At 43.3% G+C, this 72,089-nt stretch overlaps 1 pseudogene; it reads left to right on the forward strand.

The window, feature by feature from the left end:
* The first annotated feature begins 26,647 nt into the window (after positions 1-26,647).
* LOC123082933 (probable indole-3-pyruvate monooxygenase YUCCA10) lies at positions 26,648-28,298 on the forward strand (annotated as a pseudogene).
* The last annotated feature ends 43,791 nt before the right edge of the window (positions 28,299-72,089 follow it).

A 72,089-nucleotide genomic window follows, 5' to 3' on the forward strand; every position in this document is an offset into this window, starting at 1 on the left:
CCATATTGCACTTGTATCTTCATCTCTTCGCCGAACTAGTGCACCTATACAACTTACCATTGTATTGGGTGTGTTAGGGACACAAGAGACTCTTTTTTGTTTGGTTGCAGGGTTGTTTGAGAGAGACCATCTTCATCCTACGCTTCCTACGGATTGAAAAACCTTAGGTCATCCACTTGAGGGAAATTTGCTACTGTCCTACAAACCTGTGCACTTGCAGGCCCAACAACGTCTACAAGAAGAAGGTTGTGTAGTAGACATCAAGCTCTTTTCTGGCGTCGTTGCCGGGGAGGTTAGCGCTTGAAGGTATATCTTTAGATCTTGCAATCGAATCTCTTTGTTTCTTGTTTTAGCACTAGTTTAGTTTATAAAAGAAAACTAAAAAAATGGAATTGAGTTTGTCTCATACGCTTCATCTTTTTAATATCTTTGTGAGAATGATGGAAAGGAAAATTGTGCTGAAGTGCTAGAAGAAGAAATCTCTAAATTGTTTGGCACTAAATCTTTGAATGATGAGCATGATTGCAATGTTGTTAGTACGAATTCTTTGAATATCCATGATGCTAATGATGATTGCACTAGTTATGATGGAAATGCCTCCTATAAGCATGTCAATTTTTGTGGAGTGCATTGGGCTTGCAAGTACACACCAAATAGGGAAGATAGATATTGCAAGAGGCATAAGTACTTAGAGACCAAATTGTTGCAAGAAGAGCTAGATGAATGTGCTGAAAGATTCAATATTTATAGTAGCCCTTGTGAACTTTGCAATAAACATGGTCATTTAAAGCTCCAATGCTATTTGTTTCATGATGAAGTTGTTTCCAAATATTGTGATAATTTGATTACATTTGAGCATCATAAAGAGCTTAGCCTTATTTTGGGTTATGAAGAAATGAAACGTATAACTGAGGGTATTCCAAAATTTAATCTTGATATATTTCTTGATTTTGATCTAGAGGATATTTATATGTTTTGTGTGGAGAATTGTATTGAAAATCCTTATATTCCCAATTACATAAAGAAAAGAAAGCAAATAGAAGATTATGAGAATACTAATGAAAGGGAAGAGACTTCCCAATATCCTCCTATTATTTCTCATGATGAATCAGGTAACGAGGGGGAGCTTTCTATTTAACCAATCTCATCACTAAGGAGCTCAAAGAGGAAGGTTAAACCCACACATAATGAGAAGAAGAAAAAGAAAAGAAGAAGCAACAAAGGTAGAAAGGTATCCCTCCCAAATGATGTTGCTCCTACTACTCATTGTGATGATGATAATTGTTTTCTATTGGTGCTATCCATATTTTTAATGATGAGAGTGATTATGCTTATGATATGAAAGGGCCCAAGCTTGGGGAAGCTATGTTTGATGAGTATGAAATATTTGAGAATATATTTGCTGGAATTAATATTTGTCCCAAGCTTGGGGATGCTATGTTTAATGAAGATGATAGTTTTAGCATCCCAAGTTCTGATATGCAAAGTTGTTATGATGATAGCATGCCTCCTACCTATGATGATTATATTGATGAAAGTGGGTTCGGAAGAGAGTCAAATTTAGGAAGTAGTGATCCCACAATTTTGGAGGATGTTGAATTTTATTGTGATGAATATGAAAGTGGATTTGGAAGAGTGTCAACTTTATTTAGTGATTCCACTATCTTGGGAGAGGTTTCAATCAATTATGATGAGAACAAAGTTGCTACTTATGATGATTATTGTGATGAAACTTATGCTATAAAAATTAGTGATGATTATATTTACAAACCTTGTCATGACTATGATTACCCTTTTTCTGAACATTACTCTTTTAATGTGGAAACAATTTTTAGTGTTCAAGTCTCTTATGATACTCCCACTATTCCGAATGAGAAGAATTTTGCTTATGTGGAGAGTAGTAAATTTTCTATGCTTGTAGATCATGAAAAGAATGCTTTAGGTGCTGGTTATATTGTTGAATTCATTCATGATGCTACTGAAAATCATTATGAGGGAGGAATATATGCTTGTAGGAATTGCAATAATGTCAAGTTTCCTCTCTATGTGCTTAAATTTTTGAAGCTATGCTTGTTTTGCCTTCCTATGCTAGCTGATTATTGTTCCCATAAGTTGTTTGCTCACAAAATCCCTATGTATAGAAAGTGGGTTAGACTTAAATGTGCTAGCCATATTCTTCATGATGCTCCCGTTATGTTTCAATTCTTATCTTTTACGTGAGCATCATTGTCATCATCATGCCTAGCTAAAAAGGCATTAAAGAAAAACGCTTGTTGGGAGACAACCCAATATTTATCCTTAATGTTTTTGTGTGTCCACATGATTATGATACTATAGTAATCATGTTTTATAGCTTTTGTTTCAATAAAGTGCCAAGTAGAACCTTTGGGAAGACTTGGGTGAAGTTTATATGATCTTGCTGTAGAAAACAGAAACTTTTGCACTCACGAGAATGGCTACCATTTTTTACTGGAGAGTGATTTTAGGTTGATTCTTTTTGAAGATGATTAATAGACAAATTCCTCAGATCCAGAAATTTATTTCAGATTTTTTGGGTTCCAGAAGTATACGTTTGATACAGATTACTACAGACTGTTCTGTTTTTGACAGATTCTGTTTTCATTGTGTTGTTTGCTTATTTTGATGAATCTATGGGTAGTATTAAGTGGTATGAACCATAGAGAAATTAGAATACATTAGATTTCACACCAATATGAATTTAGAATGAGTTCATTACAGTACCTAAGTGTTGGTTTTATTTTCTTATACTAACAGAGCTTACGAGTTTTGTGTTGAGTTTTGTGTGGTTGAAGTTTTCATGTTTTGGGTAAGGATTCGATGGACTATGGAATAAGGAGTGGCAAGAGACTAAGTTTGGGGATGCCCAAGGCACCGCAAGGTAATATTCAAGGACAACCAAGCAACTAAGCTTGGGGATGCCCCGGATGGCATCCCCTCTTTCGTCTTTGTTCATTGCTTTTGATAAAAAGAGAAACCATGATATGGGAGGAATTAAGGAGACACAAAAGCTCAAGCTTGGGGATGCCCAAGGCACACCAAGATAATATTTCAAGAAGTATCAAGCATCTAAGCTTGGGGATGCCCCATAGGCATCCCACCTTTCTTCTTCGGCAATCATCGGTTAGTATCGGTTGAACCTAAGTTTTTGCTTCTTCACATGAGTTGTGCTATCCTTGCAATGTCATTTTATTTTATATTGTTTGCTGCTTGAATACAATACCAAGATCTGAAATTCTTAAATGAGAGAGAGTCTTCACATAGTTGCATAATTATTTAGCTACTCATTGATCTTCACTTATATCTTTTTGGAGTAGTTTTTGATTTACTCGTGTGCTTCACTTATATCCTATGAGTAAATTGTTGAATGGGTTGATTGTCATAAATCTGAAATTATATATGCCTTATTTGCTTATTCCATGGGGAGTAATGACTTCACATCTAAGAAGTAGAGGTTGTAAATTTATTGACGGTTAGCAAGCATTGTATTAGTCATTTGAACAATTCATGAAAGAATATTGAAGGAAGGGAGATTTCACATATAAATATATTATCATAGACATCTTTTATAATAGTGAGCACTCATTAAGTATGACATGCTAAAGAGTTGATGTTGGACAAGGAAGACAACGTAATGGGTTATGTTTTCTCGCATCTCAGTTAAAGTATATTGTCATGGATCATTCAAACATGTTGAGCTTTCCTTTCTCCCCTTGCTAGCCCAAATATCTGTACTAAGCGGGAATACTGCTTGTGCATCCATTATCCTTAAACCCAGTCTTTGCCATGAGTGTCCACCATACCTACCTATATGCAGTATTTACCTTCTGTTCCTAGTAAATTTGCAGGTGCCAAACTCTAAACCTTCAAATTATAATCTGTTTTGTATGCCTGAATTGCTCATGTAGCAACTAGGGGATGTCAGTGTCTTCCATGCTAGGTGGGTTATTCTCAAGAGGAGTGGAATCCTCTCCTAATTCATGAGAAAGTGGCGGTAACCGGGATGCCCAGTCCCATGATCAAAAAATATCAAAGCAAATCAAAATAATTAAACAAAACTCCCCCGGGATTGTTGTTAGTTGGAGGCACTCGTTGTTTCGAGCAAGCCATGGATTGATGCTTGTTGGTGGTTGGGGGAGTAAAAACTTTTACCATTCTGTTTGGGAACCGCCTATAATGTATGTAGTATGGAAGATATTGGGAACTCTTGGTTGTTATGTTGACAATGAGATCATACCTCTCAAAATTATTTATCTCTATTTCAAAATTGAGCTCTGGCACCTCTGCAAATCCCTGCTTCCCTCTGCGAAGGGCCTATCTTTTACTTTATGCAAGAGTCAAGGTGATCTTCACCTTTCCCTTTTTCATTTTATCCTTTGGCAAGCACTTCGTGGTGGGGTGATCCTGATATATATATCCAATTGGATGTACGTTAGCATGAACTATTATTGTTGACATCACCCAAAGGTGAATACGTTTGGAGGCAACATTATAAGCCCCAGTCTTTCTCTGTGTCTGGTTAAAACTTCATAACCACAAGCATTGCGTGAGTGTTAGCAATTGTAGAACACTATATGATAGTTGAGTATGTGGAGTTTGCTATTCCTGAAAATAAGATGAATTGGAATTGTTTTGATGACTAAGAATGAAGTTTGCTAGTTTTCAAGAAGGTTTACGGTCTATGCTTTGATATGTGAATTGCTTATTACTAGTTCATGAAAAAGTTTATGAGATGAACTACTGTTATGACATATTATCATGCTAGAAAAGGTGATTGAAATTATCATTGATCAAACTTGTGCACCTCTAGCATTCACACTTCATAAATTCTTTCTTTTATCATTTACCTACTCGAGGACGAGTAGGAATTAAGCGTGGGAATGCTGATATGTCTCCAACGTATCTATAATTTATGAAGCATTCGTGCTATATTACTATGTGTTTTGAATGATTATGGGCTTTATTTTCCACTTTTATATTATTTTTGGGACTAACCTATTAACCGGAGGCCCAGCCCAGATTTGTTGTTTTATGCCTATTTCAGTGTTTCGAGGAAAAGGAATATCAGACGGAGTCAAAATAGAATAAAATCAACTGGAGAAGTTATTTTTGGAAGGAAAGCCACCCGATGGACTTGCAGTGCACGTCAGGAGATACCGGAGGTGCTCACGAGGGTGGCCCCCCCTGGGCACGGCCCCCTGCCTCGTGGGGCCCCCGTAGCTCCTCCGACGTACCCCCTGCACCCATATATACTCTTGTACCCTAAAACTTCCAGAACAGAAGATAGATCGGGAGCCTCCAGAGCCACGAAAAACCAATCGGGACCCTGTTCCGGCACCCTACCGAAGGGGAGATCCATCGCCGGTGGCCGTCTTCATCATCCCGGCGCTATCCATGACGAGGAGGGAGTAGTTCACCCTCGGGGCTGAGGGTATGTACCAGTAGCTATGTGTTTGATCTCCGTCTCTCTCTCGTGTTATCTCTTGTGTTCCCTCTGTGGCACGATCTTGATGTATCCCGAGCTTTGCTATTGTAGTTGGATCTTATGATGTTTCTCCCCCTCTACTCTCTTGTGATGAATTGAGTTTCCCCTTTGAAGTTATCTTATCGGATTGAGTCTTTTATGAGAACACTTGATGTATGTCTTGCGATCCACTTGATGTACGTTTTGGTGATCAACTTGCGGGTTTTGTGACATTGGGAACCTATGCATAGGGGTTGGCACACATTCTTGACTCTCCGGTAGTAGCTCTGGGGCTCTCTTTGAAGTACTTTTATGTTGGTTGGATGAATCCGAGATTGTGTGATGCATATCGTATAATCATGCCCACGGATACTTGAGGTGACAATGGAGTATCTAGGTGACATTAGGGTTTTGGTTGATTTGTGTCTTATGGTGTTATTCTAGTACGAACTCTTTTATAGATCGATCCGAAAGAATAACTTTGAGGTGGTTTCGTACCCTACCATAATCTCTATGTTTGTTCTCCGTTATTAGTGTCTTTGGAGTGACTCTTTGTTGCATGTTGAGGGCTTGTTATATGATCTATCTATGTTATTATTGTGGGGAGAACTTGCACTAGTGAAAGTATGAACCCTAGGCCTGGTTTCCTATCATTGCAATACCGTTTATGCTCACTTTTACCGCTCTCTACCTTGCTGTTTTTATTATTTCAGATTACAAATACCTATATCTACTTTCCATATTGCACTTGTATCTTCATCTCTTCGCCGAACTAGTGCACCTATACAATTTACCATTGTATTGGGTGTGTTGGGGACACAAGAGACACTTTGTTATTTGGTTGCAGGGTTGTTTGAAAGAGACCATCTTCATCCTACGCCTCCTACGGATTGATAAACCTTAGGTCATCCACTTGAGGGAAATTTGCAATTGTCCTACAAACCTGTGCACTTGCAGGCCCAACAACGTCTACAAGAAGAAGGTTGTGTAGTAGACATCAAACCTCACCAGCCGAACACTGGGGGACAGAAAAAATTCCCGCCAGAGGTTAAAACAGTAAACATGATCCATGCGACACACACATCCACGAGAAGGCATGAACGCGCACCCATAGAAGTGCATGATGTAGAGCCCGTCGTACCCACGTCTCACTACTGGATGTCTCGTCCGATCTCTTTCGATCACATGGACGGCCGAACTACAATTTGGCGAGGAGGATCACAGGCCTTGGTGCTTGACCCAATAATCGACGGATACCGTCTCACCCGTGTCCTCATGGACGGCGACAGTGGTCTCAATTTAATATACGAGGACACTGTCTGCAGAATGGGGATAGACCCATCCAGAATTAAACAAAGCAACACAACCTTTGAAGGGGTGATACCAAGTGTTGCAGCTTGCGCCAGGGGCTCCGTCGTGCTGGAAGTAACATTCGGCTCCCCAAGCAACTCCAAAAGCGAAGATCTGCTCTTCACTGTCGCACCCTTCCAAAGCATCTATCACACATTGCTATGAAGAACGGCCTTCGCCCGCTTCAACGCGTTGCCACAATATGGCCACCGTACAATCAAGATGACCGGTCCCCGTGGCGTCATCACCGTTAGCGGAATCATAGAGCGCCCTTCTCGCGCAGAGGAATACGCGACGGCCCTGGCGGCCGGACTATAAGAGGCCTCCAATATTAGAAAACATGATTGGTCATTACGACCATAGACACGGTTAGACGAGTCCGGTAGCCCGGATAAAATTCAAACAGGGCACCGTATATGTAATCCCATAATGGAAACCAGGGGTTGTTTATATTTAATACAGCCCCACGCTTGGCTCGACCTTATTGGCAGGCCAACAGCTTACACTTTTATTATTAATCGCATACTCACATTGCACCCTCCTACGAGTTTTTCTTTTTTTACAGACAATGTTCGCGCGATACCCTTCCAGGATGATACGGCACAACAGAGACAAGGGCGCAGACATGCAGCAGGGCCCCGTGCAACATGTTTCTTTTTAGATTACGTCCCTGTGTAAACCTTTTCTACCTCCTCTTGTTGTTTAAACAATCCCATGGGTTCTATACCCATAGAGGATACTGCCGTTTTTGGCATTTGGCCACGGCAGACTAAATTGCATGTACCTAGAAATAAAGGGATTACAATAGGCTCTTGTCAGTCTATCTTCCTTTACAAAAGACCGAATACCCTTGGGAGTGTTCGGCGTCACGAGTTTGGCCGTATATGCATCAGCTCCGAATCATGCCTTTGGTCAAATGTTGGGTTTGCCCGGCTCCTTGGTTTGCCGCCTTACGTTCTGCTATCATCTGGCTAAGGCAGGCCAAAGGAGAACTACTGTGATTATGCCCTAGTTATTCCGGATGAGCACCTTAGTAGAGAAAGCCGAAAACTGACTGTCATGATACAACGAGAGACTGTTCAACTACTCGAAGACTCACCGGAATCCCTAAAGATTCCTCCGCCTTAACGAAGGGTCGTTTCCCGGGCATGTACACACGCGCCGTATTCGGATGCACGTGAAGGTACCAGGGGCTACATAGTAGCCCCACCATTATACTCCCATGGCTAAGTGAAAGTGTTACAGCTATATAGTCCGGTTGCCTAGTTCGACGTGCGATCACCTCCTTAATGGACCAAGACGTTGGATCAAGTGTGATTAAGCATATTTTTTGCGAACACCCCCGCATTATATATGTGGGGGCTGAAGCCAACGACTGCTATCTTTCGGACTACTTATACATATAGGAACGGCCGCACAGGGGGGACAATCATACTTCCGGGCAAAAGTATAAACATAGCCTCATAATTAAACTAAACATTGTTTTCTACAATGATTCGACTTATCACTCGAATAAAACACTCTTCGAGCACTGCGCCTCTATCAGGCGGGCACCTTCTGTGACTTGCGCCAAGTAGTGCTCGGCCGGATGTTGGCCTCCCGCTGGATCCTGGCTCCCTATTACAGTGGCCTCCATATCTGTCCAGTAGGCTTTAACGCAGGCTAGAGCCACCCGTGCACCCTCTATGGACGCCGACCTCCTCATGGCGTCAATCCGGGACACGGCTCCAAGGAATTGTTGCACCAAACCAAAGTAGATGTCCGTCTTAGGCCCCTTCGGCCAAAGATGGTCTATTACAGACCGCATTGCAAGTCCGGACAACCTGTGGAGCTCCGCCAGAGCAGCCACCTTCTCATTCAGTGGCAGCGGGCGAGTGGGAGCATTGAACTGCGACCAGAAAAGCTTCTCCACTTCTTCATCGCCTTGACCCTCGAAGAACTTGACAGCGTCAGCTGTACTATTTGCCAAGTCCGCATATGCGTCTGCAGGACTCATGCGACCCGCCAGGGGAGCATACTTCGGATCCAAGAACTTCGCCCGCAGTAAGTACAAGCCCCCAGCCACGATTTTGTCAGCCTGTTGGAGCTCCTTCCGCATACTCCAGATCTCAGTCCGCATCTCCTTGGCTCATTTGTCTGCTCCCGCGGCCGACTCGGCCGTCATTGGTTTCAGCTTCACCGTGATGATCATCAACTCCGCAGTGGATAATTTCTGGCCTGACATATCAGGTGAAATCAATCCAGTAAATTTTTATATATTATATATAGTTTTCTTTAAAAAGATCAATTACTCTGGCTTGTGATGTTTCTGATACAGGACAATTGTTCACTACATCAACAAGACGTGGTTGACTCGCCACTCCGCGCGGTTTACCGCGCCTGCAATTGACTCGCCCGTCCGCACCGGCTTACAACACCATGGCCGGTTCATCTGTCTATGCCGCCTCTAATGTTACGGTCGTCTTTACCATCCGTTTCTCGTGGCCTGGTCTACATCGACACACCGGGCCGCACTTGTCTGGATGAGTTGTTTATTGAGTATGAGCAAGTCACTACTTGGGAAGCCCGGTTTTCTTCCAACAAATTAGAGGCAGATTATCATATATTATCAGCCATCGTCTGCACTGAATGGTTTAATAGGCAGGTGCACAAGTCGCCGCCACTACAGTTTGGTTAACTTCAAACAGCCAGTTGGAAGGAACCATTGGCCGAGTTACTGACATGGCTCATACGGGATCATTTATAACCCGCCTCAGTCACCACAACCTTCTGTGGATTCACATCACGCTGTCAACGCCAATGATGTATACCTTCTGCTATGGTCAAATATGGAGAATCTCAAGCCAACTCCTCGAGTCGTCTTGACACTCGGGGGCTATAATGGTATGACTCGGCAAAATTAACCGGTTTCAATGAATTCAAGAACTCCGGGTCATTGAAGGGAAAAAGAACCCGGGCCCCGGAGATTGCTGCTAGATCGATGAAAATTTAAAAAGCCATCAGAAGATTTCCGGCTCAAAATAAGGACTCTAGTTTAAAATCCGGTTCAAGAGACATCTTTCTCCCACAAAGCACTGAAGCTCTCAAATCCGGTTCAAAATCCGGCTCAATGTAAATTTGTCCCTCACAAATTTTTGAAGCTTTCAAATCCAGTTTAAAGTTCCGGTTCAAAAAGAATTAATCTCTCACAAGTTCGAGTTCTAAATTAAAGGTTGCCAAAAAGAACTTGCTGCCATGATGTGCGGTTCAAACATAGGTATCATACCTTACGGCTTATCTAATATATGGTCACTTGGGGGCTTCCTGTTCACACATAGGTCGTATTTGGACCAAAGAGAACATAGCTGTCGAAACCCTTTTGATCGGCACACTGTCAAACTCACTAGGGAGCTGCTTGATCATATCCGAATCATAGCTTAACCTCTTTTGGGTCCGACGTGGATCGTATTCGAATCAGCGTCGTTAAACAACTCTCAAGGTCATTTGTTGGCTTCCTATTCAAACATAGGTCGTATTCGAACCAAAGAGAACATAGCTATCGGTACCCTCTTGATCGGCAACGCCAAAGCCACTGGGGGCTATATGATCGTATTCGAATCTTAACTCAACCCCTCTGGAACGGTTTTTTGATCGTATACGAATCAGAAGCCTTAAATTTTTTAAGTCTTTTTTGCGAACATTTTTGGGTTTGACTTGAGACCTTTTTTGGATTATATCTCAAATGTATATAAGTGTTTTATGCTTAACCCGGCTTGACTTTTGGCTATAAGTCGCCAGCTTATGAAAATCATCATCTATGTGGAAGCATTGGCTTCCAAGGATTGGGTTATCACCCTTACTGCACAGGTCATGTAAACCGGCAGTACAAATTCAATATCACAGTGGTTATATGTGAGGTATTATGACCCGCCCAGTGGCAAACCGCCAAGGGTTCTTGTGATCTACTTGCGTGCAGGGTAAAACTACATTTGGGTGGTTACCCGCCCTGGCACTTGACGTTAAGTCGCCATGCCCGGTCCTGACAATTCGGGGGCCCGGGGCGAAAGTAAAACCAGGGGCCCCTTAAATATAAACGTACAAAATTTATGTATTGTCCTTGGCTCTTGAACATCCTAATTACCCAATAGTATATGTATAAATATCTCCTAGAGCTAGCCCATTAATAATTATTAGGTAAATATACAAGCATAGCTTGGTTCTACCTTTAATTTGAACTCCAAAGCACGTCATATATGAATTTCTAGGCTACAAAACTTGATCCATTTTACAAAATGAAGAAAACAAGCAAATCAGGATATTCAACATGAAATCATCTACGTCTTTCATCTTGTAATAAGTAACTGGTCATATCTGAATATAGACTAATTCTTGCGAAATAGAAATTTGCAAAAGGTCGCAAAAACAATATCTTCTCAACATTGAAAATACATGTACAGCAACACCGTTCTGGTGATGCCTCAGCAACCATTAATCCAAACTGAGCAAATTGGGTTCAATTGGAATGCAATCCACAACAATTACAAAGTTGATTTTTGTGTCATCTTGAAATTAAGCAAAGATAGTGCAGTTTTCAGCACACTAATCCTATCCAATGATTAGATTATGAAAAACAATTCCCGGCATCGACTTCAATTAACAAACAACAAATTTAGGAACTAGGGACTACCAGAGAGGCTACCTTAGAGATGTAGAACACCAATTTAAAAATCAACTGATAGATGCTGATCCAATCTAAGCAGGCCTGGCCCGCTCTCGTCCCTTGCTCTTGGCTACTGCTGCGCAAGAAGGTGATAAGGCAAGGTCACGAGAGGCTGAAGGATCTGCTCGGGCGAGCGTCTATCTCAGAAGAACACTGTGTGTTGATGAACACGGTGATTAGAAGGATTTCATCCGTGGAAAGCGGATTGTACGAGGCCGCCAGGAGTTTACTGACAGGTTTTGAGGTATGCGAAAAGATGTACCTTTTGACAGAGCCGCATATATAAAATGCGCCCTGTATAAATAGTAGCCCCTGAGACTCTGTGTGTTGTCAAAAATGACGGCGCACAGAGGATCATAAACCCAGGTATAATATGTCGCCTTTCCTATGTAGGTGGCGAGGTGTTCAGTGGCTAGCCGGACTGATCAATTTGCCGAGCTAAAGCGGCATCTTGACGTAGCAGATGCCGACATCGCGCTTGTAAATGAGCGGCTAGATGAGGCACAAGGTATGTAATGTCTCCAAAGACATCTGATAAGAGGAGCTTCATTCTCATGCCTTATAAGATATGTTCTTAATGCAGATCGTGCCGCTGACGTGGAGAACCTTCGGGCGGAACTTTCCCGAGCCAAGGAGCAAGCGAGGAAGAGCGATGCGGCTGCCGTTAAAGCGGCTGAAGAGCTAAAAGCCGAACAGGCTGCTCACTGCCAGAGCAAGAAAGAAATGGCTGAGATGGCTATAAAATTGAAGGATGCTGCCGACCGTTGTAAGCTTCATGAAAAAGAAGATAGGGTGGCGCAGAAGGACCTAGAAAAGGTCACTATCGAGGCCAAGGACACTCACTCTGCAATGAGAGCTATGAAGGAGGAGCTACGTCAGGCCGGAGATATCGCGGCTGGAAAGCCCTATATGCTACGGATGAAGTTCGGGGATCCTAAGTATGCTCCATTGGACCGGAAGTGGAGTGTGGCTAACGCTTATCTGGATTTGGCGGCGAGTGCCGAGGATGCGACCAAACACTTCCGGGGTCTGGATGACCATAAATTGGAAGAACTGTTTTGGTCGCAGTTCCACAATCCAGAGCGTCCACTTTCGGTGTCCGACCGTTTGGCCGCTTGGGCGGAGCTGAACAGGTTATCCGGAGTCGCCATGAGGTACGTCGCGAGTCGTCTGTGGCCGGAAGGGCCAGAAACGAAGAGTTATTTTAGCTTGGTGCAGCAGTTCCTTGGTACGGTGCCGCATATTGATGCAATGAAGAGGTCAGCGTGCATAGAGGGTGCACAGATGGCTCTTGCCCGTGTCAAGACATACTGGGCGGATATGAAGGCCAGTCTTGTTGCATCCCAGGATTCGGACGAAAGCCGAGTACCTGCCAAGCACTACTTTGAGGAAGTTCTGCAGGGCGCTCGTTTAATGGAGATGCAGTGCTCAAAGGATGTTGTGTTCGAATAACATGTGCTATTGTAAAACAATGTTTCGATTGAATATAAAAGCTTTTTATACTTGTGCTTTCAAGAATTAGAAGACCTCCTATGCGGCCGTTAATGTATATGTGTATATAACCTGAAAGATGGTAGTCGTTGGCTTCAGCCCCCACGCATGTAATGTGGGGGTGTTCGCAGAAGGCGCGTTTTCACACTTGATCCAACGTCTTTGTCCTATAAAGGAGGTGATAGCGCAGCGAACTAGGAAACCAGACTATAATGCTTTATCACTTTCACTTAGCCATAGGAGTTTGACAGTGGGGCTACTGAATAGCCCCTATGGGCACTGCACTCGCCCGAATTCGGGGCGCGTGTGTTCCTGACCGGGAAATGGCCCTTCATTAATGAGGAGGAATCCTAAAGATTCCGGCAAGTCATTGAGTGGTTGACCAGTCTCTCGCTATATCATGACAGTCAGTTTTCAAATTTCTGTACTGAGGTGCTCGCCTGGCCGAACCGGGACACAATCGCAGTAGTTCTCCTGGTGCCGCCTTAGCCGATAGAGCGGAACGTAAGGCAGCAAAACACAGGAGCCGGGCAAACCCAACATTTGACCAAAGACATGATTTAGAGCTGATGCATATAAGGCCAAACTCGCGACGCCGAACACTCCCTAAGGTATTCGGTCTTTATGAAGACGGGTTGAACAAAAGCCCTTGGTAAAAAGCCCCTGGTGTCCAGGTACGTGCAAAATTCTGGCGTGGCCACATGCCAAGATGCCAGCCTCCTCCTCGGTTATAGCAAAAACCGGGGGATGTTATCAACAAGAGACAGTAAAAAAGGTTTACGTAGGGTCTTAATCTGAAAAGAATCCTTGAAACGGGTCCCTACTGCACGTCTGCGCCTATGCCTCCGTTGTGCTGTATCCTGGACGGGTGTAGCACGGTGTTCGTCTGCAAAAGGGAGGAACTTAGTGGAAAACGATCGTGTGAGAAATCGATGTTAAAATAAACAAAGTATAATACAGAAAATGGGGAGAATTGAGCTTTATTGTCTCCTGGTGTAAACGCGCAGAGCCCCTTGTACAGGGTTATGCGGCTATTAAGCCTTTGTATGTTTGCACCGAACTCGTCGAGCCATATCCGGGGTCTTTAACGACCTGTTTAGGTGCTCTAACTAGTAAAGTTGGATTAGTGCGCGGCTGTCAAGGCAGCCGCACCATCGTCCGCGCTCGGGTGACACTTGATGTTTCCCATTAATGAGATGATGCCTCGTGGACCGGGCATTTTGAGTGTAAGGGGTGCATAATGCGGTATTGCGTTAAAGCGGGCAAAAGCTTCCCGTCCCAGTAGTGCTTGATAGTGACTTATGAATGGGGCCATGTGGAAGGTTAGCTTTTTGCTTTGGAAGTTGTCGGGGGAGCCGAACATAACTTCTAACGAGAGGGAACCCGTGCAATGGGTATCTGGGCCTGGCGTGACCCCTTGAAAGGAAGTGTTGCCATGGCGAATTATTGCTGGGTTTAACCCCATTTTGCGGATTGTGTCCTGATATAGCAGGTTTAGGTCACTGTCGCCGTCCATTAGGACTTTGTAAAGTGGAGTCCGTAAATTATCGGATCTAAGACCAAGGCAGTCCAGCCTACGTTCCGGATACCTCTAGAGTAATCCTGGTGGTCGAAGGTGATTGGTTGTAACAACCAGTGGTGGGACTCCTCTAAGACAGGCCGTATGGCATGTATCTCTGTAGGCGCCACTCTGCTTTTCCCTTTTGTCACGTGAAGTGAATTTACTGTTTTGACTTCTTGTGGGAACTTCTTTTGTTCTCCGCTGTTCTGCTTGTGGGGTTCGCCGTCGTCCTCGCTTGGTATGTCGAGCCCCTTGTGTTTGGCGTTGAGTTTGTCGGATTGCTTGAAGACCCAACAATCTCGGTGGGTGTGGTTTGCAGGCCTCCCAGGAGTACTGTGGATTTGGCATATTTTGTCCAGGATTTTGTTGAGGTTAGATAGCTCGTCCCTATTATCCTTGGGGGCGGACTTTTCTGATTCTGCCGAGGGCTTTTGAATCCAGTGTTGACTGCCGTGCTCTTCAGGCTGTTATCCTTGATCCGGCACTGTTCCTTGTTACGGTGCGGTTTCCCGTTTCCATCTCTGACTTCGGATGTACTTGGGTCGCTGGTGCTGCTTCTTGCCAACCAGCTATCCCCTCCTGCACAAAAGCGGGTCATGAGGCTTGTTAATGCGGCCATTGTTCTTGGCTTTTCTTGGCCAAGGTGTCTGGCAAGCCATTCGTCTCGAACGCTATGTTTGAAAGCTGCTAAGGCCTCGGTGTCTGAACAGTCGACTATCTGATTCTTTTTAGTAAGAAATCTGTTCTAGAGTTTCCAGGCCGACTCTCCGGGTTGTTGAGTTATATGGCTTAGATCGTATGCATCCGGAGGTCGGACATAGGTCCCTTGAAAATTTGCCTGAAAAGCATCCTCGAGCTCTTCCCAACTTCCTATGGTGTTTTCGGGAAGGCTTTTAAGCCAGTGTCGGGCTGGCCCTTTGAGCTTGAGGGGTAGGTATTTTATGGCGTGGAGGTCATCTCCTCTAGCCATGTGTATGTGGAGGATATAATCCTCAACCCAGACTCTAGGGTCTGTTGTTCCATCGTATGCCTCTATGCTTACGGGCTTGAATCCCGCTGGAAATTCATGGTCCAGTACCTCATTGGTGAAACATAGGGGATGTGCGGCGCCCCTATATTTGGGTGTGCCGCGATGTTCGGATATTTGTTGTGTTGCATTGCTTACTAGAGCTTGCTTTCTTGGCCCGTAGATGGATCTAGTTGGGCCGTCATTTTGATGCGAATCCTTGTGGGGATCGTGCGCCGGATTTAGTGCAGCACCCTTTGCCGCCCGATGTCAGTCATGGGGTCGTCTATCCGACCTGGTGGCTTCCTTGTTTTTTGACCGCGGGGGCTCTAAGGCCTCCTCATCAAATTCCGGTAGTAATTTTCGCGTCGGATAGATCTTTGTCTGGTTCTGAGTTGATTACTCTGTCCCATCTGATTCTGAGTGCTTCTTCCGCTGTTCTAAGCTTCTGCTTCTGCTTTTTCAGGCTACGTGCCGTGGTGACGAGCCTTTGGTGGAGGTTATTCTTCTCCAGCAATTTGTCCGCCGTGAGGTCGTCCGGACTATTATCTTCGCCGGGGACGGGATGTTTGGTTTGTTCATCCAAGTTGCCCTGTTCGGACGGTTTCTTGATGGTATGTTCGTCGTCCGCCGGTTCATCCTGCTCTATGGCTGGATCTCTGTCGAGGTGGGGTTTGGCGCGGCGTTTCTGCCGCCACTTTGATTGCTTTTCGAGGGAATGATCCCTCATTGCGCCCTTTTGATCCTCGTCTTTGTTTCTTTTAGGTGTGTCCACCATGTATACATCATGAGGTGAGGTGGTTGTCCAGTGCCCTATAGGCACTGGTTCTTGGTCGTCTCCTTCATCGGCGTCCATACCGTCGATGTCTTCGGAGTCGAAGTCGAGCATGTCGGTTAAATCATCGATAGTGGCTACGAAGTGGGTGGTGGGTGGGTTTCAAATTTCTTCATCGTCCACATCCCAACCTTGCTGACCATAGTCCGGCCAGGGCTCTCCTCATAAAGAGAGAGACTTTAGTGAATTCAGGATGTCGCCAAAGGGCGAGTGCTGAAAGATGTCCGCTGCGGTGAACTCCATGATCGGAACCCAATTGGGTTCGATTTTAAGGGGTGCGGAAGATTCGGAGTTCGGGAAGGAGCCCGGCACCTTGGAGTCACAAGCTTCACAAAGGACAAGGCTGGTATTCAGCTCGATCGCCGTAGAGATTGCAGCCCCTGAGGCAGTGTCCAACCATCCGTCCCCGATTGGCGCGGTTGGCTCCGAGCTATGGGTCGGAGCGGACACCTGAGCGGCACTCTGGGTATTGTCTGGCGGCAGAGATAGATCACGCCCATCGTGACAGTGCGGCGTGCTCGGCTATGGCTCGAATCATCGAAGATCAAGTCCCCCCGGATATCAGCCGTGTAGTTCAAATTTCCAAATCTGACCTGATGACCAGGGGCATAGCTTTCGATCTGCTCCAGTTGGCCAAGCGAATTGGCCCGCAGTGCAAAGCCGCCGAACACGAAGATCTGTCCGGGGAGAAAAGTCTCATCCTGGACTGCGTCATGGTTGATGATCGAAGAAGCCATCGGGCCTAAAGGTGACGACACAGAGGAACTCTCAATGAAAGCACCAATGTTGGTGTCAAAACCGGCGGATCTCGGGTAGGGGGTCCCGAACTGTGCGTCTAGGCGAATGGTAACATGAGACAAGGGACACGATGTTTTTACCCAGGTTCGGGCCCTCTCGATGGAGGTAAAACCCTACTCCTGCTTGATTAATATTGATGATATGGGTAGTACAAGAGTTGATCTGCCACGAGATCAGAGAGGCTAAACCCTAGAAGCTAGCCTATGGTATGATTGTTGTTCGTCCTACGGACTAAAACTCTCCGGTTTATATAGACACCGGAGAGGGCTAGGGTTACACAGAGTCGGTTACAATGGGAGGAGATCTGCATATCGTATCACCAAGCTTGCCTTCCATGCCAAGGAAAGTCCTATCCGGACACGGGACGAAGTCTTCAATCTTGTATCTTCATAGTCCGGGAGTCCGGCCAAAGGTCATGGTCCAGCCATCCGGACACCCCCTAATCCAGGACTCCCTCAGCCCCCGACTGTTACTTGTTGGCGGAGCGACAGGGCAGGTTGAGACCACCTAGGCGAGAGGTGGGCCTAGCCCTGGTCGGCGTCCGCGGTTACTTCAAAATAACATACTTAACACGATCTTGGTATTTGATCTGAGTCTGGCCACTAGCCTATACACACTAACCAACTACACGGGAAAGATATGCGCACTCGACGTCGTGTTATCAGTCGAAGCCTTCGTGACGTCAGCGACCGAGCGGCGCGCGCCGGGTTGGACTGCGTTAATGCAACTTCCTTTGTAATGGAGGTTGCTAGGTCTGCTTCCGGCCGCCCTCGCAACATGCAGGTGTGCAATGGGCGATGGGCCCAGACCCCTGCATGCATAGGATTTAGACCGGCATGCTGACCTCTCTGTTGTGCCTAAGTGGGGCTGCGACGTGTTGATCTTCCGAGGCTGGCCATGACCCAGGAAAGTGTGTCTGGCCAAATGGGATCGAGCGTGTTGGGTTATGTGGTGCACCCCTGCAGGGAAGTTTATCTATTCGAATAGCCGTGTCCCTCGGTAAAAGGACGACCCGAAGTTGTACTTATGACAATTAGAATCAGATACTTAATAAAACACACCCAGACAAGTTCCACAGACAACCCGGTGATTGCTTTTCCACAGGGCGACGAGGGGAGGATCGCCGGGTAGGATTATGCTATGCGATGCTACTTGGAGGACTTCAATCTATTCTCTTCTACATGCTGCAAGACGGAGGCTGCCAGAAGCTTAGTCTTTGATAGGACTAGCTATCCCCCTCTTATTCTGGCATTCTGCAGTTCAGTCCACTCATATTGCCTCCTTACACATATACCCATGCATATGTAGTGTAGCTCCTTGCTTGCGAGTACTTTGGATGAGTACTCAAGGTTGCTTTGCTTCCTCTTTTCCCTTGTTTTCCTTTTCTTCTCGGTTGCCGCAACCAGACGTTGGAGCCCAGGATCCAGACGCCACCGTCAACGACGACTCCTACTACACCGGAGGTGCCTACTAGTACGTGCAGCCTGCTGACGATGACCAGGAGTAGTTTAGGAGGATCCCAGGCAGGAGGCATGCGCCTCTTTCGATCTATATCCCAGTTTGTGCTAGCCTTCTTAAGGCAAACTTGTTTACTTATGTCTGTACTCAGATATTGTTGCTTCCGCTGACTCGTCTATGATCGAGCACTTGTATTCGAGCCCTGGAGGCCCCTGGCTTGTATTATGATGCTTGTATGACTTGTTTTATTTGTAGAGTTGTGTTGTGATATCTTCCCGTGAGTCCCTAATCTTGATTGTACACGTTTGCGTGTATGATTAGTGTATGATTCAATCGGGGGCGTCACATGTGGGTTGCTCAAGGTTGATGTAGCTCATCAAGAGTTGGGAGCACCACTTGAAATTTGAGTCCATCCACCTATATGGGTTAGTTTTTGCAAGGAAGAGCACTTGTGTATCCAAAATGACAAACATGAAATTAAATAATAAATTTATCAAAGGATATGCTTGAATGGATTTTTGCTTCCTTGTTTTCAACCACCCTTATGTAGAGACTTGGTGATGTAGAGATTGCTCAAGATGTGAGTGAGTTGCAATCTCATAGATTTAGAGCCATCCAAGTTCCTACAAGGGTTAGGTGACATGCAAGATGCAAATATATCCAAGATGTAAGATTATCATCATAAAAGAAATATCAAGGATTAGTCATAGGCTCATGTCTTGCATGTATCAAATGGAGTTTCTACTCCAAGTTTGAAGCATCAATGATGTTCAATTCACCTCTCAACCTGCAAAACACTTTCCCATCAAGAGGTTTAGTGAAAATATCCGCTAATTGTTTTTGGTGCGAACATGCTTAAGATTAATGTCCCCTTTGGCAACATGATCTCGAATGAAATGATGACGAGCTTCAATATGCTTAGTTTGAGAATGTTGCACAGGATTGTGAGCAATCTTGATAGCACTTTCATTGTCACAGAGTAATGGAACATGTTTCACATATATCCCATAATCTTTAAGAGTTTGGGTCGTACAAAGTAATTGAGCACAACATGAACCAGCAGCAATGTATTTCGCTTCGGCGGTGGATAAGGATACCGAGTTTTGTTTCTTGGAAGATCAAGACACAAGAGATCTACCAAGGAATTGACAAGTACCTGAAGTGGACTTTCTATCAACCTTATCACTGGCATAGTCCGAGTCGGAGTAGCCAACAAGATTGAAAGAGGCCCTCTTAGGATACCAAATACCAAAATTTGGTGTATGAATTAAATATCTCACTATCCTTTTCACGGCCTTAATATGACATTCTTTCAGTGCAACTTGATATCGTGCACACATGCACACACTTAGCATAACATCGGGACGTGAAGCACATAGGTATAACAATGAACCAATCATAGAGCGATAAACCTTTTGATCAACCGGTTCACCATCTTTGGTCAAATCAAGATGTCCACTAGTAGGCATGCGGGTAGACATACCTTTGCATTCTTGCATATTGAACTTCTTGAATAAGTCTTTGGTGTACTTCGTTTGAGAGACAAAAGTACCTTCCTTAGTTTGCTTGATTTGCAACCCAAGAAAGAATTTGAGTTCACTCATCATTGACATCTGAAACTTCTCCGACATTAGCTTTCCAAACTTCTCACTAAAATGAGGGTTAGTTGATCCAAATATAATGTCATCGACATAAATTTGGCATACAAATAATTCTCCATAAACCCTTTTAGTAAAAAGTGTAGAATCAATTTTTCCAATTTCAAAGCCTTTTTCAATAAAGAACTTGGTTAAGCATTTATACCAAGCTCTAGGAGCTTGTTTAAGACCATAAAGAGCTTTGCGAAGTTTGTAAACATGATTAGGTTTCTTAGGATTGATAAAGCCGGGAGGTTGTTTAACATAAACTTCCTCCTCTATTTCAACATTTAGAAAATCACTTTTGATGTCCATTTGGTACAAGGTGATATCATGGTGATTAGCATAGGCAAGTAATATGCGAATGGATTCAAGTCTAGCAACGGGAGCATAAGTCTCACCATAGTCGATACCTTCGACTTGTGTGTAGCCTTGGGCGACGAGACGTGCTTTGTTGCGAACTACTTGTCCATCTTCATCTTGCTTGTTGCGAAACACCCATTTGGTACCGATGATGTTGTGGTTGTTGTCGGGCTTCTCAACCAATGTCCAAACATGATTTCTCTCAAAGTTGTGTAGCTCTTCATGCATAGCATTTATCCAATCCGGATCTTCCAATGCTTTTTCAACCTTCATAGGTTCAATGTTAGAGATGAATGAATAGTGTTCACAAAAGTTAGCTAAACAAGTTTTAGAGCGAGTGATTCTCCCGGTTTGGATATCATTTTACATTTGCTCGACGGGATGGTCTTTAGCAATTCTTGCTCGAACTCGTGAAAGCTTTTGCTTGGGTCTTGGTTGAACATCTTCTTCATCTTATTCTTCTTCTTCTTGGCCTTCTTCATTGTTGGCATTGTCGTTCTCTTGTCATGGTGGAGAAGGAGATTGTTGACGTTCTTGGTGTACTTCCTCGTTTTCTTCATCTTCGTGTGTCCCACTTGTGGATGCTTCCGTATCAACTCTTGGTTCACCTTGTCGTGAGGTAGAAGCTTCCACTTGGACAGACGAGTTACTCTCCTTCACCTCCATTGGACGAATCTGGCCAATAGACAAGTCTTGGATTGCTTCCGAGGGGTCTTTGTCTCCTACGTCAATTTGCAATTGCTCTACTTGCGAGCCGTTAGATTCATCAAACATCACATCTACCGTTTCTTCAAACTTCCGGGTGAAATTGTTGTAGACACGGTAAGTGTGAGAGTTTGAGCCGTAACCAAGTAGGAAACCTTCATGGGACTTAGGATCAAATTTAGAATGACGATGCTTATCAAGAATCTAGCACTTTGAGCCGAATACTCGAAAGTATCAAAATTGGGGTTTGTTACTGATGAGGAGCTCGTATTCCGTTTTGCCGAGTAGCTTGTGAATATACAAGCGATTTGTTGCATGACAAGCTGTCTCAACCGCTTCTGCCCAAAAGTGCTTCGGCGTCTTGTATTCGTCAAGCATCGTTCTTGCCATTTCGATGAGTGTCTGGTTCTTCCTCTCAACAACTCCATTTTGTTGAGGTGTGTATGTAGCCTAGAACTCATGTGAAATCCCTTCTTCGTCAAGAAAGGTGTCCACATTTGCGTTCTTGAACTCCGTTACGTTGTCGCTGCGAACCTTCTTGATCTTCACTTCGAACGGATTTTGGGCCTTCCTAGTGAAGTTTTTGAAGATCTTTTGGACCTGCGATTTATCATCGAGAAAGAACACCCACGTAAATCTTGAAAAATAGTCAACTATAACTAGACCAAAAGAATTTCCACCGAGACTTTTGTAAGCGTTGGGACCGAAGAGATCCATGTGAAGTAGCTCCAGTGGCCTCCTTGTGGTCATGATGTTCTTCACGGGATGCCTTCCTCCAACCTGTTTACCAGCTTGACACGCACTGCAAAGTCTATCCTTATCAAATATGACATCGTTAACACCAAGGATATGATTTCCTTCAATAAGCTTGTCAAGATTTCACATGCCAACATGACCTAATCGTCTATGCCATAACCAACCTTTAGAGGATTTAGCAATAAAGCAAGTTTTAGGTTGAGCCTTTTTAGTGAAATCAACAATGTAAAGATCACCTCTACGTATACCGCTAAAGACCATTTTATGATTGTCTCTACGAAACACTTGGCAATCTACTTCAGTAAATAGGACGTTGAAACCGAAATCAGCAAGTCTAGATACTGAAAGTAAGTTGTAGCCAAGAGATTCAACAAGCATAACATTTTGAATGGAGCTATCATGTGAGATGGCCACCTTACTGAGGCCAACAACCTTACCCTTTGAGTTGTCACCGAAAGTGACATACTTTCGAGGACCATCATTTTCGGCAAGCTCATGAAACATGTCTTTATCTCCGGTCATGTGATCGGTACATCCACTATCAAGAACCCATTCCTTTCCTCCTGCCATATATCCCCGAAGATTTGCCATAAGACCAAAGTGTCTCATTGCATCATCAAGATCAAAGTCATCATCATCATCCTCATCGTAGTATCCATGTTTAAGATCGTCATGTGGTGGATCAATTCCTAGTGAGGGTGATTCGTTAGTATGAGTTTGACAATGATCTCCTTTATGAAGTCTAGTAGCTTCGGAAATAATATCGCTAATAATTCCAACATTTCCTTTGGCACGCATAAGATTTGTAAGCTCAAATAGACGATCACTAAACATGGAATCATTGGAATTCATCTTACTCAAGGCAATAGACTTATGAAGAATTTCCTCTAGATTTTTCAATGAATAATTAGGAAATCGTTCCTCAAGAAATTTCCATATAGTGTAGGCACACTCAAGAGTAGGAAAGTTTCCAATCAAGTTTCTAGGCAAGACTTTAGTAATAAGATTAACAGTTCTAAGATTCCTGACCATGTCAATTGACTCATCAAGGGTAGGATGCACGGGATCAACATGAGGTGCACAAGGGCTATAAATGTACTTGTTCAAATGATATTGATTGAAAATCACAAGCATCTCATTTTTCCACTCATGAAAATACTCTCAATCAAGTATAGGCACTCTATGTCTAAGACTCCCCAGAGTAGACTCATCCATATTCCTCCAATGGTGATTAAACCAAAGCAATGGAGACCAAAGCTCTGATACCAATTAAGAGTGAGAAGAGGTGTCTAGAGGGGGGTGATTAGACATATCGTGCTAAAAGTAGCAGTTTTTAATTTCTCTAAGTTTAAGTGGAGTTTAGGCACAAGTTTAACAAATACAATACATATAAAGCAAGCATGCAAAGAGTATATGACCAGCGGAAAATAAAGCATGCAACTTGCAAGAATGTAAAGGGAAGGGTTTGGAGAATTCAAACGCAATTTGGAGACACAGTGATTTTTGAGTAGTGGTTCCAATAGGTGGTGCTATCGTACATCCATGTTGATGGAGACTTCAACCCACGAAGTGTAACGGCTGCGTGAGTCCACGGAGGGCTCCACCCAAGAAGGGTCCACTAAGAAGGAACCTTGTCTATCCCACCTTGCCGTCGCCCACGAAGGACATGCCTCGCTAGTGGTAGATCTTCACGAAGTAGGCGATCTCCTTGCCCTTACAAACTCCTTGGTTCAACTCCACAATCTAGTCAGAGGCTCCCAAGTGACACCTAGCCAATCTAGGAGACACAACTCTCCAAGAATTAACAAATGGTGTGTTGATGATGAACTCCTTGCTCTTGTGCTTCAAATGATAGTCTCCCCAACACTCAACTCTCTCTCACAGGATTTAGATTTGGTGAAAGAAGATTTGAGTGGAAAGCAACTTGGAGAAGGCTAGAGATCAAGATTCATATGGTAGGAATGGAATATCTTGGTCTCAACTCTCAACACAAGAGTAGATGGTTCTCTCTCGGAAATGGTAAGTTGTAAGTGTAGGTTTGTTCTGATGGCTCTCTCCACGAATGAAGAGGAGGTGGAGTGGTATATATAGCCTCCACAAAAAATCTAACCGTTACACACAATTTACCAATCTCGGTGGGAGCGAATTGTGAAACTCGGTCTGACCGATTCAGTAAACCTAGTGACCGTTAGGATTTTCGGTGGGACCGACATGCAACTCGGTAGGACCGATATGGTTAGGGTTAGGACATAATGTAATCTCGGTGAGACCGATTATGCAAACTCGGTGGGACCGATTTTGGTAATAAGCTAACCAGAGAGTTGGTCAGGTAAACTTGGTGTGACCGATTTTCTAATCCCGGTGAGACCGAAACGTCACGAAAAGGAAATAGAGAGTTTACATTGTAATCTCGGTAGGACCGATTACTCAAACTCGGTGGAACCGATTTTGGTAATGGACATACACAGAGAGATTACAACCCCATCTCGATGAGACCGAGATCCCTATTGGTAAGACCGATTTGCCTAGGGTTTGTGGCTGTGGCTATGACATCTGAACTCGGTGGCGCCGGATAGAAAGAATCGGTGGGGCCGAGTTGGACTTTAGGTTTAGGTCATATGTGGATGTGAGAAAGCAGTTGAGGGTTTTGGAGCATATCACTAAGCACTATGAAGCAAGAACCTCATTAAGGAACACCTCATCCCTCCTTGATAGTATTGGCTTTTCCTATAGACTCAATGTGATCTTGGATCACTAAAATATAAAATGTAGAGTCGTGAGCTTGAAGCTTGAGCCAATCCTTTTATCCTTAGCATCTTGAAGGGGTTCCTCATCCTTTAGTCCATGCCACTTCATTGTTGAACTTATCTGAAAACATACTTGGTAAAAGTGTTAGTCCAACAAGAGATATGTTGTCATTAATTACCAAAATCACCTAGGGAGCACTTGTGCTTTCACATTTCCCCATGTACAAGTTTACAACCTTCTTATTACTTGGCTTGTACTGTTCTTGTTCATGTAAGGATATGACAGAAACAAGGGTGCTCTACTGCAATTTTTGTTTTAAGTTGTTGCTGCCTGGATGGCTATTTCTTGAGAAATACATCAGTTTAAACTGAATATGTGGAATGCCATCAGTACCAGCTGAATGTGTCAAACTGATGTGCTTACAAATCAATCAGTGTGCAAACTGCAAACTGATAGCGGTCAGTGAAATACCTTTATTTTCCATTCATTGTTGCATCATCTTTACTTTCTTTCTGTTTACTGCCCCCGCTTGTGGATTTTGCTCTTGTTGAAGTTGTGTTTCTATGTCCAACGCAGTTCCTGTTCTTTTAACATGCTCTTGTTGAAGGCAACAGATGAATTATGACTATCCACACATTGCTCTTCTGCCATGCGCATCGCCTATTCTGATTGTAAATGGAAGAACTACAAATGGCCAGGTGAAGGATTCAATTATCAATATAAGTTAAACTTGAAAGTATGAGATGCATAACTGAACAAAAGGAGTTGAGAAACAACACACAAACTAGGTTCCAACAGGACCCAGATCTCAAAAAGATGAGGTAGTAGAACCACAACTAAATCTTTTTTCACGGCAGCACAAAGGGCGTGCCGAATAGCAGCTGACAAAAGAACAAGTGGAACAAATCTACCGTGCCGACGATGACCCGAGGAGCTTATTCTCAAAACATGCCTTGCTGTAGATGGAGTTTCTAGATAGCCAACTTGAGGAAAATGTTCAATGCTCGACAAGATAGATGGTACAAGTGCAACCCGACCACCATAGTGTAAGGCCATCCATGCTCGATCAGTACATTGGCGTTGATAGCCCAGAAGACACCTGCAGAGTCCATCTCCATACGGAAGGAAGGTTGACTGGTGATGACGGGTTAGTCTACAAGTATAGGGAAAGGAAAGAAATTCTTGCATAATACACATAAAAGGAAAAAACACTAACAATCTTTCTTGAATCTTAATTAGCATACAAGTACTCCCCTGTCCCGAATTATGTCCTAAAAATGGATGTATCTAGAACTAAAAATACGTCTAGATACATCCAATTATGCGACCAGTAATTCAGGACGGAGGGAGTATATACTGAACATATCCCTATCATATATAAACTTTCATTGATGACAACACGAATGGAAAGAAATTCTAAAGAGATTTTAGTCTAAACATATCCAAAGCCGGTTGATAAGTTTCCCAAAAAATCAATCGATTAAGAGTGTGTTTCCTGCCTATTTTGTATCCCCTATAATGTATCAGGACATGCTTTCACACCAATGGTTCAATATTTAGATGGAATACTAGTACACACCAGGATAAGGCATCAATAAATCTTTACCTTTTTCATTCCTCATTCTAAATAGATTGACACATGAAACAACCAGTATATATATGCCCACATATGCATCCAAAGATTCATCAAGCAAACAAGCAAACACTCTAGCCTACCATTGCACCCATCCCACAACTCTGTCAACTCTTCTCTTCGAAATGGAGAATGTTGTAGTGTTGATTGTTGGCGCTGGGCCAGCAGGCCTTGCAACAGCAGCATGCCTTAGCCAATTCTCAATTCCCTATGTCATTGTCGAGCGTGAAAGTTGTAGTGCATCGCTTTGGCGCAATCGCGCCTACGATCGCCTCAAGCTACATCTTGCAAAGGAGTTCTGTGAGTTACCACACATGTCATACCCACTAGATGCGCCAACATACATACCAAAAACCTTGTTTGTGAAGTACTTGGATGACTATGTGGAGCATTTCAATATTCAACCCAAGTATCTCACTAGTGTGGAGTCATCCACATTTGACAATGAAGAAAAATGTTGGTCCATCATGGCACATGACATGGCAAAGAGCACAATAGTCAGGTTCACAGCAAAGTTTCTTGTTGTGGCAAGTGGTGAGAATAGTGCAGAGAATATTCCCATGATCCCCGGACTGCAAAGTTTCCCGGGTGATGTCATCCACTCCTCAAGCTACAAGTCAGGCAGCAGCTATTTTGGCATAATGTATTGGTCGTTGGATCTGGCAACTCTGGAATGGAAATTTCTTATGACCTTGTGGCCCATGGTGCCAATACTTCAATCATTATACGAAGCCCGGTATGTACACACACTATATATTATTTTTTGACCTGGAAACACTAGGGGATCCCCCATCCCCACCCTATGAACACTATATATTTTCAGTGGGTACATGGCAATTTCTTATTATAGTCTCCACTAGAAGGATGCAATTTTTCAGAGTTATTACTAGAAAGTATTTCATGGTATAGAGCGATAGACTGTTTTATAACATGCACAAACAACTAAACAATTAGATGAAATACACCGAAAAAATAACTCTTGAAAGAAGAAGATTCTATGAAATATTATTTTATGATGCAGGCTTCAAAAGAGATGTGACATGTTTTGTGGTTGCAGATTCATGTAATGACAAAGGAATTAATCCGGTTGGGGATGACACTTGCTCGCCGTCTTCCATTGAATCTAGTGGATACCCTCCTTGTGATGGCGGCGAATTTAATATTTGGAGACCTATCGAGGTATGGCATCAGAAGGCCAAAAATGGGTCCAATGATTCTCAAGTCAGAAACCGGCCGATCCGCTGTTATTGATGTTGGCACTGTTGGGTTAATCAAAAAAGGTATCATCAAAGTAAGTATATCCTTGACATGACATAAATTTCATAATAGATGTTGTCTTCATATGCCAAGTTATCAATATTCTATTCATCTCCTTCAGGTACAAGGGAGCATTAGTAAGATCATGGGCGATATAGTTGAATTTCAGTGCAGTAAAAAAATATCATTTGATGCGATTGTGTTTGCAACTGGATACAAAAGCACATCAAATATATGGCTCAAGGTAAAAACATTGATGTTTGAGTATGCCTGAGTTTGTTTTCTTGGTGCAACAATTGTTAAATCTGTTAACAAGCTCCATGTTGTTTTTTATCCCAGAATGGTGAGAACATGTTAAATGGCAATGGGTTGCCCATCAAAGAATATCCAAATCATTGGAAAGGTGAAAATGGGCTCTACTGTGCTGGGTTAGGAAGGAGAGGATTGGCTGGTATTGCAGTAGATGCCAAGAATATCGCCAGTGACATCAAATCAGTGATAGGCACTATGTCCGGCTAAATTACCAAATCAGTGAATGTGTCTGCTACAACTCAATGCCTTCCATTGATGGGCTCCTAAACAAGATCAAGGATGAGATCTGATGCTGGGCTAGGGCTGGGGCACAAGGCTTGCGAGTTGTTCTGCACCAATCCTAGGATGTCCACTAAGTTGCAATATGTACTACAAAATTAACCTCCAAGAAGGACTGTAACTTTCCCCATCCTATCAATGCAATGAAACGCAAAAGTCTTTTGCGTTTTCTTGATTTTTTTAATCTTTTACATGTAGTTTACCAGGGCTAGTGTGCTAGACTATTGATTCTTTGAGAAATCTATCCACTGCCATTTGTCTATCTATCTTTGATAGAACTAAATTTTTGTTTATTTCAAGGTTCATATGTGCCAGGGAGTAAGCATTACTTTTATAATATAATCAAGGGCTTTATGCTCACATGGTGCAAAGAGCTTTGCAAATTTTGTTGAATAGTTACCTCCAGTATTTTATTTACTTGAATTTACACATGCAAAAGTCATCCTCTTGAACATGATGTTTAACAACAAGGGATTAAGTGCAATTAATACAATCCCAAATCATGAACAACAAATGGTGCAAAAGATAATCAAGTCAAAGTTGTTCATTTTTTCATGTTAAACACACACGAGTAGTTGTAGTAGATTCCAAGTTTTATTTATTAATTGTCAAATGAATATCAAATTAACGATTTCTAGAAATATGATGGTAATTGAAATGAATGATAACAAGGTCTCCCAATATTTGCTTGATATGTACATGATTCAGCACCAATCTTCAAGCCAGGTCAGGATTTCATTCCATATTAATTAGTGAAAGCTAATTTCCAGTTTTTTCTACCACTGAGCACAAACGTAATTACCTTCTTAGAACCACCTTCGGCAGTTGCTTCGCCACTTCCTTTAGAGTTTAGCATTCTCTGGCATTTCTTCCCTTTCTGCAGAGGCAAGGAGAATGAAGTGTACCTCAGCTTGCGCTTTGTTATCATAGGCATGGCACCCAGATTTCGTCGATTATAGATACCATTTATCAATGTGCAAATGGAATTGCTAGAACTAGTCGTTGACGAGTGCCACAAGAGGAGCCTGAATGGCTCACAAACAAAAAAAGGTATGTACATTTATTTCTTTCTATTATTACCTAGTATTCTATTTATGCCTGTATTCGTAGCCTGGTTGTCCGGTAGCAGTACAGATTGTATAGTAGTAGTGCACCTACCGGAGTGGTCACCAGCCAATGCCTCCCACCGCTCCACCGCGCGAGCGACACCGGCCCCGGGAAATGCCTCTGCCTACGCATCATCTCCACCTCCATCCTTGTACCCTCCAGCTCACCTCAGACTAACTCCAACACACCGACCCAAAAGGGCACGCGCTTTGTCCATTTTTTGTCCATTTGGGCCAGGTCGTCTGTCCCCTTCTATGTTTGGCTGGGCCATGCATCCAACTGGCCGACCCAATTCACGTCGGCGCAGAAAACCATATGAATTATAAAAAGACCTATGGCTATAGATCATGCCAGCAGCCATGCCATCGCCCAGAGTTAATGTCGGCGCCATAGTAGCGATTGACATACATGCATCCTTCTAAAAACACCAAACAGTTCATGCTAGCGCACTTGCCAACGGCTGGCACACATGCCAGCACACAGAAGGGGCGGGAGTTCAACCACTCCATCTCGGGCGTGGTCATGCTGAAACACTTGCCAACATACAAAAAAAGATGGCGCTCTCTGCCATAATCACTCGTCATCAAACTTGAGCATGTTGGTCTGCGTCTTCTCGAATGATGGTTTCTTCCTCGGGGACACCGTGCTCAAGTCCACCTTCATGATTTCCATCCCCTTCGTCATGCAAGTGAGTGCCACTTCTTTTGCCTTGGTCTTGGCATTAGTGGCCTCGATTTCGAGCATCTTGATTTGCTTCTCCGCCTCCATCTCGAGCTTCTTGGCTTGCTTCTTCGCCTCTATCTCAAGCCTCTTCCTTTATATCTCCATGACGACCTTCATTTGCTCTTCTTTGTCTTGCTGGCGCTTATCCTCCCTTATGTCCTTCTTGGTCATCATGCATTCCAATGTTGCATGCAAAGCAATCGATGCCGCATCACGCTTATCCTCTTTCTTGGAGTTGATCTTCCCCCTCGGCTGCGACTTCTCTTCCTCGCCATCCTCGACGGACTCCTTCCCTCCACAGGCCTTCAGGGCGGCATATTGCACCCTGAACTTCTCGTCCCTATTGATGACCATCCAACAATGTCTGAGGTTGAATGACTTGTTCCCATATTGGGCCTTGAAATCTTCCAAAGCTTGAAATGCCTACAAATGAAGAGCATGCCAGCATATTGGCAAACGGACAAGTAAGCATATGGGAAAATGGACAAGAAACAAAGGAGAAAAAGATGGACGCATGTATACCATGTCCTTGATGCCGAGGCCACTCACGGGACGTCCCTCGATGCTCTCAAGGGTGGCACAAAATCTGTTGCATTCTTGTTGTATCACCCTCCAACGCTTCATGAGGGACACCCATCCACGCTTGCCATCTACGATGCAAACTTCTTGCATTCCGGATATTCGTGATGAGCACGTAGCCAAAAGGTAGATGCCTTTTGCTCGGCGCTGACCTTCGGGGCTTGTCCAATGTCGCTCCAACATTCAAAAAAGAGCGTGTCCTCATCCTTTGTGTATGCCTTCACCCGAATGCTTTGGCGCTTCTTATTTGCATTCGCTTGGTTGGTGAGCTCGTCCTCAAAAAACATAGACTCCCTGTCGATGTCCACTTCATCTTCTTCTTCTAGGTCATAGTCCTCCGGAAATTTGTGGTCTTGCGGGGATGTGTTGCGCATGCCATCTTGGACTTGCGTGAAGGGTTCGGCCATGCCTCCATGGCCTGGATCAAAGGCATCGGCCATGTCCTTGTGGCCAGCCATGAAGGGGTTTCGGCCGTCTTGGCTTTGTGTCTCGTCGAGATGGAAGGTCACGCCCCCCGTACTGCCTTCGAAGTTCATGTTCTCGATGATGAACGGTTGACCATCTTGTCGTCTGTGGCCGACATTCTGCCGAACAGGTTGCGGCTGTCGGGATCCATGTCGGCTAGGATCTCCCATGAGCGTTTCCTTGATGGCCATGGCCGCACGTGTGGTCGGCGCGACAACAGTCACCTACAGCGAGCACTCCCCGAAAAATGGCAGGTTTGTAGGTACGGATGGAAGCCGGGCATCGGCGGCATGGTGGACGAGCACGGCAACTCTGGCAACGGCAGACGAGGAAAGGACGATGAGCCCATGCTAGCCTTGGTTTAATCCTAGGTAGTGTAGCGCCTCCCTCATTGCCGCAGCAACTCTGGCAACATTTTCCACTTGCTATGCGGCGGCGGCCAGGGTGGCAACGGACGTAGATTCGAGCTTGTGTTCTTGCACGTGCTTCCACCCCTTCCTCTTGGCCGACTGCACAGCCCGCTGCTCGTCCGTCAGCGGCTTCTTCTTGGTCGGCGCCACTGTCTTGCGGGTGCTGCGGGGCTTGACTTTGGCGGAGGCGAGGCCGGCAGCAACGTCGAGGGTCAGCGCGTCGTCCATGGCTAGTGGCCGTGAGCACGAGCGAGCGGTATTTTTTGGGAAAGAGAGGGAAATGGCGGTGGCTGTGCCGCCGACTGGTGGGCCAGGGAGAGGAGTAGGCGGGCATCACGTGCGTTCGTTTCGTGTCCGCGTCGACGCAAGCAAGACCCAAATTTGGGTCAGGAATGGGTCGCATGGTGGATAAAAAGCGGAGGCGTGTCCATTTGGTTCGCCATGTTTGGCTGATTTTGTTGTCTATTTCCCGTATCCTGCTTGCCCCACGCCAAGAAACGGCAATCATGGTGGAGCGACAGCGAGAGGTCATGAATGGGGAAGAAAAAGCGGCGGGGCAAGGAGAGGTGGTGAATGGGAACGGCAGCGACAGAGTGCAGTCATCGATGGCGTGCCTCCGATCTACGGGTGGCACGGGACGGCGGAGCTAGCAATTTGTTTTTGAGAAATAGGCGGAGCTAGCAAGACGAAGGGAAGATGATGGAGAGCGATGCCCGAGCCCTTTCTGCTTCGCTCCCTACGGGGCCTTCTAATGTCCCATGGACTAAACCCGAACTAATCACTTAGCTTGCTAGTGCTTGAAATTTAGTACCCACTCAAAAAAGCTTGAAATTTAGTAAAGAAAAAAAGTGAAATTTAGTAAGGAAAACGCATTCCCCAAAACAAAATGCTACATGTCCCTTAAAAAACAAAATGCTACATTCCTCTAAAACAGTGCTAGTCAATTTTCTATGTATTATCTACAAAAATAGGCGCTCTTCTTGTGTGTTCGAGGCCATTACGATGTCAGATAAAAAATGTTGAGATGTAGATAATACATGTGTATTTCTTGTACAACAAGCCCTCCTCCTTCCATGTATAGTTGAGGACGTGACTATCCTTTGTACTTATATATACGTGCATATTGCACCCATTCAATATATCGTGAGTTGCATAATTCTCTACATGGTATCAGCCTTAGTCCGATCCCTCGTACCCTAGAGCATCGCCGTTGCCTCCCAGCCGCCGCCGCTTCCCAGCCTACGCCCGCGTCGCCGAGTTCTCGCCGCCTCCGTAGCTTCTCCCCCACGCCGCTGGCTCCTTGCCGCCGCCCCCACTCGCGATCTCCTCCCAGGCCGTCGCTAGCCACAGCCTCCTCGCCTCTAGCCACACGTTCCAACCTCTCCCACCGGTCCGCCGCCTCCACTCCTCCCATAGTGAAGCCGCCGAACCCCTCCGACTCCTCCGCTGGCTCCTTCGCCGCCACCCTTCCCGATCCCGCCTACATCTGGATGTTCCCATCGAACGTCGCATCCCGGTGATCCTCTCCCACAAAGAGGCGAATTTTTATGCTTGGAAGACATACTTCAATCTCCTCTTTCGTGAGTATAATCTGCAGGACCACATCGACGGCACCGCCAACCTCTTCGTCCTGAACCGCGACGCCGACTGGCTGGCGCTCGATGCCACCATCATCCGGTGGTTCTTCCTCACCGTGTCCAAGGACATCTTCCACACCGTCGTTCGTGACAAGGACGATGCATGCACGGTGTGGAACAAGATCGTCGGTCTCTTCACCGACAACAAGCTCCAACGGATCGTCTTCCTGCAGCAGGAGTTCTTCGGGTGTCATCAAAACGACTCCTCCGTCGACGACTACTGCATGCGCCTCAAGACCCTCTCCGCCGAGCTCAACGACATTGGCTTCAAGGTGGGCGACGAGTTGCTCCTCTCCACCCTCACCGCCGACCTTAATGAGGATCTCGGCAACGCCGCCTCCAACCTCACCCTCATGGCAAACCCTACCTATGAGCGGGCGATGGCTTATCTTTGTCTCGAGGAATGCCCGTTGAAGCATCTTCGCTCTCGTGCCGTTCACACCGCCTTCGCCGCCGGCTACTCCTGCGGTGGCCCTCCGCCCTCGGGTGCGCCCCCCGGCTTTCCAGCGCCGTTCGAGGTGCCCCGGCCATCTGCTCCTCCAATGCAGCGGCCTCCGGCCCCTGCCGCTCCTGCGGCTCTTCACCAACACTTGCGGCAGCAGCAGCAACAACAGCAGTCGCGCCAGAGGCGCCTGATATGTCTCCAACCTATCTATAATTTTTGATTGTTCCATGCTATTGTATTACCCCTTTTGGATGTTTATGTGCTTTGTTTTACACATTTATATCATTTTTGGGGCTAACCTACTAACCAGAGGCCAGGCCCGTATTGCTGTTTTTTTGCCTATTTCAGTATTTCGAAGAAAAGGAATATCAAACGGATTCCAAACGGAATGAAACCTTCGGGAGCGTGATTTTTGGAACGAACGTGATCCAGAGGAATTGGAGTGCAAGCCAAGAAGCAGCCAAGGCGGCCGCGAGGGTGGAGGGTGCGCCCACCCCTACAGGGCACGCCCCCTATCTCGTGGGCCCCTCGGGTGACCACCGACGTACTTCTTCCACCTATATATACCCACGTACCCCGAAAACATCCAGAGAGCCAACGAAAAACAATTTCCACCACCGTAAAGTTCTGTATCCGCGAGATCCCATCTTGGAGCCTTCGCCGGCGCTCCGTCGGAGGGGGAATCGACCACGGAGCGCTTCTACATCAACACCATAGCCCCTCCGATGAGTTGTGAGTAGTTTACCACAGACCTTCGGGTCCATAGTTATTAGCTAGATGGCTTCTTCTCTCTTTTTGGATCTCAATACCATGTTCTCCCCCTCTCTTGTGGAGATCTATTCGATATGAACTCTTTTTGCGGTGTGTTTGTCGAGATCCGGAGAATTGTGGGTTTATGATTAAGTTTATCTATGAGAAATATTTGAATCTCCTCTGAATTCTTTTATGTACGATTGAGTTATCTTTGCAAGTCTCTTCGAATTATCAGTTTGGTTTGGCCTACTAGATTGATCTTTCTTGCCATGGGAGAAGTTCTTAGCTTTGGGTTCAATCTTGCGGTGTCCTTACCCAGTGACAATAGGGGTTGCAAGGCACATATTGTATTGTTGCCATCAAGGATTAAAAGGTGGAGTTTATATCATATTGCATGACTTTATCCCTCTACATCATGTCATCTTTCTTAATGCCTTACTCTGTTCTTATGAACTTAATACTCTAGATGCATGCTAGATAGCGGTCGATGTGTGGAGTAATAGTAGTAGATTCAGGCAGGAGTCGGTCTACTTGTCACGGACGTGGTGCCTATATACATGATCATGCCTAGATAATCGCATAATTATTCGCTTTTCTATCAATTGCTCGACAGTAATTTGTTTACCCACCGTAATACTTATGCTATCTTGAGAGAAGCCACTAGTGAAACCTATGGCCCCGGGTCTATCTTTTATCATATAAGCTTTCAATCTACTTTTATTTGCATCTTTACTTTTCTTATATATATTATAAAGTACAAAAAATATATTTATCTTATCATACTATCTCTATCAGATCTCACTTCCGCAAGTGGTCGTGAAGGGATTGACAACCCCTTTATTGCATTGGTTGCGAGTTCTTTGTTTGTTTGTGTAGGTGCTTGGGACTTTTGAGGAGCCTCCTACTGGATTGATACCTTGGTTCTCAAAAACTGAGGGAAATACTTATGCTACTATTGTTGCATCACCCTTTCCTCTTCAAGGAAAACTAACACAAGCTCAAGATGTATCAAGAAGGATTTCTGGCGCCGTTGCTAGGGAGGTCTTCGCTCAAGTCAAGACATACCAAGTACCCATCACAAACTCATCTCCCTCGCATTTACATTATTTGCCATTTGCCTCTCGTTTTTCTCTACTCCACTTCACCCTTGCCGTTTTATTTGCCCTCTCTTTCCCAATCTTTTCCTCTCTTTTTCGCTTACCTTTTTCTGTTTGCTTGTGGGTTGGATTACTTTTGCCATGGCGCAAGATAATACCAAATTGTGTGCTTTCTCCAATACCAATAATAATTATTTCCTTAGTACTCCGATTGCTCCTCTTAATGATGTTGAGTCCTGTGAAATCAATACTACTTTGCTGAATCTTGTTATGAAAGATCAATTCGCCGACCTTCCTAGTGAAGATGCCGCTACCCATCTAAACAACTTTGTTGATTTGTGTGATATGCAAAAGAAGAAAGATACAGATAATGATATCGTTAAATTGAAGTTATTTCCGTTTTCACTTAGAGATCATGCTAAAGTTTGGTTTTCGTCTTTGTCTAAAAATAGTATTGATTCTTGGAACAAGTGCAAAGATGCTTTTATCTCTAATTATTTTCCTCCCGCTAAGATTATCACTCTTAGGAACGATATTATGAATTTTAAACAACTAGATCATGAGCATGTTGCCCAATCTTGGGAAAGAATGAAATTGATGATTCACAATTACCCTACTCGTGGTTTGAATTTATGGATGATCATACAAAAATTTTATGCCGGTTTGAACTTTGCTTCTAGAAATCTTTTAGATTCGGTCGCGGGAGGCACGTTTATGGAAATCACGTTAGGAGATGCTACAAAACTTCTTGATAATATTATGGCTAATTATTCTCAATGGCACACCGAAAGATCTACTAGTAAAAAAGTGCATGCTATAGAAGAAATTAATGTTTTGAGTGGAAAGATGGATGAACTTATGAAGTTGTTTGCTACTAAAAATACTCCTCTTGATCCCAATGATATGCCTTTGTCTACTTTGATTGAGAATAATAATTAATCTATGGATGTGAATTTTTTTGGTAGGAATAGTTTTGGAAACAATGCTTATAGAGGAAACTTTAATCCTAGACCGTTCCCTAGTAATTCCTCTATTAATTATAGAAATTCCTACAATAATTCTTATGGTAATTTTAATAAGATGCCCTCTGATTTTGAGAATAGTGTGAAAGAATTTATGATTTCTCAAAAGAATTTTAATGCTTTGCTTGAAGAAAAATTGCTCAAAGTTGATGATTTGGCTAGGAACGTTGATAGACTTTCGCTTGATGTTGATTCTCTTAAACTTAGATCTACTCCTCCTAAGCATGATATCAATGAGTCTCTCAAAGCCATGAGAATTTCCACTGATGTGTGCAATGAAAGAACCGCTAGATTGCGTGCTAAGAAAGATTGCTTTGTAAAGGCGTGTTCTTCTAGTTTCCGTGAAAATAATGATGAAGATCTTAATGTTATTGATGTGTCCACTATTAGATCTTTGTTTTGCAATATGAATCTTAATAATAATAGTACTGGAGATGAGTCAACTTTAGTTAGAAGGCGTCCCAATAATTCGGAGTTTTTAGATCTTGATGCAAAATTTGGTAAAAGTGGGATTGGAGAGGTCATGACTTTAAATAGTATTGAACCCACTATCTCGGATTTCAAGGAATTTGATTATGATAATTGTTCTTTAGAAGGTTTTATTTCCTTGTTGCAATCCGTTGTCAATTCTCCTCATGCTTATAGTCAAAATAAAGCTTTTACCAAACATATCGTTGATGCCTTGATGCAATGTTATGATGAAAAACTTAATTTGGAAGTTTCTATACCTAGAAAACTTAATGATGAGTGGGAACCTACTATAAAGATTAAAATTAAAGATCATGAGTTTTTGCTTTGTGTGATTTGGGTGCTAGTGTTTCCACGATTCGAAATCTTTATGTGATATTCTAGGTTTCCATGATCTTGATGATTGCTCTTTAAATTTTCATCTTGCGGATTCCACCATTAAAAAGCCAATGGGAAGGATCAATGATGTTCTCATTGTTGCAAATAGAAATTTGGTGCCCGTAGATTTTATCATTCTTGATATAGATTGCAATCTTTCTTGCCCTATTATTCTTGGTAGACCTTTCCTTAGAACGATTGGTGCCATTATTGATATGAAGGAAGGGAATATTAGATTCCAATTTCCATTAAGGAAAGGCATGGAGCACTTTTCAAAAAAGAAGATTAAATTACCTTATGAGTCTATCATGCGAGCTACTTATGAATTGAGTGCCAAAGATGGCACTACTTAGATCTATCTTCGCTTTTATGCCTAGCTAGGAGCGTTAAACGATAGCGCTAGTTGGGAGGCAACCCAATTTTGTTTGTGTTTTTTGTTTTTGTTTATGTTTAGTAATAAATTTTTCATCTACCTTCTGTTTAGATGCGCTTTTATGTTTTAATTAGTGTTTGTGCCAAGTAGAACCTATAGGATAACCTATGGTGATAGTTAATTTGATTCTGCTGAAAAAACAGAAACTTTGCGCGCACGAAATTAGTTTTGTTAACTCACAGAAACTTTCTTTTGCGTTGATTATTTTTGCTGATGATCAATAGACAAATTACCCAGGAGTTCCTATTTTTGTAGAATTTTAAGAGTTCCAGAAGTTTGCGTTAGTTACAGATTGCTGCAGACTGTTCTGTTTTTGGCAGATTCTGTTTTTCGTGTGTTGTTTGCTTATTTTGATGCATCTATGGCTAGTATTAAGTAGTATGAACCATAGATAACTTGAAATACAGTAGGTTTAACACCAAAATAAATAAATAATGAGTTCATTACAGTACCTTATGTAGTGGTTTTGTTTTCTTTCACTAACGGAGCTTATGAGATTTCCTGTTGAGTTTTGTGTTGTGAAGTTTCCAAGTTTTGGGTAAAGATTTAATGTATGGAATAAGGAGTGGCAAAATCCTAAACTTGGGGATGCCTATGGAACCCCAAGATATTCAAGAATAGCAAAAAGCCTAAGCTTGGGGATTCCCCCAAAAGGCATCCCCTCTTTCGTCTTCGTTCATTGGTAACTTTACTTGGAGCTATATTTTTATTCGCCACATGATATGTGTTTTGCTTGGAGCGTTGTGTATGATATTAGTATTTGCTTTTTAGTTTACCACAATCATCCTTGCTGTACACACCTTTTGGGAGAAGCCTATTTGATTGAATTTATTAGAATACTCTATGTGATTCACTTATATCTTTTGTGCTAGATAGTTTTTGCTCTAGTGCTTCACTTATATCTTTTAGAGCACGGCGGTGGCTTAATTTTGTAGAAATTGCTAGTCTCTCATGCTTCACTTATATTATTTTGAGAGTCTTTTGGAACAGCATGGTATTTGCTATGGTTATAAAATTGGTCCTAGAATGGTAGGCATCCAAGTTGGGTATAATAAAAACTATCATAGGAAGTGAATTGGATGCTATGATCAATTTGATACTTGATAATTGTTTTGAGATATGGAGGTAGTGATATTAAAGTCATGCTAGTTTGGTGACTATGAATTTAAAGAATGCTTGTGTTGAAGTTAGCAAGTCCCGTAGCATGCACATATGGTTAAAGTTGTGTAACAAATTTGAAACATGAAGTATACTTGGATTGTGCATCCTTATGAGTGGCGGTCGGGGACGAGCTATGGTCTTTTCCTACCAATCTACCCCCCTAGGAGCATGAGCATAGTGCTTGGTTTTTTATGACTTCTAAATTTTTGCAATAAGTATATGAGTTCTGAGTCCATGGATTATACGCACTTTTACCTTTCCATCATTGCTAGCCTCTTCGGTACCGTGCATTGCCCTTTCTCACCTTGAGAGTTGGTGCAGACTTCGCCGGTGCATCCAAACCCTGTGATACAATACGCTGTATCACACATAAACCTCCTTATATCTTCCTCAAAACAGCCACCATACCTACCTATTATGGTATTTCCATAGCCATTCCGAGATATATTGACATGCAACTTTCCACCGTTAAGTTTATCATCATGACACGCATTACTTTTGTCATATTGCCATTGCATGATCATGTAGTTGACATCATATTTGTGGCAAAGCCACCATGCATAATTTTTCATACATGTCACTCTTGATTCATTGCACCATCCCGGTACACCGCCGGAGGCATTCATATAGAGTCATATCTTGTTCTAGTTTCGAGTTGTAATTCATGTGTTGTAATCAATAAAAGTGTGATGATCATCATTATTAGAGCATTGTCCCCAAAAAAAAGAAAAAGAAAAGGCCAAAAAGGGCCCAAAAGAAAAAAAAAGAAAAAAAAAGAAAAAAAAGAAAAAGGGGCAATGTTACTATCTCTTTTTCCACATTTGTGCTTCAAAGTAGCACCATGTCCTTCATATAGCGAGTCTCATATATTGTGCTTCAAAGTAGCACCATGTTCTTCATATAGAGAGTCTCATATGTTTTCACTTTCATATACTAGTGTGAATTTTTCATTATAGAACTTGGCTTGTATATTCCTACGATGGGCTTCCTCAAATGCCCTGGGTCTTCGTGAGCAAGCAAGTTGGATGCACACCCACTAGTTTTCTTTTGTTGAGCTTTCATTCATTTATAGCTATAGTGCATCTGTTGCATGGCAATCCCTACTCCTCATGTTGGCATCAATTGATGGGCATCTCCATAGCCCGTTGATTATCCTCGTCAATGTGAGACTTTCTCCTTTTTTGTCTTCTCCACACAATCCCCATCATCATATTCTATTCCACCCATAGTGCTATATCCATGGCTCACGCTCATGTATTGCGTGAAGGTTGAAATTTTTTGAGGTTATTTAAGTATGAAACAATTGCTTGGCTTGTCATCAGGGGTGTAGAATTTGGGAACATTTTTGTGTGACGAAAATGAAGCATAGCCTAACTATATGATTTTGTAGGGATGAACTTTCTTTAGCCATGTTATTTTGAGAAGACATGATTGCTTTTATTAGTATGCTTGAAGTATTACTATTTCTTTCGTCAATATGAACTTTTAGTTTGAATCATTTGGATCTGAACATTCATGCCACAATAAAGAAAATTACATTGAGAATTATGCTAGGTAGCATTCCACATCAAAAATTCTGTTTTTATCATTTACCTACTCGAGAACGAGCAGGAATTAAGCTTGGGGATGCTTGATATGTCTCCAACGTATCTATAATTTTTGATTGTTCCATGCTATTTTATTACCACTTTTGGATGTTTATGGGCTTTATTTTACACATTTATATCATTTGTGGGACTAACCTACTAACCGGAGGCCCGACCCGTATTGCTGTTTTTTTGTGCCTATTTCAGTATTTCGAAGAAAAGGAATATCAAACGGAGTCCCAACGGAATGAAACCTTCGGGAGTGTGATTTTTGGAACAAACGTGATCAAGAGGACTTGGAGTGCAAGCCAAGAAGCAGCCGAGGCGGCCACGAAGGTGGAGGGCGCGCCACCCCTACAGGGCGTTCCCCCCTATCTTGTGGGCCCCTCGGGCGGCCACCGACGTACTTCTTCCTCCTATATATACCCACGTACCCCGAAAACATCCAGAGAGCCAACGAAAAACAATTTCCACGGCCGTAACCTTCTGTATCCGCGGGATCCCATCTTGGAGCCTTCGCCGGCGCTCCGCTAGAGGGGGAATCGACCATGGAGGGCTTCTACATAAACACCATAGCCCCTCTGATGAGTTGCGAGTAGTTTACCACAGACCTTCGGGTCCATAGTTATTAGCTAGATGGCTTCTTCTCTCTTTTTGAATTTCAATACCATGTTCTCCCCCTCTCTTGTGGAGATCTATTCAATGTAACTCTTTTTGCGGTGTGTTTGTCGAGATCCGATGAATTGTGGGTTTATGATTAAGTTTATCTATGAGAAATATTTGAATCTCCTCTGAATTCTTTTATGTATGATTGAGTTATCTTTGCAAGTCTCTTCGAATTATCAATTTGGTTTGGCCTACTAGATTGATCTTTCTTGCCATGGGAGAAGTGCTTAGCTTTGATTTCAGTCTTGCGGTGTCCTTACCCAGTGGCAATAGGGGTTACAAGGCACGTATTGTATTGTTGCCAGCGAGGATTAAAAGGTGGGGTTTATATCATATTGCATGAGTTTATCCCTCTACATCATGTTATCTTTCTTAATGAGTTACTCTGTTCTTATGAATTTAATACTCTAGATGCATGCTGGATAGCGGTCGATATGTGGAGTAATAGTAGTAGATGCAGGCAGGAGTCGGTCTACTTGTCGCGGACGTGATGCCTATATACATGATCATGCCTAGATAATCTCATAATTATTCGCTTTTCTATCAATTGCTCGACAGTAATTTGTTCACCCACTGTAATACTTATGCTATCTTGAGAGAAGCCACTAGTGAAACCTATGGCCCCCGGGTCTATCTTTTATCATATAAGCTTTCAATCTACTTTAATTTGCATCTTTACTTTTATTATCTATATTTTAAAATACCAAAAATATATTTATCTTATCATACTATCTCTATCAGATCTCACTTTCGCAAGGGATTGACAACCCCTTTATTGCGTTGGTTGCGAGTTCTTTGTTTGTTTGTGTAGGTGCGTGGTGATACGTCCATTTTGCATCATGATTTTATATCAATATTTATTGCATTATGGGCTGCTATTACACATTATATACCAATACTTATGGCTATTCTCTCTTATTTTATAAGGTTTACCATGAAGAGGGGGAATGCCGTCAGCTGGAATTCTGGCTGGAGAAGGAGCAAACATTGGAAACCTATATTGCACAGCTCCAAAAGACCTGAAACTCCACGAAACTTATTTTTGGATTTATTAAGAATTATTGAGCGAAAGCAACACCTCAGGGGGCCCACACCCTGGCCAGGAGGGTGGTGGCGCGCCCACCCCTGCTAGGCACACCCCGTGTCTCCTGGGCCCCCTGGTGGCCCCCCGGTGTCCATCTTCCGCTATATGAAGGCTTTTACCCTGGAAAAAATCGTGGGCAAGCTTACGGGACGAAACTCCACCGCCACGAGGCGGAACCTTGGCGGAACCAATCTAGAGCTCCGTTAGAGCTGTTCTACCGGGGATACTTCCCTCCGGGAGGGGGAAATCATCACCATCGTCATCACCAATGATCCTCCCACCAGGAGAGGGTCAATCTCCATCAACATCTTCACCAGCACCATCTCCTCTCAAACCCTAGTTCATCTCTTGTATCCAATCTTGTATCCAAAACCGCAAATTGGTACCTATGGGTTGCTAGTAGTGTTGATTACTCCTTGTAGTTGATACTTATTGGTTTACTTGGTGGAAGATCATATGTTCAGATCCATAATGCATATTATTACACCTCTGATTATGAACATGAATATGCTTTGTGAGTAGTTACTTTTGTTCCTGAGGACATGGGTGAAGTCTTGCTATTAATAGTCATGTGAATTTGGTATTCGTTCGATATTTTGATGAGATGTATGTTGTCTTTCCTCTAGTGGTGTTATGTGAACGTCGACTACATGACACTTGACCATTATTGGGCCTAGAGCAAGGCATTGGGAAGTAATAAGTAGATGATGGGTTGCTAGAGTGACAGAAGCTTAAACCCTAGTTTATGTGTTGCTTCGTTAGGGGCTGATTTAGATCCATATGTTTAATGATGTGGTTAGGTTTACCTTAATACTTTTGTTGTAGTTGCGGATGCTTGCAATAGGAGTTAATCATAAGTGGGATGCTTGTCCAAGTAAGGGCAGTACCCAAGCACCGGTCCACCCACATATCAAATTATCAAAGTACCGAACACGAATCATATAAACGTGATGAAACTAGCTTGACGATAATTCCCATGTGTCCTCGGGAGCGCTTTTCTCATTATAAGAAATTGTTCAGGCTTATCCTTTGCTACAAAAAGTATTGGGCCACCTTGCTGCACCTTATTTACTTTTATTGCTTGTTACGCCTTACAATTTATCTTATCACAAAACTATCTATTACTTACAATTTCAGTGCTTGCAGAGAAAACCTTACTGAAAACCGCTTATCATTTCCTTCTGCTCCTCGTTGGGTTCGACGCTCTTACTTATCGAAAGGACTATGATAGATCCCCTACACTTGTGGGTCATCAAGACTCTTTTCTGGCGCCGTTGCCAGGGAGTGTAGAACTTTTGGTGAGTGGAACTTGGTAAGGAAACATTTATATAGTGTGCTGAAATTTTCTATTACTTGTTACTATGGAAACTAATCCTTTAAGGGGCTTGTTCGGGGCATCTTCGCCCCGACCAGTAGAGCAAAGATTTGCTCCTCAACCTTCTGAACCTACTGAAAATTTTCACTTTGAAACTCCTTCAGGTATGATAGAGAAACTGCTAGCTAATCCATTTGCAGGAGATGGAACATTGCATCCCGATTTACACCTTATCTTTGTGGATGAAGTTTGTGGATTATTTAAGCTTGCAGGTATTCCTAATGATGTTGTCAAAATGAAGGTCTTCCCTTTATCTTTGAAGGGAGATGCATTGACATGGTTTAGGCTATGTGATGATACGGGATCTTGGAATTATAAGTGATTGAAGTTGGAATTATGGATACCGATGTTTTTCGTGGATTGAGCGCTAAATATGGACTTGACTCTAAGATAGTAGCTTCTTTCTGTGAATCTTTTGCTACTCACGTTGATCTCCCTAAGGAGAAGTGGTTTAAATATAATCCTCCCATTTAAGTAAAGGTAGTTGCACCTATTAGAGTTGAAGAAAAGACTATCACTTATAGTGATCCTATTATTCCTACTACTTATGTTGAGAAACCACCTTTTCCTGTTAGGATAAAGGATCATGCTAAAACTTCGATTGTTGTTCGTAAGAGTAATACTAGAACTTATACACCTCCTGAGCAAATCAAAGTTGAACCTAGTATTGCTATGGTTAAAGATATCTTGGATGATAATTTAGATGGGCATGTCATTTACTTTTGTGGTGAAACTGCTAATATTGCAAAACCAGATGCTAAGATACATAGACCCATTGTAGGCATGTCTGTTGTTTCTGTTAAAATAAGAGATCATTGTTATCACGGCTTATGTGATATGGGTGCTAGCGCTAGTGCAATACCCTATGATTTATATAAAGAAATTATGCATGACATTGCACCTGCTGAGTTAGAAGATATTGATGTTACTATCAAGCTTACTAATAGAGATACTATTTCACCAATTGGGATTGTTAGAGATGTTGAAGTCTTGTGTGGGAAGGTTAAATACCCTACTGATTTTCTTGTTCTTACTTCCCCTCAAGATGACTTTTGTCCCATTATATTTGGTAGACCCTTCTTGAACACGGGTAAAGCTAAGATTGATTGCAAAAAGGATGTTGTTACGATTGGCTTGGATGATATGACTCATGAGTTTAATTTTGCTAAATTTCATAGACAACCCCATGACAAAGAATTACCTAATAAAGATGAAATAACTGGTCTTTCTTCTATTGCCGTGCCTCCTACTGATCCATTAGAACAATATTTACTAGACCATGAAAATGATATGTTTATGAAAGAAAGAAGGGAAATAGATGAGGCATTCCTCAAACAGGAACCTATCCTGAAACATAACTTACCTGTTGAAATCCTAGGGGATCCTCCTCCACCCAAGGGTGATCCCGTGTTTGAGTTAAAACCATTACCTGATAATCTTAAATATGCTTATCTTGATGAAAAGAAGATATATCCTGTTATTATTAGTGCTAACCTTTCAGAGCAGAAACAGGAAAGATTGTTGAAAACTCTGAAGAAGCACCGTGCTGCTATTGGATATACTCTGGATGATCTTAACACAAAATTAAAGTGGAAAAATATGCCAAACCAGTTAGAGATCCTCAACGAAGATTAAATCCTAAGATGAAAGAAGTGGTAAGAAATGAGATATTTAAGCTCCTCGAGGCAGGTATAATTTATCCCGTTGCTGATAGTGAATGGGTAAGCCCTATCCATTGTGTTCCTAAAAAGGGAGGTATTACTGTTGTCCCTAATGATAAAGATGAATTGATTCCGCAAAGAATTATTACAGGTTATAGGATGGTAATTGATTTCCGTAAATTAAATAAAGCTACTAAGAAAGATCATTACCCTTTACCTTTTATTGATCGAATGCTAGAAAGACTATCCAGACATACACATTTCTGCTTTCTAGATGGTTATTCCGGTTTCTCTCAAATACCTGTATCAACAGAGGATCAATCAAAAACTACTTTTACTTGCCCTTTCGGTACTTTTGCTTATAGACGTCCGCCTTTTGGTTTATATAATGCACCTGCTACCTTTCAAAGATGTATGATGGCTATATTCTCTAACTTTTGTGAAAAGATTTGTGAACTATTCATGGATGATTTCTCCGTTTATGGATCTTCTTTTGATGATTGCTTGAGCAACCTAGATCGAGTTTTGCAGAGATGCGAAGACACTAGTCTTGTCTTGAATTGGGAAAAGTGCCACTTTATGGTTAAAGAGGCATTGTCTTGGGGCACAAGATCTCCGAGAGAGGTATTGAAGTTGATAAAGCTAAAGTTGATGCTATTGAAAAGATGCCATGTCCCAAGGACATAAAAGGTATAAGAAGTTTCCTTGGTCATGCTAGTTTTTATAGGAGGTTCATTAAGGACTTTTCTAAAATCTCTAGGCCCCTGACTAATTTATTGCAAAAAGATATTCCTTTTGTCTTTGATGATGATTGTGTAGAAGCATTTGGAATACATAAGAAAGCTTTGATCACCGCACCTATTGTCCAGCCACCTGATTGGAATTTACCTTTTGAAATTATGTGTGATGCTAGTGATAATGCTGTAGGAGCTGTTCTAGGGCAAAGAGTTGATAAGAAATTGAATGTTATCCAGTATGCTAGTAAGACTCTTGATACTGCCCAGAGAAATTATGCTACTACTCAAAAGAATTCTTAGCAGTTGTGTTTGCATGTGATAAGTTTAGACCTTATATTGTTGATTCCAAAGTTACTATTCACACTGATCATGCTGCTATTAAATATCTTATGGAAAAGAAAGATGGTAAGCCTAGATTCATTAGATGGGTTCTCTTGCTCCAAGAATTTGGTTTGCATATTATTGATAGAAAGGGATCTTAGAACCCCACTGCAGACAACTTGTCTAGATTAGAGAATGTTCTTGATGACCCACTGCCTATTAATGATAGCTTTCCTCATGAACAATTAGCGGTCGTTAATGCTTCTCATACTGCTCCTTGGTATGCTGATTATGCTAATTACATTGTTGCTAAGTTTATACTACCTTGTTTCACATACCAGCAAAAGAAAAAGTTCTTTTATGATTTAAGACATTACTTTTGGGATGACCCACACCTTTATAAAGAAGGAGTAGATGGTGTTATTAGACGTTGTGTACCTGAGCATGAACAGGAACAGATCCTACGCAAGTGTCACTCTGAATCATATGGAGGACACCACGCTGGAGACAGAACTGCACATAAGGTATTGCAATCCAGTTTTTATTGGCCTACTCTCTTCAAAGATGCTCGTAAGTTTGTTTTATCTTGTGATGAATGTCAAAGAATTGGTAATATTAGTAGACGTCAAGAAATGCCTATGAAATATTCTCTTGTTATTGAACCGTTTGATGTTTGGGGCTTTGATTATATGGGACCTTTTCCTGCCTCTAATAGTTATACACATATTTTAGTTGTCGTTGATTACGTTACTAAGTGGGTAGAAGCTATTCCAACTAGTAGTGCTGGTCATAACACTTCTATTGAAATGCTTAAAGAAGTTATCTTTCTGAGGTTTGGAGTCCCTAGATATCTTATGACAGATGGTGGTTCACATTTTATTCATGGTGCTTTCCGTAAGATTCTTGCTAAGTATGATGTCAATCATAGAATCGGGTCTCCTTATCACCCACAGTCTAGTTGTCAGGTAGAGTTGAGCAATAGAGAACTCAAATTAATTTTGCAAAAGACTGTGAATAGATCTAGGAAGAATTGGTCCAAAAAACTTGATGATGTATTATGGGCCTACGGAACTACATATAAAAATCCTATGGGTATGTCTCCTTATAAGATGGTTTATGGAAAAGCTTGTCATTTACCTCTAGAACTTGAACATAAAGCATATTGGGCTATTAAAGACCTCAACTATGATTTCAAACTTGCTGGTGAGAAGAGGTTGTTTGATATTAGCTCACTTGATGAATGGAGAACCCAAGCCTATGAAAATGCCAAGCTATTCAAAGAAAAAGTCAAACGCTAGCATGACAAAAGAATACAAAAATGTGAGCTTAACATAGGTGATTATGTGTTATTATTCAACTCTCGTTTAAGATTTTTTGCAGGAAAACTTCTCTCTAAATGGGAAGGTCCTTACGTTATCGAGGAGGTCTCTCATTCGGGTGCCATAAAAATCAACAACTTCGAAGGCACAAGTCCGAGGGTGGTGAACGGTCAAAGAATTAAACATTATATTTCAGGTAATCCTATCAATGTTGAAACTAATATTATTGAAACTGTAACCCCGGAGGAATACATAAGGGACACTTTCCAGAATGTTTCAGACTCTGAAAAGGAATATTATGTGGTACGGTAAGTAAACCGACTCCAAAACAATTCTAAAGGCAATTTTTATCAGTTTTGGAATATTTAAGAATTTTAGGAAGAAAGAAGTAGTCCGGGGAGGACACGAGGCCTCCACGAGGGTGGAGGGCGCGCCCACCCTTACTGGGCGCACCCCCTATCTCGTGGACACCTCGTGTGTCTCCCGGACTCCGTTTTCTTGCACGTTACGTATTTTGGTTGGTAAAAATTCATTATATAATCTCCCGAAATTTTTTACCACTCTATCACACAAATATCCTCTGTTTTCGTTTCGAGCTGTTTCCTGTTGCAGATCAAGAGCAAGATGTCTTCCCAAGAGTCAGTCGGGGAGAGTCGGGTGTCTCACCAAACACCGGGACCAGGAGCAGATAGCTATGCTTATCACTTTGGACCATCAACGGAGGATGAGATGGAGGCCGACTTGAAAAGGATAGATGCCACGGAGGAAGATCAAGAAGTTACCTCTCGTCTCCAAGTAGAATTCACCATGGGGGAACTACACAGCTCGGCTATTCCAAATTCGGTCATCCCTTCTAACTTTAGATTTCTTTCTTATGAAAATATGAAAAAGAGCGTCAGTTGTTCTCCAGAAGCTATGCAGCATCCTTGGATAAAGGGAGCTCTAACAGTTACGAGTAAGCTCCGTAAATAAATTATGGACCTCAAACAACAAATCAATAAGCTCGAGGAGGAGAACCATATCCTGAAGGGCATCATTGCCAAAAAGATCATAACACCGACCGTGAAGAAGGAGACATAATCGCATGGGTATGGGCACTCCCCTTGGAAACTGCCAAGCTTGGGGGAGGTGCCCCGGTATCGTATCACCATCACACTTCTATCTTTACCGCTTTATTTAGTTCGATCCTTTTTAGTAGTATCTTGATCTAGTAGATTGAAGTTTTGATATCAAGTAGTTTCTAGTTTTCCTTTGTGATCTCTTTATGTAATCGAGTACGTGAGTTATCTATAATAAAGATTAGTGTTGAGTCAAGGGCTTTGCTATCTTGCTATGATCTTGAAAGAGTAAAAAGAATAAAAGAGTTCATATTGATTTTTTTTGTTAGTGATGACTTCACACATAGAAAGTACGAGGCTTAAAAGTTGTTGAGAGTTGATAAACATGGTTTTGGTCATCGTTGCAATTAATAGGAAGTGATAAGGAAAGAGAGGTTCACATATAAATATACTATCTTGGACATATTTTATGATTGTGAGCACCCATTAAGTATGACATGCTAAAAGAGTTGACGTTGGACAAGGAAGAAAACGTAATGGTTTATGTTTTCTCACATCTCAGTTAAAGTATGTTGTCATTGACCTTCCAAACATGTTGAGCTTGCCTTTCCCCCTCATGCTAGCCAAATTCCTAGCACCAAGTAGAGATACTACTTGTACTTCCAAATATCCTTAAACCTAGTTTTACCATGAGGGTCCACCATATCTACATATGGATTGAGTAAGATCCTTCAAGTAAGTTGTCATTAGTGCAAGCAATAAAAATTGCTCTCTAAATATGCATGACTTATTAGTGTGGAGAAAATAAGATTTATACGATCTTGTTATGGAAGCAATAAAAGCGACGAACTGCATAATAATGGACCATACACAAGTGGCAATATAAAGTGACATTCTTTCGTACTAAGATTTTGTGTATCCAACCCTAAAAGCGCATGACAACCTCTGCTTCCCTCTGCGAAGGGCCTATCTTTTACTTTATCTTCTTACTTTATGTTTTTACTTTATACTTGAGTCAAGGTGATCTTCAATTTCCCCTTTTTCGTTTTACCCTTTGGCAAGCAGCTCGTGTTTGAAAGATCATGATATATATATCCAATTGGATGTTCGTTAGCATGGACTATTATTGTTGACATCACCTAAAGGTGAATACGTTGGGAGGGAACACAATAAGCCCCTATCTTTCTTAGTGTCTGGCTGAAACTCCATAACCACAAGTATTGCGTGAGTGTTAGCAATTGTAGAAGATTATATGATAGTTGAGTATGTGGACTTGCTGAAAAGCTCTATTCTTGATTCTTTGTGATGTTACGATAAATTGCAATTTCTTCAACGACTGAGATTATAGTTTGTTAGTTTTCAATGAAGTTTCTGAACCATGCTTGACATTGTGAATTGATTGTTACGAGAGCATAAGAATTCATATGACAATATATATATATATATGTTGCTGTTATAAGAATGATCATGATGCCCTCATGTATGTATTCTATTTTTATCGACACCTCTATCTCTAAACATGTGGACATACTTTTCGATTTCGATTTCTGCTTGAGGACAAGCGAGGTCTAAGCTTGGGGGAGTTGATACGTCAATTTTGCATCATGCTTTTATATCGATATTTATTGCATTATGGGCTATTATTACCCATTATATACCAATACTTATGGCTATTCTCTCTTATTTTATAAGGTTTACCATGAAGAGGGGGAATGCCGGCAGCTGGAATTCTGGCTGGAAAAGGAGCAAACATTGGAAACCTATTCTGCACTGCTCAAAAAGATCTGAAACTCCACGAAACTGATTGTTGGATTTATTAAGAATTATTGAGCGAAAGAAACACCTCAGGGGGCCCACACACTGGCCAAGAAGGTGGGGGCGCGCCCACCCCTACTGGGCATGCCTCCCTGTCTCCTAGGCCCTCTGGTGGCCCCCCGGTGTCCATCTTCTGCTATATGAAGGCTTTTACCCTGGAAAAAATCGTGGGCAATCTTGCGGGACGAAACTCCGCTGCCACGAGGCGAACCTTGGCGGAACCAATCTAGAGCTCCGACAGAGCTGTTCTGCCGGGGATACTTCCCTCCGGGAGGGGGAAATCATCAGCATCATCATCACCAATGATCCTCCCAGAGGGAGAGGGTCAATGTCCATCAACATCTTCACCAGCACCATCTCCTCTCAGACCCTAGTTCATCTCTTGTATCCAATCTTGTATCCAAAACCACAAATTGGTACTCGTAGGTTGCTAGTAGTGCTGATTACTCCTTGTAGTTGATACTTATTGGTTTACTTGGTGGAAGATCATATGTTCAGATCCTTAATGCATATTATTACACCTCTGATTATGAACATGAATATGCTTTGTGAGTAGTTACATTTGTTCCTGAGGACATGGGTGAAGTCTTGCTATTAGTAGTCATGTGAATTTGGTATTCGTTCGATATTTTGATGAGATGTATGTTGTCTTTCCTCTAGTGGTATTATGTGAATGTCGACTACATGACACTTGAACATTATTGGGCCTAGAGGAAGGCATTGGGAAGTAATAAGTAGATGATGGGTTGGTAGAGTGACAAAAGCTTAAACCCTAGTTTATGCGTTGCTTCGTTAGGGTCTGATTTGGATCCATATGTTTAATGTTGTGGTTAGGTTTACCTTAATACTTTTGTTTTAGTTGCGGATGCTTGCAATAGGGATTATTCATAAGTGGGATGCTTGTCCAAGTAAGGGCAGTACCCAAGCACCGGTCTACCCACATATCAAATTATCAAAGTACCAAACGTGAATCATATAAATGTGGTGAAACTAGCTTGACGATAATTCCCATGTGTCCTCGGGAGCGCTTTTCTCATTATAAGAAATTGTTCAGGCTTATCCTTTGCTACAAAAAGTATTGGGCCACCTTGCTGCACCTTATTTTCTTTTATTGCTTGTTACTCGTTACAATTTATCTTATCACAAAACTATCTATTACTTACAATTTCAGTGCTTGCAGAGAAAACCTTACTGAAAACCGCTTATCATTTCCTTCTGCTCCTCGTTGGGTTCGGCACTCTTAATTATCAAAAGGACTACGATAGATCCCCTACACTTGTGGGTCATCACGTGGGACTTTTGAGGAGCCTCCTACTGGATTGATACCTTGGATCTCACAAACTGAGGGAAACACTTATGCTACTATTGCTGCATCATCCTTTCCTCTTCAAGGAAAACCAACGCAAGCTCAAGACGTAGCAGCGCCATGGCCGTGGCAAAGGCCAGCAGCAACAACAACAGCCACGCGACGGGCCCGTCCAGCAGCAGCCGACGCCACCTTGGAGGGGTGGCCATAACCCCTGGACCGGGTTTGTGCACGCCTACACTATGCCCGTGCCCCCCCCCCCCGCTCCAAGCCTCCTCGGGCCCGGTCCCTCTGGTCATCAGGCCTTCTTCGACGATCAGCAATCCAGTCCGGTCGCTCCACCAACCTACTACGCTCCTGCTCCAGTTGGCTATGGCGGGCAACCTGCTAGCACTGGCGTGATCGGCTACTCGGGCTACCCTGCGTCGGTTTCTTATGATCCGGCCCTGCTTGCTGCACTTCATCAACAGCCTCCGACCGGTGCTTATACTGGCAGTGGCGATTGGTTTATGGACACCGGTGCATCTTCGCACATGGCTGGTTACCTAGGTAACCTCTCCTCCATGTTTCCTATTCACACCTCCTATCGTATCATTGTCGGTAATGGTGCTGGTCTTCCTATCACTCATGTTGGTTCCACAAGTTTTCCCTCAAACTCTAGACCACTTTATCTCAATAATTTTCTCATGCCTCCTGAGCTTATACAGAATTTAGTTTGTGTTCGTAAACTTTCTCGTGATACCTCTGTAACTTTGGAATTTGACGAAGTTGGTTTTTTTTGTTAAGGACGCCCTCACCCGGATGGTTCTTCACCGCTGTGACAGTCCCGACGATACATACTCCGTCCAGCCTCCATCATCTTCACACGCTAGACCAGTTGCACTCTCCGCCGGCGTTGATCTTTGGCACGCCTGTCTCGGACATCCTAGCTCCACCGCTGTTCATCAAATTATTAGGGATTTTTCTTTTACATGTAATAAAATGGATGTGCACTCTTGTCATGCATGCCGTCTGGGCAAACATGTTTGCCTTCCCTTTAGTGTTTCATCCACAGTTGTGTCGTTACCTTTTGAGTTAATCCATAGTGATGTCTGGACCTCTCCTGTTGCTCGTAACACTGGTTTCTCATATTATCTTGTTATTTTGGATGACTATTCTCACTTTGTGTGGACCTTTCCATTACATAAGAACTCCGAAGTTGCTGCCACCCTTACGTCCTTCTACTCTTACGTGTCTACGCAATTTGGTCATCCCATTCTAGCTTTGTAAACTGACAACGGGAAAGAATTCGACAAAACCACCATCCGCAATCTTCTCTCCACACATGGCACTGTTTTTCATCTTACCTGTCCGTACACTTCACAGCAGAACGGTCGGGCGGAATGCATTCTTCGCACTCTTAACGATTGCGTCCGTACCCTCCTCTTCCACGCATACATGCCACCTCGCTTCTGGCCCGACGCTCTCGCTACTGCCACCATCCTCATTAACCTTCGTCCCTATCGCACCCGGTGGAACTTTACACCTCACCACCTCCTCTTCGGGTCTCCTCCTTCATACGACAGTCTTTGTATTTTTGGTTGTCTTTGTTATCCTAGTATTGCTGCCACCTCTCGTTCCCTTCCGTGTGTCTTCCTTGGTTACCCGGCTAACACCAATGACTATAGATGCTATGATCCAGTTTCCCACCGTGTCATCACATCCCGACATGTTTATTTCGACGAGTTGTGTTTTCCTTTTAAACAGGAACAGCAGGAGGCTTCTTCATCGGCGCCCGGCCCCTCTTTGGCCGAGCCTGACTGCCCTGGCTTTGCCCCATGGCGTAGGGTGCCCCCTGGACGCGCGGCACTCCGGCTCCTGCCCGCTTCTTCGCCAGGCTCACCGGCCTCCGAGCCAGCCTCCGCGCCGGCCTCCGAGCTAGCCACCGTGCCGGCCTCTCTGGCTGCTTCATCGTCGGGCCCCGCGCCGGCCTCTGAGTCGGCCTCTCCGGCCTCTTCTTCGCCGGTTTCAGCGCCAGCCTCGCCGGTCTCACTGGCCTCGCTGGCCTCGCCAGCTGCTGCGCTGGCTCGCTCGCCGGGATCGCCCGCTTCTGCCCCGGCTTCTTTGCAGCCAGGCCTTGCTACGTCTTGAGCATGCACCGGTTTTCCTTGAAGAGGAAAGGGTGATGCAGCAATAGTAGCATAAGTATTTCCCTCAGTTATTGAGAACCAAGGTATCAATCCAGTAGGAGGCTCCTCAAAAGTCTCATGCACCTACACAAACAAACAAAGAACTCGCAACCAACGCAATAAAGGGGTTGTCAATCCCTTCACGACCACTTGCGAAAGTGAGATCTGATAGAGATAGTATGATAAGATAAATATATTTTTGGTATTTTATAATATAGATGCAAAAAGTAAAGATGCAAATAAAAGTAGATTGAAAGCTAATATGATAAAAGATAGACCCGGGGGCCATAGGTTTCACTAGTGGCTTCTCTCAAGATAGCATAAGTATTATAGTGGGTGAACAAATTACTGTCGAGCAATTGATAGAAAAGCGAATATTTATGAGATTATGTAGGCATGATCATGTATATAGGCATCACGTCTGTGACAAGTAGACCGACTCCTGCCTGCATCTACCACTATTACTCCACACATCGACCGCTATCCAGCATGCATCTAGAGTATTAAGTTCATAAGAACAAAGTAACGCTTTAAGAAAGATGACATGATGTAGAGGGATAAACTCAAGCAATATGATATAAACCCCATATTTTTATCCTCGATGGCAACAATACAATACGTGCCTTGCAACACTTTCTGTCACTGGGTAAGGACACCGCAAGATTGAACCCAAAGCTAAGCACTTCTCCCATGGAAAGAAAGATCAATCTAGTAGGCCAAACCAAACTGATAATTCGAAGAGACTTGCAAAGATAACTCAATCATACATAAAAGAATTCAGAGAAGATTCAAATATTTCTCATAGATAAACTTGATCATAAACGCACAATTCATCGGATCTCGACAAACACGCCGCAAAAAGAGTTTATATCAAATAGATCTCCACAATAGAGGGGGAGTGAGGTAGTCCTGGATAAGGGGGTATCCGGACAACCGGACTATATACATCGTCCGGACTATAGAAGCGTCAAGATACAAGACTCAAGATTTCGGCTCGTGTCTGGATGTGACTCTCCTTTGCGTGGAAGACAAGCTTGGCGATCCGGATATTATGTTTCCTTCCTTGTAACCGACTCCATGTAAACCCTAGCTCTCCGGTGTCTATATAAACCAGAGAGCATGGTCCTTAGAAGGCCGATCACAATTACAATCATACCATCATAGGCTAGCTCTTAGGGTTTAGCCTCTATGATCTCGTGGTAGATCTACTCTTGTATTCCACATATCTTGAATATTAATCAAGCAGGAAGTAAGGTTTTACCTCCATGGAGAGGGCCCTAACCTGGGTAAACATTGTGTCCCTTGCTTCCTGTTACCATCAGCCTAAGACGCACAGATCGGGACCCCCTACCCAAGATCCGCCGGTTTTGACACCGACATTGGTGCTTTCATTGAGAGTTCCTCTGTGTCATCGCTTCAAGGCTTGATGGCGTCTTCAATCGTCAACAACACAGTCCAGGGTGAGACTTTTTTCCTCGGACGGACCTTTGTGTTCGCACTGCGGGCCAATTTGCTTGGCCAGTTGGAGCAGATTGATAGCTTCGCCCCTGGCTACCAGATCAGGTTCGGAAACTCGAACTACACGGCGGATGCCCACGGAGACTTGATCCTCGACGGATTCGAGCCTGCGCCAGGAATGCTGGACAGTCACGACGAGCACGGACTAGATCTGCTGTCGGAAAATGCTCGGAACATCATCCCTGCAATAGCCCCGGATCTAAATCCGAAACGAGTTGCGTTGCCCGAGGACAGAGGGATGGACCCCGCCCCGCAGGACGCACGCTCATCGGCGGTGGAGCCGAACACAGGCCGCATCTCTGTGGAGACCTGTATCCCCGGACCCCCGGACTCGTATCCGGTCGTTGGTTCCGGTCCGCACACTCCTGAGCAAGCCAAACCATGTGGGGCTCCGGTAATGGGGTTTACCGCCGCGGACATCTTTTAGCACGTGCCCTTCGGCGACATGATGAACTCTTTAAAGTCTCTCTCTTTGTCAGGAGTCTCTGGGCCGAACTATGTCCGGCTTGAGTGGGGAGAAGGCGACAAAGGAATTCGCTGCCCACCCACCACCCACTTCATCGCCACGATCGAAGATTTAACCGACGTGCTTGACTTCGACTCCAAAGACATCGACAGTATGGATGACGATGCAGGAGAAGCTCTAGAATCCCTGGGGCGCGGGACTACTACCTTGTCACATGATATATACATGGTAGATCCGCCCAATAAGGACGACAGTGATAATCCGGACGATAAAACACCCGGGCAAAAGCCAAAAACGCGGCGCAGACGCCGCTCAAAGTCCAGCAATGGCAAAAATGGCGACAAGAGCGCAAGAAGGGTTGATATACCCGCAAACTCCGAAAGCAATAATGACCACACGGACCCAGCGATGGAGTGGGACAAACCAGGTCACGCCAAATCAAGTTCAGAGCAAATACCCGATCACAACGATTCGGAGGGACGAGATCATGATGCCGCCCCAGAACAGGAAGACAGTCCGGACGACGATGCATTCATCATCCCGGACGAACAAGTGGAACAAGACAACCTCCACAGAAAGCTTATGGCCACCGCAAGAAGCCTAAAAAGCAGAAGCAACGGCTCAAAGCCGCACACGAAAAGCTCAGCCGAAGATGGAATAAAGTGCTAGGAACTGAAGAAAGATATGGCGATGACCGCCATACGAAAAGCTATCCGAAGCGCAAGCTACTGCCAGAATTCGACGACGTGGCCATTCCACCAAAAGAAAATTCGACCAAGAAACAAGACGTACCACTTGACAACCATAACAGAGTGGCTGTAGACACTGCGCGTGATCCACGCGAGCATCCGGATAAGAAGGCCGGTGCAGCCAGGTCCATACACGAATCTAGAAGACACACCCCAGCGAAGGACTTTGGTCACCCAAATGCTCATACAATCCAGATACCAGTTCGGAATCAACCCCGGACACAACAACAACCGACCACATGCCACAATGCATCCAGATACACAGGGGCTGTTCATCCCCTGTGCTTCACCGAAGAAGTGCTGGACCATGAATTCCCACAAGGCTTTAAACCTGTGAACATAGAGGCACACGACGGCACGACAGACCCAGGGGTCTGGATCGAGGATTTTATCATGGCTCGTGGGGATGACCTCCACGCCATCAAATACCATCCCCTCGAGTTGAAGGGACCAGCTCGACACTAGTTGAAAAGCCTCCCCAAGAACTCAATTGGGAGTTGGGAGGAACTCGAAGACGCTTTTAGGGCCAATTTTCAAGGGACTTATGTCCAGCCTCCAGATGCAGACGATCTAAGTCACATAATCCAACAGCCCGGAGAGTCCGCCCGCAAGCTTTGGAACAGATTCCTCACTAAGAAGAATCAAATTGTCGACTGTCCGGACGCTGAAGCCTTAGCGGCTTCCAAACAGCATCCGTGACGAATGGCTCACCCGACACCTCGGCCAAGAAAAGCCAAGGAAAATGGCAGCCTTAACAAGCCTTATGACCCGCTTTTGCGCGGGTGAGGATAGCTAGCTGGCCCGTAAAGACACCAGCGACCCCAACACATCCGAACTAAGGGATGGCAACGGGAAGCCACGGCGTAATAAGAACAAACGCCAAAACAAGGAAGAGAGCCCGGACAACACGACGGTCAACGCCGGATTCAGGGGCTCCCGACCTGATCAGCAAAAGAAGCCATTCAAAGGCAGTAAAGATGGACCGTCTGGTCTGAACAGAGTCCTGGACAGACTATGCCAAATTCATGGCACCCCGGAGAAACCTGCGAACTAAACCCATAGAGAGTGTTGGGTCTTCAAGCAGGCCGGCAAATTAAATGCCGAACACAAGGGGAGGGGCACACCAAGCAAAGATGAGGATGAACCTTGATACGTCTCCAACGTATCTATAATTTATGAAGCATTCATGCTATATTACTATGTGTTTTGAATGATTATGGGCTTTATTTTCCACTTTTATATTATTTTTGGGACTAACCTATTAACCGGAGGCCCAGCCCAGATTTGTTGTTTTATGCCTATTTCAGTGTTTCGAGGAAAAGGAATATCAGACGGAGTCAAAACGGAACGAAATCAATTGGAGAAGTTATTTTTGGAAGGAAAGCCACCCGATGGACTTGGAGTGCACGTCAGAAGATACCGGAGGTGCTCACGAGGGTGGGGGGCGCCCCCCCCCCCTGGGCGCGCCCCCCTGCCTTGGGGGGCCCCTGTAGCTCCTCCGACGTACCCCTGCACCCGTATATACTCTTGTACCCTAAAACATCCAGAACAGAAGATAGATCGGGAGTTCCGCCGCCGCAAGCCTCCAGAGCCACGAAAAACCAATCGGGACCCTGTTCTGGCACCCTGCCGGAGGGGGATCCATCGCTGGTGGCCATCTTCATCATCCCGGTGCTATCCATGACGAGGAGGGAGTAGTTCACCCTCGGGGCTGAGGGTATGTACCAGTAGCTATGTGTTTGATCTCTCTCTCTCTCGTGTTCTCTCTCGTGTTCCCTCTGTGGCACGATCTTGATGTATCCCGAGCTTTGCTATAGTAGTTGGATCTTATGATGTTTCTCCCCCTCTACTCTCTTGTGATGAATTGAGTTTCCCCTTTGAAGTTATCTTATCAGATTGAGTCTTTTATGAGAACACTTGATGTATGTCTTGCGATCCACTTGATGCATGTTTTGGTGATCAACTTGCGGGTTTTGTGACATTGGGAACCTATGCATAGGGGTTGGCACACGTTCTTGACTCTCCGGTAGTAGCTTTGGGGCACTCTTTGAAGTACTTTTATGTTGGTTGGATGAATCTGAGATTGTGTGATGCATATCGTATAATCATGCCCACGGATACTTGAGGTGACAATGGAGTATCTAGGTGACATTAGGGTTGTTGATTTGTGCCTTAAGGTGTTATTCTAGTACGAACTCTTTTATAGATCCATCCGAAAGAATAACTTTGAGGTGGTTTCGTACCCTACTATAATCTCTACGTTTTTTCTCCGCTATTAGTGTCTTTGGACTGACTCTTTCTTGCATGTTGAGGGCTTGTTATATGATCTATCTATGTTATTATTGTTGAGAGAACTTGCACTAGTGAAAGTATGAACCCTAGGCCTTGTTTCCTATCATTGCAGTACCGTTTACGCTCACTTTTACCATTCGCTACCTTGCTGTATTTATTATTTCAGATTACAAATACCTATATCTACTTTCCATATTGCACTTGTATCTTCATCTCTTCGCCGAACTAGTGCACCTATACAATTTACCATTGTATTGGGTGTGTTAGGGACACAAGAGACTCTTTTTTTGTTTGGTTGCAGGGTTGTTTGAGAGAGACCATCTTCATCCTACGCTTCCTACGGATTGAAAAACCTTAGGTCATCCACTTGAGGGAAATTTGCTACTGTCCTACAAACCTGTGCACTTGCAGGCCCAACAACGTCTACAAGAAGAAGGTTGTGTAGTAGACATCAAGCTCTTTTCTGGCGCTGTTGCTGGGGAGGTTAGCGCTTGAAGGTATATCTTTAGATCTTGCAATCGAATCTCTTTGTTTCTTGTTTTAGCACTAGTTTAGTTTATAAAAGAAAACTAAAAAATGGAATTGAGTTTGTCTCATACACTTCATCTTTTTAATATCTTTCGTGAGAATGATGGAAAGGAAAATTGTGCTGAAGTGCTAGAAGAAGAAATCTCTAAATTGTTTGGCACTAAATCTTTGAATGATGAGCATGATTGCAATGTTGTTAGTACGAATTCTTTGAATATCCATGATGCTAATGATGATTGCACTAGTTATGATGAAATGCCTCCTATAAGCATGTCAATTTTTGTGGAGTGCATTGGGCTTGCAAGTACACACCAAATAGGGAAGATAGATATTGCAAGAGGCATAAGTACTTAGAGACCAAATTGTTGCAAGAAGAGCTAGATGAATGTGCTGAAAGATTCAATATTTATAGTAGCCCTTGTGACTTTGCAATAAACATGGTCATTTAAAGCTCCAATGCTATTTGTTTCATGATGAAGTCGTTTCCAAATATTGTGATAATTTGATTACCTTTGAGCATCATAAAGAGCTTAGCCTTATTTTGGGTTATGAAGAAATGAAACGTATAACTGAGGGTATTCCAAAATTTAATCTTGATAGATTTCTTGATTTTGATCTAGAGGATATTTATATGTTTTGTGTGGAGAATTGCATTGAAAATCCTTATATTGCAAATTACATAAAGAAAAGAAAGCAAATAGAAGATGATGAGAATACTAATGAAAGGGAAGAGACTTCCCAATATCCTCCTATTATTTCTCATGATGAATCAGGTAACGAGGGGGAGCTTTCTATTTAACCAATCTCATCACTAAGGAGCTCAAAGAGGAAGGTTAAACCCACACATAATGAGAAGAAGAAAAAGAAAAGAAGAAGCAACAAAGGTAGAAAGGTATCCCTCCCAAATGATGTTGCTCCTACTACTCATTGTGATGATGATAATTGTTTTCTATTGGTGCTATCCATATTTTTAATGATGAGAGTGATTATGCTTATGATATGAAAGGGCCCAAGCTTGGGGAAGCTATGTTTGATGAGTATGAAATATTTGAGAATATATTTCTTGGAATTAATATTTGTCCCAAGCTTGGGGATGCTATGTTTAATGAAGATGATAGTTTTAGCATCCCAAGTTCTGATATGCAAAGTTGTTATGATGATAGCATGCCTCCTACCTATGATGATTATATTGATGAAAGTGGGTTCGGAAGAGAGTCAACTTTAGGAAGTAGTGATCCCACAATTTTGGAGGATGTTGAATTTTATTGTGATGAATATGAAAGTGGATTTGGAAGAGTGTCAACTTTATTTAGTGATTCCACTATCTTGGGAGAGGTTTCAATCAATTATGATGAGAACGAAGTTGCTACTTAGGATGATTATTGTGATGAAACTTATGCTATAAAAATTAGTGATGATTATATTTACAAACCTTGTCATGATTATGATTACCCTTTTTCTGAACATTACTCTTTTAATGTGGAAACAATTTTTAGTGTTCAAGTCTCTTATGATACTCCCACTATTCCGAATGAGAAGAATTTTGCTTATGTGGAGCGTAGTAAATTTTCTATTCTTGTAGATCATGAAAAGAATGCTTTAGGTGCTGGTTATATTGTTGAATTCATTCATGATTCTACTGAAAATCATTATGAGGGAGGAATATATGCTTGTAGGTATTGCAATAATGTCAAGTTTCCTCTCTATGTGCTTAAATTTTTGAAGCTATGCTTGTTTTCCCTTCCTATGCTAGCTGATTATTGTTCCCATAAGTTGTTTGCTCACAAAATCCCTATGAATAGAAAGTGGGTTAGACTGAAATGTGGTAGCCATATTCTTCATGATGCTCCCGTTATGTTTCAATTTTATCTTTTACGTGAGCATCATTGTCATCATCATGCCTAGCTAAAAAGGCATTAAAGAAAAACGCTTGTTGGGAGACAACCCAATATTTATCCTTAATGTTTTTGTGTGTCCACATGATTATGATACTATAGTAATCATGTTTTATAGCTTTTGTTTCAATAAATTGCCAAGTAGAACCTTTGGGAAGACTTGGGGTGAAGTTTATATGATCTTGCTTTAGAAAACAGAAACTTTTGCACTCACGAGAATGGCTACCATTTTTTACTGAAGAGTGATTTTAGGTTGATTCTTTTTGAAGATTATTAATAGACAAATTCCTCAGATCCAGCAATTTATTTCAGATTTTTTGGGTTCCAGAAGTATACGTTTGATACAGATTACTACAGACTGTTCTGTTTTTGACAGATTCTGTTTTCATTGTGTTGTTTGCTTATTTTGATGAATCTATGGGTAGTATTAAGTGGTATGAACCATAGAGAAATTAGAATACATTAGATTTCGCACCAATATGAATTTAGAATGAGTTCATTACAGTACCTAAGTGTTGGTTTTATTTTCTTATACTAACAGAGCTTACGAGTTTTGTGTTGAGTTTTGTGTGGTTGAAGTTTTCAAGTTTTGGGTAAGGATTCGATGGACTATGGAATAAGGAGTGGCAAGAGCCTAAGTTTGGGGATGCCCAAGGCACCGCAAGGTAATATTCAAGGACAACCAAGCAACTAAGCTTGGGGATGCCCCGGATGGCATCCCCTCTTTCGTCTTCGTTCATTGCTTTTGATAAAAAGAGAAACCATGATATGGGAGGAGTTAAGGAGACACAAAAGCTCAAGCTTGGGGATGCCCAAGGCACCCCAAGATAATATTTCAAGAAGTATCAAGCATCTAAGCTTGGGGATGCCCCATAGGCATCCCACCTTTCTTCTTCGGCAATCATCGGTTAGTTTCGGTTGAACCTAAGTTTTTGCTTCTTCACATGAGTGGTGCTATCCTTGCAATGTCATTTTATTTTATATTGTTTGCTGCTTGAATACAATACCAAGATCTGAAATTCTTAAATGAGAGAGAGTCTTCACATAGTTGCATAATTATTTAGCTACTCATTGATCTTCACTTATATCTTTTTGGAGTAGTTTTTGATTTACTCGTGTGCTTCACTTATATCCTATGAGTAAATTGTTGAATGGGTTGATTGTCATAAATCTGAAATTATATATGCCTTATTTGCTTATTCCATGGGGAGTAATGACTTCACATCTAAGAAGTAGAGGTTGTAAATTTATTGACAGTTAGCAAGCTTTGTATTAGTCATTTGAACAATTCATGAAAGAATATTGAAGGAAGGGAGATTTCACATATAAATATATTATCATAGACATCTTTTATAATAGTGAGCACTCATTAAGTATGACATGCTAAAGAGTTGATGTTGGACAAGGAAGACAACATAATGGGTTATGTTTTCTCGCATCTCGTTTAAAGTATATTGTCATGGATCATTCAAACATGTTGAGCTTGCCTTTCTCCCCTTGCTAGCCCAAATATCTGTACTAAGCGGGAATACTGCGTGTGCATCCATTATCCTTAAACCCAGTCTTTGCCATGAGTGTCCACCATACCTACCTATATGCGGTATTTACCTTCTGTTCCAAGTAAATTTGCAGGTGCCAAACTCTAAACCTTCAAATTATAATCTGTTTTGTATGCCTGAATTGCTCATGTAGCAACTAGGGGATGTCAGTGTCTTCCATGCTAGGTGGGTTATTCTCAAGAGGAGTGGACTCCTCTCCTCATTCATGAGAAAGTGGCGGTAACCGGGATGCCCATTCCCATGATCCAAAAATATCAAAGCAAATCAAAATAATTAAACAAAACTCCCCCGGGATTGTTGTTAGTTGGAGGCACTCGTTGTTTCGAGCAAGCCATGGATTGATGCTTGTTGGTGGTTGGGGGAGTAAAAACTTTTACCATTCTATTTGGGAACTGCCTATAATGTATGTAGTATGGAAGATATTGGGAACTCTTGGTTGTTATGTTGACAATGAGATCATACCTCTCAAAATTATTTATCTCTATTTCAAAATTGAGCTCTGGCACCTCTGCAAATCCCTGCTTCCCTCTGCGAAGGGCCTATCTTTTACTTTATGCAAGAGTCAAGGTGATCTTCACCTTTCCCTTTTTCATTTTATCCTTTGGCAAGCACTTCGTGGTGGGGTGATCCTGATATATATATCCAATTGGATGTACGTTAGCATGAACTATTATTGTTGACATCACCCAAAGGTGAATACGTTTGGAGGCAACATTATAAGCCCCAGTCTTTCTCTGTGTCTGATTAAAACTTCATAACCACAAGCATTGCGTGAGTGTTAGCAATTGTAGAAGACTATATGATAGTTGAGTATGTGGAGTTTGCTATTCCTGAAAATAAGATGAATTGCAATTGTTTTGATGACTAAGAATGAAGTTTGCTAGTTTTCAAGAAGGTTTACGGTCTATGCTTTGATATGTGAATTGCTTATTACTAGTTCATGAAAAGTTTTATGAGATGAACTACTGTTATGACATATTATCATGCTAGAAAAGGTGACTGAAATTATCATTGATCAAACTTGTGCACCTCTAGCATTCACACTTCATAAATTCTTTCTTTTATCATTTACCTACTCGAGGACGAGTAGGAATTAAGCGTGGGAATGTTGATACGTCTCCAACGTATCTATAATTTATGAAGCATTCGTGCTATATTACTATGTGTTTTGAATGATTATGGGCTTTATTTTCCACTTTTATATTATTTTTGGGACTAACCTATTAACCGGAGGCCCAGCCCAGATTTGTTGTTTTATGCCTATTTCAGTGTTTCGAGGAAAAGGAATATCAGACGGAGTCAAAACGGAACAAAATCAACTGGAGAAGTTATTTTTGGAAGGAAAGCCACCCGATGGACTTGGAGTGCATGTCAGGAGATACCGGAGGTGCTCACGGGGGTGGCCCCCCTGGGCACGGCCCCCTGCCTTGTGGGGCCCCCGTAGCTCCTCCGGCGTACCCCCTGCACCCATATATACTCTTGTACCCTAAAACTTCCAGAACAGAAGATAGATCGGGAGCCTCCAGAGACATGAAAAACCAATCGGGACCCTGTTCCGGCACCCTACCGAAGGGGGGCTCCATCGCCGGTGGCCATCTTCATCATCCTGGCGCTATCCATGACGAGGAGGGAGTAGATCACCCTCGGGGCTGAGGGTATGTACTAGTAGCTATGTGTTTGATCTCCGTCTCTCTCTCGTGTTCTCTCTCGTGTTCCCTCTGTGGCACGATCTTGATGTATCCCGAGCTTTGCTATTGTAGTTGGATCTTATGATGTTTCTCCCCCTCTACTCTCTTGTGATGAATTGAGTTTCCCCTTTGAAGTTATCTTATTGGATTGAGTCTTTTATGAGAACACTTGATGTATGTCTTGCGATCCACTTGATGGACATTTTGGTGATCAACTTGCGGGTTTTGTGACATTGGGACCCTATGCATAGGGGTTGGCACACGTTCTTGACTCTCCGGTAGTAGCTTTGGGGCACTCTTTGAAGTACTTTTATGTTGGTTGGATGAATCTGAGATTGTGTGATGCATATCATATAATCATGCCCACGGATACTTGAGGTGACAATGGAGTATCTAGGTGACATTAGTGTTTTGGTTGATTTGTGACTTATGGTGTTATTCTAGTACGAACTCTTTTATAGATCGATCCGAAAGAATAACTTTGAGGTGGTTTCGTACCCTACCATAATCTCTATGTTTGTTCTCCGCTATTAGTGTCTTTGGAGTGACTCTTTGTTGCATGTTGAGGGCTTGTTATATGATCTATCTATGTTATTATTGTTGGGAGAACTTGCACTAGTGAAAGTATGAACCCTAGGCCTGGTTTCCTATCATTGCAATACCGTTTACGCTCACTTTTACGGCTCGCTACCTTGCTGTTTTTATTATTTCAGATTACAAATACCTATATCTACTTTCCATATTGCACTTGTATCTTCATCTCTTCACCGAACTAGTGCACCTATACAATTTACCATTGTATTGGGTGTGTTGGGGACACAAGAGACACTTTGTTATTTGGTTGCAGGGTTGTTTGAAAGAGACCATCTTCATCCTACGCCTCCTACAGATTGATAAACCTTAGGTCATCCACTTGAGGGAAATTTGCAATTGTCCTACAAACCTGTGCACTTGCAGGCCCAACAACATCTACAAGAAGAAGGTTGTGTAGTAGACATCAAACCTCACCAGCAGAACACTGGGGGACAGAAAAAATTCCCGCCAGAGGTTAAAACAGTAAACATGATCCACGCGACTCGCACATCCACGAGAAGGCATGAACACGCACCCATAGAAGCGCATGATGTAGAGCCCGTCGTACCCACGTCTCACTACTGGATGTCTCGTCCGATCTCTTTCGATCACATGGACGGCCGAACTACAATTTGGCGAGGAGGATCACAGGCCTTGGTGCTTGACCCAATAATCGACGGATACCGTCTCACCCGTGTCCTCATGGACGGCGGCAGTGGTCTCAATTTAATATACGAGGACACTGTCTGCAGAATGGGGATAGACCCATCCAGAATTAAACAAAGCAACACAACCTTTGAAGGGGTGATACCAAGCGTTGCAGCTTGCGCCAGGGGCTCCGTCGTGCTGGAAGTAACATTCGGCTCCCCAAGCAACTCCAAAAGCGAAGATCTGCTCTTCACTATCGCACCCTTCCAAAGCATCTATCACACATTGCTATGAAGAACGGCCTTCGCCCGCTTCAACACATTGCCACACTATGGCCACCATACAATCAAGATGACCGGTCCCCGTGGCGTCATCACCGTTAGCGGAATCATAGAGCGCCCTTCACGCGCAGAGGAATACGCGACGGCCCTGACGGCCGGACTATAAGAGGCCTCCAATATTAGAAAACGTGATTGGTCATTACGACCATAGACACGGTTAGACGAGTCCGGTAGCCCGGATAAAATTCAAACAGGGCACCGTATATGTAATCCCATAATGGAAACCAGGGGTTGTTTATATTTAATACAGCCCCACGCTTGGCTCGACCTTATTGGCAGGCCAACAGCTTACACTTTTATTATTAATCGCATACTCACGTTGCACCCTCCTACGATTTTTTCTTTTTTTACAGACAATGTTCGCGCGATACCCTTCCAGGATGATACGGCACAACAGAGACAAGGGCGCAGACATGCAGCAGGGCCCCGTGCAACATGTTTCTTTTTAGAATACGTCCATGTGTAAACCTTTTCTACTGCCTCTTGTTGTTTAAACAATCCCATGGGTTCTATACCCACAGAGGATACTGCCATTTTTGGCATTTGGCCACGGCAGACTAAATTGCACGTACCTAGAAATAAAGGGCTTAAAATAGGCTCTTGTCAGTCTATCTTCCTTTACAAAAGACCGAATACCCTCGGGAGTGTTCGGCGTCACGAGTTTGGTCGTATATGCATCAGCTCCGAATCATGTCTTTGGTCAAATGTTGGGTTTGCCCGGCTCCTGGGTTTGCCGCCTTACGTTCTGCTATCATCTGGCTAAGGCAGGCCAAAGGAGAACTACTGTGATTGTGCCCTAGTTATTCCGGATGAGCGCCTCAGTAGAGAAAGCCGAAAACTGACTGTCATGATACAGCGAGAGACTGTTCAACTACTCGAAGACTCACCGGAATCCCTAAAGATTCCTCCGCCTTAACGAAGGGTCGTTTCCCGGCCATGTACACACGCGCCCGTATTCGGATGCACGTGAAGGTACCAGGGGCTACATAGTAGCCCCACCATTATACTCCCATGGCTCAGTGAAAGTGTTACAGCTATATAGTCCGGTTGCCTAGTTCGACGTGCGATCACCTCCTTAATGGACCAAGACGTTGGATCAAGTGTGATTAAGCATATTTTTTGCGAACACCCCCGCATTATATATGTGGGGCCTGAAGCCAACGACTGCTATCTTTCGGACTACTTATACATATAGGAACGGCCGCACAGGGGGGACAATCATACTTCCGGGCAAAAGTATAAACATAGCCTCATAATTAAACTAAACATTGTTTTCTACAATGATTCGACTTATCACTCGAATAAAACACTCTTCGAGCACTGCGCCTCTATCAGGCGGGCACCTTCTGTGACTTGCGCCAAGTAGTGCTTGGCCGGATGTTGGCCTCCCGCTGGATCCTGGCTCGCTATTACAGTGGCCTCCATATCTGTCCAGTAGGCTTTAATGCAGGCTAGAGCCATCCGTGCACCCTCTATGCACGCCGACCTCCTCATGGCATCAATCCGGGACACGGCTCCAAGGAATTGTTGCACCAAACCAAAGTAGATGTCCGTCTTAGGCCCCTTCGGCCAAAGATGGTCTATTACAGACTGCATTGCAAGTCCGGACAACCTGTGGAGCTCCGCCAGAGCAGCCACCTTCTCATTCAGTGGCAGCGGGCGAGTGGGAGCATTGAACTGCGACCAGAAAAGCTTCTCCACTTCTTCATCGCCTTGACCCTCAAAGAACTTGACAGCGTCAGCTGTACTATTCGCCAAGTCCGCATATGCGTCTGCAGGACTCATGCGACCCGCCAGGGGAGCATACTTCGGATCCAAGAACTTCGTCCGCAGTAAGTATAAGCCCCCAGCCACGATTTTGTCAGCCTGTTGGAGCTCCTTCCGCATACTCCGGATCTCGGTCCGCATCTCCTTGGCTCATCTGTCTGCTCCCGCGGCCGACTCGGCTGTCATTGGTTTCAGCTTCACCGTGATGATCATCAACTCCGCAGTGGATAATTTCTGGCCTGACATATCAGGTGAAATCAATCCAGTAAATTTTTATATATTATATATAGTTTTCTTTAAAAAGATCAATTACTCTGGCTTGTGATGTTTCTGATACAGGACAATTGTTCACTACATCAACACGACGTGGTTGACTCGCCACTCCGCGCGGTTTACCGCGCCTGCAATTGACTCGCCCGTCCGCACCGGCTTACAACGCCATGGCCGGTTCATCTGTCTATGCCGCCTCTAATGTTACGGTCGTCTTTACCGTCCGTTTCTCGTGGCCTGGTCTACATCGACACACCGGGCCGCACTTGTCTGGATGAGTTGTTTATTGAGTATGAGCAAGTCACTACTTGGGAAGCCCGGTTTTCTTCCAACAAATTAGAGGCGGATTATCATATATTATCAGCCATCGTCTGCACTGGATGGTTCAATAGGCAGGTGCACAAGTCGCCGCCACTATAGTTTGGTTAACTTCAAACAGCCAGTTGGAAGGAACCATTGGCCGAGTTACTGACATGGCTCATACGGGATCATTTATAACCCGCCACAGTCACCACAACCTTCTGTGGATTCACATCGCGCTATCAACGCCAATGATGTATACCTTCTGCTATGGTCAAATATGGAGAATCTCAAGCCAACTCCTCGAGTCATCCTGAGACTCGGGGGCTATAATGGTATGACTCGGCAAAATTAACCGGTTTCAATGAATTCAAGAACTCTGGGTCATTGAAGGGAAAAAGAACCCGGGCCCCGGAGATTGCTGCTAGATCGATGAAAATTTAAAAAGCCATCAGAAGATTTCCGGCTCAAAATAAGGACTCTAGTTTAAAATCCGGTTCAAGAGACATCTTTCTCCCACAAAGCACCGAAGCTCTCAAATCTTCAAAATCCGGCTCAATGTAAATTTGTCCCTCACAAATTTTTGAAGCTTTCAAATCCAGTTTAAAGTTCCGATTCAAAAAGAATTAATCGCTCACAAGTTCGAGTTCTAAATTAAAGGTTGCCAAAAAGAACTTGCTGCCATGATGTGCGGTTCAAACATAGGTATCATACCTTATGGCTTATCTAATATATGGTCACTTGGGGGCTTCCTGTTCACACATAGGTCGTATTCGGACCAAAGAGAACATAGCTGTCGAAACCCTTTTGATCGGCACACTGCCAAACTCACTAGGGAGCTTCTTGATCGTATCCGAATCATAGCTTAACCTCTTTTGGGTCCGACGTGGATCGTATTCGAATCAGCGTCGTTAAACAACTCTCAAGGTCATTTGGGGGCTTCCTGTTCAAACATAGGTCGTATTCGAACCAAAGAGAACATAGTTGTCGGTACCCTCTTGATCGGCAATGCCAAAGCCACTGGGGGCTATATGATCGTATTCGAATCTTAGCTCAACCCCTCTAGAACGGTTTTTTGATCGTATACGAATCAGAAGCCTTAAATTTTTGAAGTCTTTTTTGCGAACAATTTTGGGTTTGACTTGAGACCTTTTTTGGATTATATCTCAAATGTATATAAGTGTTTTATGCTTAACCCGGCTTGACTTTTGGCTATAAGTCGCCAGCTTATGAAAATCATCATCTATGTGGAAGCATTGGCTTCCAAGGATTGGGTTATCACGCTTACTGCACAGGTCATGTAAACCGGCAGTACAAATTCAATATCACAGTGGTTATATGTGAGGTATTATGACCCACCTAGTGGCAAACCGCCAAGGGTTCTTGTGATCTACTTGCGTGCAGGGTAAAACTACATTTCGGTGGTTACCCGCCCTGGCACTTGACGTTAAGTCGCCAGGCCCGGTCCTAACAATTCGGGGGCCCGGGGCGAAAGTAAAACCAGGGGGCCCTTAAATATAAACATACAAAATTTATGTATTGTCCTTGGCTCTTGAACATCCTAATTACCCAATAGTATATGTATAAATATCTCCTAGAGCTAGCCCATTAATAATTATTAGGTAAATATACAAGCATAGCTTGGTTCTACCTTTAATTTGAACTCCAAAGCACGTCATATATGAATTTCTAGGCTACAAAACTTGATCCATTTTACAAAATGAAGAAAACAAGCAAATCGGGATATTCAACATGAAATCATCTACGTCTTTCATCTTGTAATAAGAAACTGGTCATATTTGAATATAGACTAATTCTTGCGAAATAGAAATTTGCAAAAGGTCGCAAAAACAATATCTTCTCAACATTGAAAATACATGTACAGCAACACCGTTCTGGTGATGCCTCAGCAACCATTAATCCAAACTGAGCAAATTGGGTTCGATTGGAATGCAATCCACAACAATTACAAAGTTGATTTTTGTGTCATCTTGAAATTAAGCAAAGATAGTGCAGTTTTCAGCACACTAATCCTATCCAATGATTAGATTATGAAAACAATTCCCGGCATCGACTTCAATTAACAAACAACAAATTTAGGAACTAGGGACTACCAGAGAGGCTACCTTAGAGCTGTAGAACACCAATTTAAAAATCAACTGATAGATTCTGATCCAATCTAAGCAGGCCTTGCCCGCTCTCGTCCCTTGCTCTTGGCTACTGCTGCGCAAGAAGGTGATAAGGCGAGGTCACGAGAGGCAAGACTAGACGACGATCAGGTGATTTCATGGGCGCTCGGCCTGAAGCGGAATTCATTCCCTAGATCGCCAACGCCGTGCGTGATACATCGCCCCTCCACGATCTGATCTGATCTGATCAAATCTAATCAATCAGCCATAGTGCGTGAGTTTTTGTTTCCGAGAAATAATGCGTACATGCATGATTACCTAGCCCAGCAATCCACTTGGGCCATATGAAGCTGTACATGCAAAAGGCCCGAACCATGCTACGACCCAGTCCCAGTCACTTCTTTTTTCGGGAGAATCCCTGGGCTACTTGCATACCTGGGAGGGGGCCCCTCGATCTTGGGGGCCCGGGACGGCCGCCCCCCTGCCCCCCTTAGGGCCGGCCCTGTAAGTCGCCAGGGCATATTTTGTTTAAACTCTGTGCAGGATTTGTAGAATTATGACTTATATAAATGCTTCAGTCCAAGCTCATCATTGAAATTGGTGTCTCAAAAGGGTTATCAATTATTGATTTTCTCAAGGGCTATAGGCCACCGGGTTACAAAAATTCCGGCTTACAGTGAATGTGCATTAAGTCGTCATCGGCCAATAGCCGCCAGGTATTTAAACTCCGGATTTACTTGTCAACCGATGAGGTATTCAAATCTTTCATAGCCAAAACTGGCTGGATTTTCATGATGATATTGAATGATTGAGGTTTTCATATCAGATTGTATTATTCAAATCTTGAATAGCTAACATGGCTGGATTTCTATTGTGATTATCAATAACCAGTGTTATGATTGAGGTTTTCAAAGTAGCTTTAAGTGCAACGGCTATTATTTTTATCAATGGATATGATTTATTCTACAATGGAAGGAATAGTCCCGAGTCGCTGCAGGCTTACGACCCGGCACTTGGGGGCTACATTATTCAGATTGGGATTATATCAAATATGCAAGTCCCATGTCACTGCCAGCATGCACCATGGCACTTGGGGGCTAATGCAAGGTCATTTTTTGCTCAACTTATTGAAGACCCGACTCATCGCATTCTAAATGAGTTGGCCCTTGGGGGCTACCAATTGCTCCTATCAAAAATTCAAGGTACAGAAGCATTACTCCAT

Source organism: Triticum aestivum, chromosome 4A (assembly GCF_018294505.1).
Source record: "Triticum aestivum cultivar Chinese Spring chromosome 4A, IWGSC CS RefSeq v2.1, whole genome shotgun sequence".
NCBI classification, from domain to species: domain Eukaryota; kingdom Viridiplantae; phylum Streptophyta; class Magnoliopsida; order Poales; family Poaceae; genus Triticum; species Triticum aestivum.